Consider the following 72,089-nt stretch of genomic DNA (forward strand, 5'->3'; position numbering starts at 1 on the left):
ATAGTAGCAGTTTACCAGATAAGAAGTCAAGAAGATCAAAAAGTAGATTGTTGTAAGGGTGTATTACGTCCTGTGCTGGCCCCATTGTCCTATCCATTCTGGATTCAAATCAAATGTATTTATATAGCCCTTCGTACATCAGCTGATATCGCAAAGTGCTGTACAGAAACCCAGCCTAAAACCCCAAACAGCAAGCAATGCAGGTGTAGAAGCACGGTGGCTAGGAAAAACTCCCTAGAAAGGCCAAAACCTAGGAAGAAACCTAGAGAGGAACCAGGCTATGTGGGGTGGCCAGTCCTCTTCTGGCTGTGCCGGGTGGAGATTATAACAGAACATGGCCAAGATGTTCAAATGTTCATAAATGACCAGCATGGTCCAATAATAAGGCAGAACAGTTGAAACTGGAGCAGCAGCACAGCCAGGTGGACTGGGGACAGCAAGGAGTCATGTCAGGTAGTCCTGAGGCATGGTCCTAGGGCTCAGGTCCTCCGAGAGAGAAAGAAAGAGAGAATTAGAGAGAGCACACTTAAATTCACACAGGACACCGAATAGGACAGGAGAAGTACTCCAGATATAACAAACTGACTAACTAGCCCCCCAACACATAAACTACTGCAGCATAAATACTGGAGGCTGAGACAGGAGGGGTCAGGAGACACTGTGGCCCCATCCGAGGACACCCCCGGACAGGGCCAAACAGGAAGGATATAACCCCACCCACTTTGCCAAAGCACCGCCCCCACACCACTAGAGGGATATCTTCAACCACCAACTTACTATCCTGAGACAAGGCTGAGTATAGCCCACAAAGATCTGGGGGGGTGCCAACCCAGACAGGATGATCACATCAGTGACTCAACCCACTCAGGTGACGGTATGAGAGAGCCCCAGTAAACCAGTGACTCAGCCCCTGTAATAGGGTTAGAGGCAGAGAATCCCAGTGGTAAATTCTGAGTGGTAAAATCATAGCTGAAAAATGCCTCTGTATGTGTATACATTTTCCGCCAAGACAGAACTGCCAAAGGGGGTGGTTGCAATCTACTGCAGAGACAGGCCTGCAGAGTTCTGTCATGCTATCCAGGTCTGTGCCCAAACAGTTCGAGCTTCTACTTTTAAAAATCCACCTTTCCAGAAATAAGTCTCTCTGTTGCCGCTTGTTACAGCCCCGCTCAGCCCCCAGCTGCGCCCTGGACACCGTGTATGAATTAATTGCCCCCCCCATTTATCTTCAGAGTTTGTACTGTAAGGTGAACTAAACTGGGATATGCTTAATACCCCGGCCGTCCTACAATCTAAGCTAGATGCCCTCAATCTCACCCAAATTATCATGGAACCTACCAGGTACAACCCCAAACTCAGGCACCCTCATAGATATCATCCTGACCAACCTGTCCTCTAAATACACGTCGTAATGGGTCCGCCATCAAACGACCACTCCTCATCACAGTCAAACTCTCCCTAAAACACTTCAGCGAGCAGGCCTTTCTAATCGACCTGGCCCGGGTATCCTGGAAAGATGTTGACCTCATTCCGTCAGTAGAGGATGCCTGGTTATTCTTTTAAAAGTGCTTTCCTCACCATCTTACATATGCATGCCCCATTCAAAATATGTAGAACCAGGAACCAATATAACCCTTGGATCACTCCAGACCTGAGTGCCCTTGACCAACACAAAAACATACTGTGGCGTACTGCATTAGCATCGAATAGCCCCCGCGATATGCAACTTTTCAGGGAAGGTAAGAACCAATATACATAGGCAGTTAGGAAAGCTTTTTCAAACAGAACTTTGCATCCTGTAGCACAAACTCCAAAAAGTTCTGGGACACTGTAAAGTCCATGGAGAATAAGAGCACCTCCTACCCATTGCACTGAAATTAGGAAACACTGTCACCACCAATAAATCTACGATTATCGAGAATTTCAATAAGCATTTTGAATAAGCATTTTACTAGCCTGTTCAACCTCTCTTTCGTATCGTCTGAGATCCCCAAAGATTGGAAAGCTGCCGTGGTCATCCCCCTCTTCAAAGGGGGAGACACTCTAGACCCAAACTGTTAGACCTATATCTATCCTACCCTGCCTTTCTAAGGTCTTCGAAAGCCAAGTTAACAAACAGGTCACAGACCATTTCGAATCCGACCGTACTCTTTCCGCTATGCAATCTGGTTTCAAAGCTGGTCATGTGTGCACCTCAGCCACGCTCAAGGTCCAAAACCATATCATAATCGCCATCGACAAAAGACAATATTGTGCGGCCGTATCCATCGACCTGGCCAAGGCTTTCGACACTATCAATCACCACATTCTTATCGGCAGACTCAACAGCCTTGGTTTCTCAAATGACTCCCTCGCCTGGTTCAACAACTACTTCTCAGATAGAGTTCAGTGTGTCAAATGGGAGGGCCTGTTTTCCGGACCTCTTCCAGTCTCTATGGGTGTGCCACAGGGTTCAATTCTTGGGCCGACTCTTGTCTCTATACATCAAAGATGTTGCTCTTGCGGCTGGTGATTCTCTGATCAACCTCTACGCAGACGACACCAATTCTGTATACTTCTAGCCCTTCTTTGGACACTGTTTAACTAACCTCCAGACGAGCTTCAATGCCATACAACTCTCCTTCCGTGGCCTCCAACTGCTCTTAAATGCAAGTAAAACTAAATGCATGCTCTTCAACCGATCTCTGCCCGCATCTCCCCACCCGCCTAGCATCCCTACTCTGGACGGTTCTGACTTAGAATATGTGGACATCTACAAATACCTAGGTGTCTGGTTAGACTTTAAACTCTCCTTCCAGACTCATATTAAGCATCTCCAATACAAAATTAAATCTAGAATCTGCTCCCTATTTTGCAACAAAGCATCCTTCACTCATGCTGCCAAACATACCCTCGTAAAACTGACTATCCTACCGATCCTTGACTTTGGCGATGTCATTTACAAAATAGTCTCCAACACTCTGCTCAACAAATTGGATGCAGTCTATCACAGTGCCATCCGTTTCGTCACCAAAGCCCCATATACTACCCACCACTGCGACCTGTATGCTCTCATTGGCTAGCCCTCGCTTCATATTCGTCCCCAAACCCACTGGCTCCAGGTCTCTGCTAGGTAAAGTCTCTGCTAGGTAAATCCCCGCCTTATCTCAGCTCACAGGTCACCATAGCAGCACCCACCCATAGCAGGTATATTTCACTGGTCACCCCCAAAGCCAATTCCTCCTTTGGCCTCCCTTCCTTCCAGTTCTCTGCTGCCAATGACTGGAACGAATTGCAAAAATCACTGAAGCTGGAGACTCATATTTCTCTCACTATCTTTAAGCATCAGCTATCAGAGCAGCTTACAGATCATTGCACCTGTACGTAGCCCATCTGTAAATAGCCCATCCAACTACCTCATCCCCATATTGTTATTTATTTATTATTCTATTTTTTTGCTCCTTTGCACAACAGTATCTCTACTTGCACATTCGTCTTCTATGCATCTCACTCCAGTGTTTATTTGCGAAATTGTAATTATTTTGCCACTGCGGCCTATTTATAGCCTTACCTCCCTAATCTTACTTTATTTGCACACACTGTATATAGACTTTTGTATTTTGTTACTGACTGTACGTTTGTTAATTCCATGTGTATCTCTGTGTTGTTGTTTGTGTCACACTGCTTTGCTTTATCTTGGCCAGGTCGCAGTTGTAATAAATGAGAACTTGTTCTCAACTGGCTTACCTGGTTGAATTAAGGTCAAATTTAAAAAATGCTGTATGTGGAAATGTCTTACAGTGGTGCAAAAAAGTATTTAGTCAGCCACCAATCGTGCAAGTTCTCCCACTTAAAAAGATGAGAGAGGCCTGTAATTTTCATCATAGGTACACTTCAACTATGACAGACAAAATGAGGAAAAAAATCCAGAAAATCTCATTGTAGGATTTTTAATGAATTTATTTGCAAATTATGGTGGTAAATGAGTATTTTACTGTGTTATAACTACTGTAGCAATTTTTTCAGGAAATTGTATAGCTCTATGTACTCTCGGGAAACCACAGATGTTTTTTGACTCACTGAATAATGTTCACTCTATTAGTGATACAGAATCTAAACAGTGTGATAAACCCATCATAGTTGATGAGATTACCGAGTCTATCAAACATCCTAAAGAACAATAAATCCCCAGGTATTGATGGAATTACAGCATAATTGTACATGTTATTTTCTGAACAAGTAGCTCCCTTCCTACTTGGAAGTCTTTTGAGAGAGTATTAAAACAATGTTCTCCCTCCTTACAATGAGTCCGGGGTTAATAACATTGATACCTAAGCCTAAAAAAGAAGTGCTGCTCATCGATAACTGGCGTCCAATTTGTCTTCTTAATAATGATATTAGCCTTACTGCTTGCAAAAATAATTAAAGAAGTCCTGGATGCAATCATTGATGAAACACAGTCTGGCTTAATGAGGAACAGGCATATTTCTAACAATATCAGACTAGTATAAGACACACTTGACTACTCAGACCTAATAACCGAGGATAGCTTCATATCCTTTTTTTGTTTTTTTATAAAGAATTTGACACAGTGGAGCATCAGTTCCTCTTTGGGGCTTTTTTTCTGTAAGGCTATTAAGACTCTATACGAATGGTAACAACTCTATCAAACTGAAACATGGCACCTCACCTAGATTTGAGTTAAAGAGAGGAATTAGGCAAGGTTGTCTTATCTCACCTTATCAATTGTTTTTACTCGTCACCCAACTTCTTACAAATTCTTTAAATAATAGTCCTGTACAAGGCTGACAATACTACACTTTTTCTGAAAGACGCTAGTCAGATTCCCATATCGATCAATGTGATAGAATCCTTTTCCAAAGCATCTGGTCTATGCCTTAACATGAATAAATGTGAACTCATGGCTCTCAAAGATTATGTGGCACCCTCATATTATGGTATTCCAGTGAAAGAAGAATTTACATATTTAGGCATAACCCTTACTTACTAAGGATCAGAAGTCTAGAGGCTTACTAAATTTGAACCCTCTTAATGTAAAAAAAAACCTAGATGAAGCTAAATCAATGGCTACAGAGGGACTTATCTTTAAAAGGAAGAGTCCTAAAGGTATCGCTAGATTAACTTAGGTACCCTTTTCCCCCACCTGTTTTGTGGGAAGCTAACTTTGACTTTGTTCAGGGAACATAGCCCAAAGCTTCACGGTTTGGTTTTTGTTCTTTGTTGTGTCGGCATCATTTTTAATAAAAAGAAAATTTACGCTTACCATGCTGCACCTTGGTCCAGTCCTTAAGCCAGCCGTGACAGAACATGTCAAGACCTGACCCCCGGAACATACCTACAATTAAACTTGTTGACTCATCAATAGGAAAGATTTGTTTTTCTTTTAATCCATTCAACAACAATAGAGCGATACGAGCCTTGTTTCAACAGGATGTTGTATTTATACCTTTGTCATGCCTTATTGGAATTAGTGATGCACCGATATTACATTTTTGGCCGATATCCAATATTTTCCTTGACAATAAAACAATACCGATATAACAAAAATGGTGGACTTTTAAGCATTCTAGTACAGTTAAATAGTTACCACACACACATGGACGCAGCGGTCTATGGCACTGCATCTCAGTGCAAGAGGCGTAACAACAGTCCAGGCTGTATCACATCTGGCAGTGATTGGGAGCCCCATAGGGCAACGCACAATTGGCACAGCGTCGTCCGGGCCGTCATTGAAATAAGAATATATTCTTAACTGACTTGCCTAGTTAAATAAAGGTTACAAACTCACACACACCACACTAACCAAAAAGTTATTTTGTTGGCATTTACGTATGTCCCCATTACCTGTAAAACATCATCAAAACCTATTTCTTTCACTTACTTGCTGTGCTGTTTCATTGTTAATTTGTTCCGTCGTTTCATTCTCAACCAGGATATCTATGGAACACCGTTTGTGTCTTTGCGTGTCAAAAAAGATACACGCCAAATAACACTAGTTGACGTGTCAAATAAGCATGTTGACCAATCTTAATTGCCTACCATCTGTAAGATGTTAGTGTCTTAACGACTGTCCCACAAGTGCATGTTCATTAATTGTTCATGGTTCATTGAACAAGCATGGGAAACAGTGTTTAAACCGTTTACAATGAAGATCTGTGAAGTTATTTGGATTTTTACGAATTATCTTTGAAAGACAGGGTCCTGAAAAGGGGCAGTTTCTTTTTTTGCTGAGTTTACATGTCACCTTGCATCATAAAGACTTATTATTTTTAAATAACAGTCACAATTTACCAATTATACTTTGCGGTTCTGATCCTCTCGAACCTTTCTATTTATTTTGTATTTTATTAAACAGTAACATGCAAAACACAAGAAACAGAACAGCCAGAGAGACTCCACAAAGAAATTAGATTCATTTTTAAAAATAAAATACAAATCCACATTATATCAATTAAAATAGACTGTAGCGAATACATATTTTTTATATTTAGTTTTGTATACGTTTTAATGATTCAAAATAGTTTTTCAAATCAGATTTTTAAAAATGAAGGGGCTTTTTCTTCCAAAATTTTGATTTGTGTATGAAAAGAGATTTATGACCTACTCACGTTCAATTGTGGAATTAGTGTAGTAAAATATGTCAAACTTAGATATTTCAATGGTTGCATGTATTTTGTTGACAAGATATAGTTTTACATCAGCCCAGAACACTTAATTATGTAAACAATTACAGAATAAGTGTTCAATGGATTCACTTTCTAGTTCACAAAATCTGCATTCACTGGTAACATCATAAATATATTTGGAAATCAAGCTATTACACAGATATAATCTATGGATAATCTCAAAGGAGATCTCCTTTACTTTATTGATCACAACATAAATGTGTGTGGAGTGAGCCAAGCACATTGCCACTTTACATCAAACAATGAATCCCAACAAAATATCACAGAGGGAATAGACTTCCTGTAGAAACTATCCCTCAATAAACAATTGTTGAATATCTTGTCTAGTAAACCTATGCCATTCACCTGGATATCGCTGACAATAGGATATGTTCCAAAATATGCATTATTCTGAAGTAAAGATTTTATCCCACTAGGTATAGCTTTTATAACAGTCATATTCCTTGCATGAAACCTCAAAGTTGTATCTTTCCATAAATTCTCTTTGCGTAAATAGATTCCCACTAACACTAACTATTTGGCTGACAAGGACAATGTTTTCGAGAACCAGTTACAGTAAAATAACATCTCGTTTCTATGTAATATCGACCCATTGATCCATATAAAACATTTGAGGTGAAAAATTGTGTTTATACAGCAAAGTCCAGCACATTAAAGCCTGCTTGTGAAAAGCCGCCAATTTCACAGGAAGTTTACCAACAAGTTTACCCGCATGTACTTTTTTAAGTACCTTTTAACCCAGTTGACTTTTGATATCTGATTAAAGAGAGTGAAGTCTAAGACATTTAGACCGCAATCACAAATGCTGTTGGTGATACCATCTCTTTTCATCTTATGTGGCTTGTTTTTTTATACAAAGTTATACAAAGCCTATCTAAAGGTACAGCAAGTGGATTTGGGAATGTCAATAGAAGAAAAAAAAGAGCCCCTCAGCTTTGGATAAAAGCACACTTCCTTGAAGACCTAAATCCCACCCTAACCATGATGAGCATTTTTTTGGGACAGATTCAGTTACAGGATTCAAATTAAGATCATTCACAGCCTTAACATTTTTGGTGATCTTTACACCGAGGTAGGTTACAGTATCTTTTGCAGAGATGTTATAATCTGCTGGATTGACAGCTCCTTTCAGAACAAACATCTCACATTTGGAAAGACGTAATACCAAACCTGAGATTTTGGAGAACTGCTTCACAATATCCAATGCTAATCTAACTTGTGACACATTTGTCAAAGAAAGTGAGGTGTCATCTGCCATGTGGGATATTTTGCTCTCTCTGGCCTGGAATGAATGTAATGCCTTCAAATTGACTTTGATAAACTAATGAGCATAAGATTTGAGATACTAACAAAAATACAGAAGTTGAGATTGGACAACCTTGTCGTATTCCTTTGTAAATGTTAAACCTTGAGGGTGTTCCATGACAGAGTTTGATACAGCTATTGTCACCATTATACAGAGTTCTAATAACAACACAAATGACCAAACTTAGAATGCTTAAGACAAAAATAAATTGTGACATAAGATATCAAATGCTTTCTGAAAATCCAAAAATAAGATAACAGGTAAGTCATCCAATAGATCACAATACTCAACCAAGTCTAACACCAGTCTCAGATTATTAGATATATGGCGCCCTTTCATAAACTCTGATTATCATTCATCAATCAGATCATTCAAGCATGACTTTAACCTTTTTGCAAAGATTGAGGCTATAATTTTGTAGTCCTTATTTAGGAGTGTGATTGGATGCCAATTATCAATATTTAAGAGATCCTTGTGTGATTTATGCATAAGAGTAATAACCCCTTGCTTCAGAGAGGCAGGTAGTTCTCCCTTTATAGCCTCATTAAAGGTTTCAAGTAACAATTCTGCAATTTCTTCAGAGAAGGTTTTGTAAAATTCAGAGGTTAATCCATCACAACCTGGAGATGTTATTTTTTCATTGAACAACCCCATATCGGATGTCCATAATGGATCAATCTTGACAAGACCGATTGAATTCTTCACTAACTGAGTTAACATTCTCTATAGAATCAAGGAGATCCTTAGTCACTCAAACTGTTATCTAAGGAGTAAACATTCTCATAAAACTTAGTGGTAAAGTCTGATAACAACTCTCTATCCTCAGTGGTCACCCCATTAATCTTACATTTCCAAAGTGTGTTGAGTTCCCCTCTCCTATTTTCCAAATAAAAAAAAAAGTATCTACTGTTCTTTTCACCTTTTTCAAGACATTGTTTTCTGGATCTTATGAAGGTTCCTCTAGCCTTTTCCTCATAAAATGTATCTAGTTGATTCTGTAAAATCATTCAATTTAGCTTTCTCATTAAGATCAAGATGCTCAATCTCTGTGATATCTAGGGTTGGAAAAAGGGTTGAATATTTTCTGGAAATTTTCCTTGGGAAGTTAATAAGCCCGGAAATGTTGCTTAAATTTATCAAAAAAATTAGCTGATAACAGTTAACCTTTTTTTGGGATACACAAGGCAATTCTCGGTCTTGTGGCATATTTTGGTTAAACTATCCGAAATTCAATGGAATTGCAACCCTCTGCATGCAGAGTGCATTCTTCTATCACATGTGCAGTGCACTCTTCCATCACATGTACAGCTGATTCTCAAGATCCTGCACACTAATGAGATGCTATTGAGCCCACACTACTACACTGTCTGAGCCAAGGACTACATGCTTTCTGGTAAGATTTGATTACACTACTGGGTGGGGTGAATATTTTTTATAATTACATGATTTTTTGTTAACTAGTAAATAGTAGCCTACAGCAAAGTGTGTTTAAATCATGTCTAACTTGTTAGCAATTTCTGCTAGTTAGTTTTTGCTACCATGTGGGTTTTAGCTTGCTTGAGCCTGCTAACTGAGGAGTGTTAATTCAGCTGTTACCATACATGTTTAATTTTAAAACATTTATTTTACAAAGGAGTTGTTTAATCTAACTGCTTAACTATTTATCTGTACATGGAATTGTATTTATTTATTTTTTTACTCATTTTTATTCTAATTTTTCCCGGAAAATGCCACGGGCACTATCTGATGTGTGAAGACATTTCACTGCAGCTAATGTAGAAGGAAAAGCTGTGTACATTTGCAAATACTGTTCCAAGTCATATGTGAAGAATCAGACACCTCATCGATAGCAACAGCTCATGGTCCTCCTGGAATCAGACGTTTTTTTTCACTCAATGGAGGAACATAGTCAGATAAATGCTGATGAATGTCTTGCTCGAGCTGTGTATGCAACTGGTTCACCTCTGATGCTCACAGGCAGTGTGTATTGGAAGAGATTTCTGAATGTTCTTCGCCCAGCATACACCCCTCCAACCAGATATGCTTTATCTACTAATTTACTGGATGCAGAGTTCAAGTGAAGGTCAAGCAAATCACAGAGAAAGCAGACTGTATTGCAATAATCTCTGATGGGTGGTCGTATGTTCGTGGCCAAGGAATAATTAACTACATCATCTCCACCCCGCAACCAGTATTCTACAAGAGCACAGACACAAGGGACAACAGACACACCGGCCTCTACATTGCAGATGAGCTGAAGGCAGTCATCAATGACCTTGGACCACAGAAGGTATTTGCACTGGTGACAGACAATGCGGCAAACATGAAGACTGCTTGGTCTAAAGTGGAGGAGTCCTACCCTCACATCACACCCATTGGCTGTGCTGCTCATGCATTTAATCTGCTCCTCAAGGATATCATGGCACTGAAAATAATGGATACACTCTACAAGAGAGCCAATGAAATGATTAGGTATGTAAAGGGTCATCAAGTTATAGCAGCAATCTACCTCACCAAGCAAAGTGAGAAGAGCACCACATTGAAGCTGCCCAGCAACACCCGTTGGGGTGGTGTTGTCATCATGTTTGACAGTCTCCTGGAGGGGAAATAGTCTCTTCTAGAAATGGCCATATCACAGTCTGCCGACATGGACAGCCCCATCAAGAGGATCCTCCTGGATGATGTATTTTGGGAGAGTGGCAAGCAGCCTGAAACTCCTGAAACCTATAGCAGTAGCCATTGCACGGATTGAGGGAGACAATGCCATCCTGTCTGATGTTCAGACTCTGCTTGCAGTTGTAAGAGAAGAAATCCGCACTGGCCTGCCTACTTCACTGTTTCACCAAGCAGAGGAAACTGCAGTTCTGAAATACATCAAAAAGCGTGAAGACTTCTGCCTGAAGCTCATACACGCCGCAGCGTACATGTTGGACCCCAAGTATACTGGCAAGAGCATCCTGTCCGGTACAGAGATCAACAAGGCCTATGGTGTCATCACTACTGTGTCTCCCCACCTTGGCCTGGATGAGGGCAACATTCTTGGCAGTCTGGCAAATTACACTTCCAAGCAAGGGCTTTGGGATGGAGATGCAATATGGCGGTCGTGCCAAGATATCTCATCAGCCACCTGGTGGAGGAGGCTCTTTCCCTTGTTGCCTCCATCATCCTCCAAATCCCACCAACATCAGCCACCTCAGAGCGCAACTGGTCCTTGTTTGGGAACACACATACCAAAGCACACAACAGGCTGACCAATACAAAGGTTCGAAAAATTGGTGGCCATCCGGACAAATTTGAGGCTTTTTGAGCCTGACAACGAGCCATCCTCAACAAGGTTGGAAAGTGACAGTGAAGAGGCCTCAGAGTCTGATGTTCAAGAGGTGGACATTGAGGAGGTCCAGGGAGAAGACATGGAAGCCTGAGAGGAAGACAACCAAAGTTTAAGTTTCTAGACTATCATTTTGTTGAAATGTATGTTGAAAACATTTTTGGGAGATGCGATGGATCATTGGGGATCATTCAATATTCCCTTTCTTTTGTTGTTGAGTGAAATCATCCCGTCTGAAGTCAACTCATTTAATAAAAATTCAATTCGTAACTAGATAGTTTTTTAAAATGTATATTGGAAGGATTTAATCATTTGCAATTATGTCTACTTGATAAGGTAAAAGGTTTATGTTTGTCTCCATAGGATATGGTTCATATATCCAATGCAAAACCCATCTACATTTAAATGGTATTTATATTAATTTGCATATATTTCTGTTAATTCCCATATATTCCCATTAATTCCCATATATTCCTTGTTGATTCCCACCTCTGAATATTCCCAAAATGTGCATCCCTAGTGATATTCGCAATTGTCTAATAGAGTTCAGCTACCTCACATCTCCTTTCTTAAAGCAAGCCGTTTTCCATAAGTAATACAGGCTGAGCGGATTTTACATTTCAGCAGGTCCCAATATTTCCCATGTTCTGCATTAGATGTAGCTAAATTCCAGTAAACAGAAATTATATTCTTAATCACATTTTTTAAATCATCATGCAATAACAATGAGTTATTTAATTTCCAATATCCACCAGAGTATTTCTTATCATCATTACTGCACATTCTTAGTCAGCCATATGACTTTATGATCCGTCAGGACTGCAGGCAGTTTTTTACATCTACAGTGTTGGGCTCAAGACTAAAGGTTATCACCCACAAGTAAATTCTCTATTACTCCATGTGTATTGTTTCTCTCCAGGTTTTTAACTCTCCATATGTCAATTAAGTCCAGGCTTTGGCAGAAATTCACCAATTTGTTAACATCAATGTTAGGTTCATGGGTCAATCTATCACTCTCTTTATAATAAACTATATTAGATCCACCAGGATCTGCATTGCAGTCCTTGCAAAAACAATCAAAAAAATTGCTTCTCTCTTCAACAGGTTTCGTATCCCCCTGGCATAAACTTCAAGTCCATATATACAGAATAGAAAGAAACATCGTATGCAAACTCAACTCCACCCTCTCTATAAAAAGTTGCTTCATATATGTATTAACAATGTCTTAACTTGTAAACCAAATCACCACAATTCAAAACTAGAAGGCTCAGTTTGCTGTGGGGAAGGGGCTACCTTGTAAACCTACCAGCGGCACAAATCACCCCGGTAGTATTTATTTTCCCTTTTCCTTGATTTCGTGGCTCTTTGACGAGAGGCCACAACTTTGTCTTTGCTGCTTTTTTTGTTTGGTTGATTTTACCCCTTTTTCTCCCCAATTTCGTGGTATCCAATTGTTTAGTGGCTACTATCTTGTCTCGTCGCTACAACTCCCGTACGGGCTCGGGAGAGACGAAGGTTGAAAGTCATGCGTCCTCTGATACACAACCCAACCAAGCCACACTGCTTCTTAACACAGCACGCATCCAACCCGGAAGCCAGCCGCACCAATGTGTCGGAGGAAACACCGTGCACCTGGCAACCTTGGTTAGTGCGCACTGCGCCCGGCCCGCCACAAGGAATCGCTGGTGCGCGATGAGACAAGGATATCCCTACCGGCCAAGCCCTCCCTAACCCGGACGACGCTAGGCCAATTGTGCGTCGCCCCACGGACTTCCCGGTCGTGGCGGGTTACGACAGCATGGGCGCGAACCCAGAGTCTCTGGTGGCACAGCTGGCGCTGCAGTACAGCGCCCTTAACCACTGCGCCACCCCGGAGGCCGTCTTTGCTGCTTTTTGTTTATTTTTCTTTATTTAACCAGGTTGGCTAATTGAGATCATTTACAACTGCGACCTGGCCAAGATAAAGCATAGCAGTGTGAACAGACAACAATACAGAGTTACACATGGAGTAAACAATAAACAAGTCAATAGCACAGTAGAAAGAAAAATAGAAAAAAAGGAGTCTATATACATTGTGTGCAAAAGGCATGAGGAGGTAGGCGAATAATTACAATTTAGCAGATTAACACTGCAGTGATAAATGATCAGATGGTCATGTGCAGGTAGAGATACTGGTGTGCAAAAGAGCAGAAAAGTAAATAAATAAAAACAGTATGGGGATGAGGTAGGTAAATTGGGTGGGCTATTTACCAATGGACTATGTACAACTGCAGCAATCGGTTAGCTGCTCAGATAGCAGATGTTTAAAGTTGGTGAGGGAGATAAAAGTCTCCAACTTCAACGATTTTTGCAATTCGTTCCAGTCACAGGCAGCAGAGAACTGGAAGGAAAGGCGGCCAAATGAGGTGTTGGCTTTAGGGATGATCAGTGAGTTACACCTGGTGGAGCACGTGCTACGGGTGGGTGTTGCCATCGTGACCAGTGAACTGAGATAAGGAGGAGCTTTACCTAGCATGGACTTATAGATGACCTGGAACCAGTGGGTCTGGCGATGAATATGTAGCGATGGCCAGCCGACTGGAGCATACAGGTCGCAGTGGTGGGTGGTATAAGGTGCTTTAGTAACAAAACGGATGGCACTGTGATAAACTGCATCCAGTTTGCTGAGTAGAGTATTGGAAGCTATTAAGTAGATGACATCGCCAAAGTCGAGGATCGGTAGGATAGTCAGTTTTACTAGGGTAAGTTTGGAGGCGTGAGTGAAGGATGCTTTGTTATGAAATAGAAAGCCGACTCTAGATTTGATTTTAGATTGGAGATGTTTGATATGAGTCTGGAAGGAGAGTTTACAGTCTAGCCAGACACCTAGGTACTTATAGATGTCCACATATTCTAGGTCGGAACCATCCAGGGTGATGATGCTAGTCGGGCGTGCGGGTGCAGGCAGTGAACGGTTGAAAAGCATGCATTTGGTTTTACTAGCATTTAAGAGCAGTTGGAGGCCACGGAAGGAGTGTTGTATGGCATTGAAGCTCGTTTGGAGGTTAGATAGCACAGTGTCCAAGGAAGGGCCAGAAGTATACAGAATGGTGTCGTCTGCGTAGAGGTGGATCAGGGAATCGCCCGCAGCAAGAGCAAAATCATTGATATATACAGAGAAAAGAGTCGGCCTTAGAATCGAACCCTATGGCACCCCCATAGAGACTGCCAGAGGACCGGACAACATGCCCTCCGATTTGACATGCTGAACTCTGTCTGCAAAATAGTTGGTGAACCAGGCAAGGCAGTCATTAGAAAAACCGAGGCTACTGAGTCTGCCGATAAGAATATGATGATTGACAGAGTCGAAAGCCTTGGCCAGGTCGATGAAGACGACTGCATAGTACTGTCTTTTATCGATGGCGGTTATGATATCGTTTAGTACCTTGAGCGTGGCTGAGGTGCACCTGTGACCGGCTCGGAAACCAGATTGCACAGCGGAGAAGGTAGGGTGGGATTCGAGATGGTCAGTCATCTGTTTGTTGACTTGGCTTTCGAAGACCTTAGATAGGCAGGGCAGGATGGATATAGGTCTGAAACAGTTTGGGTCCAGGGTGTCTCCCCCTATGAAGAGGGGGATGACTGCGGAAGCTTTCCAATCCTTGGGGATCTCAAAACGAGGTTGAACATGCTGGTAATAGGGGTTGCGACAATGGCGGCGGATAGTTTCAGAAATAGAGCGTCCAGATTGTCAAGCCCAGCTAATTTGTACGGGTCCAGGTTTTGCAGCTCTTTCAGAACATCTGCTATCTGGATTTGGGTAAAGGAGAAGCTGGGGAGACTTGGGCGAGTAGCTGCGGGGGGGGGGGGGGGGCTGTTGGCCGAGGTTGGAGTAGCCAGGAGGAAGGCATGGCCAGCCGTTGAGAAATGCTTGTTGAAGTTTTCGATTATCATGGATTTATCGGTGGTGACCGTGTTACCTAGCCTCAGTGCAGTGGGCAGCTAGGAGGAGGTGCTCTTGTTCTCCATGGACTTCAGTGTCCCAGAACTTTTTGGAGTTAGAGCTAAAGGATGCAAATTTCTGCTTGAAAAAGCTGGCCTTTACTTTCCTGACTGACTGCGTGTATTGGTTCCTGACTTCCCTGAACAGTTCCATATCGCGAGGTCTATTCGATGCTATTGCAGTCCGCCACAGGATGTTTTTGTGCTGGTCGAGGGCAGTCAGGTCTGGAGTAAACCAAGGGCTATATCTGTTCTTAGTTCTGCATTTTTTGAACGGAGCATGCTTATCTAAGATGGTGAGGAAGTTACTTTTAAAGAATGACCAGGCATCCTCAACTGACGGGATGAGGTCAATATCCTCCCAGGATACCCGGGCCAGGTCGATTAGAAAGGCCTGCTCGCAGAAGTGTTTTAGGGAGCGTTTGACAGTGATTAGGCGTGGTCGTTTGACTGCGGACCCGTAGCGGATACAAGCAATGAGGCAGTGATCACTGAGATCCTGATTGAAGACAGCAGAGGTGTATTTGGAGGGCCAGTTGGTCAGGATAACGTCTATGAGGGTGCCCTTGTTTACAGATTTAGGGTTGTACCTGGTGGGTTCCTTGATGATTTGTGTGAGATTGAGGGCATCTAGCTTAGATTGTAGGACTGCCGGGGTGTTAAGCATATCCCAGTTTAGGTCACCTAACAGAACAAACTCTGAAGCTAGATGGGGGGCGATCAATTCACAAATGGTGTCCAGGGCACAGCTGGAAGCTGAGGGGGGTCGGTAGCAGGCGGCAACAGTGAGAGACTTATTTCTGGAGAGATTTTTTTTTTTAATTAGATGTTCGAACTGTTTGGGTATGGACCTGGAAAGTATGACATTACTTTGCAGGCTATCTCTGCAGTAGACTACAACTCCTCCCCCTTTGGCAGTTCTATCTTGACGGAAAATGTTATAGTTGGGTATGTAAATCTCAGAATTGTTGGTGGCCTTCCTAAGCCAGGATTCAGACACGGCAAGGACATCAGGGTTGGCAGAGTGTGCTAAAGCAGTGAGTAAAATAAACTTCGAGAGGAGGCTTCTGATGTTGACATGCATGAAACCAAGGCTTTTTTGATCACAGAAGTCAACAAATGAGGGTGACTAGCATGGACTTGTAGATGACCTGTGCCTGGGGACACGCAGGGCCTGGGTTTACCTCCACATCACCCGCGGAACAGAGGAGGAGTAGAATGAGGGTGCGGCTAAAGGCTATCAAAACTGGTCACCTAGCGCGATGGGGACTAAGAATAAAAGGAGCAGATTTCTGGGTGTGGTAGAGTATATTCAGGGCATAATGCACAGACGGGTATGGTGGGGTGCGGGTACAGATCAAATCAAATTTATTTTATAGCCCTTCATACATCAGCTGATATCGCAAAGTGCTGTACAGAAACCCAGCCTAAAACCCCAAACAGCAAGCAATGCAGGTGTAGAAGCACAGTGGCTAGGAAAAACTCTAGAAAGGCCAAAACGTAGGAAGAAACCTAGAGAGGAACCAGGCTATGTGGGGTGGACAGTCCTCTTCTGGCTGTGCCGGGTGGAGATTATAACAGAACATGGCCAAGATGTTCAAATGTTCTTAAATGACCAGCATGGTCAAATAATAATAAGGCAGAACAGTTGAAACTGGAGCAGCAGCACGGCCAGGTGGACTGGGGACAGCAAGGAGTCATCATGCCCGGTAGTCCTGAGGCATGGTCCTAGGGCTCAGGTCCTCCGAGAGAGAGAAAGAAAGAGAGAATTAGAGAGAGCATACTTAAATTCACACAGGACACCGGATAGGACAGGAGAAGTACTCCAGATATAACAAACTGACCCTAGCCCCCCGACACATAAACTACTGCAACATAAATACTGGAGGCTGAGACAGGAGGGGTCAGGAGACACTGTGGCCCCATCCGAGGACACCCCCAGACAGGGCCAAACAGGAAGGATATAACCCCACCCACTTTGCCAAAGCATAGCCCCCACACCACTAGAGGGATATCTTCAACCACCAACTTTGAGAGGCCGAGTATAGCCCACAAAGATCTCCACCACGGCACAACCCAAGTGGGGGCGCCAACCCAGACAGGAAGATCACATCAGTGACTCAACCCTCTCAAGTGACGCACCCCTCCTAGGGACGGTATGATAGAGCACTAGTAAGCCAGTGACTCAGCCCCTGTAATAGGGTTAGAGGCAGAGAATCCCAGTGGAAAGAGGGGAACCGGCCAGGCAGAGACAGCAAGGGTGGTTCGTTGCTCCAGAGCCTTTCCGTTCACCTTCACACTCCTGGGCCAGACGACACTCAACCATATGACCAACTGAAGAGTTGAGTCTTCAGTAAAGACTTAAAGGTTGAGACCGAGTTTGCGTCTCTCACATGGGTAGGCAGGCCATTCCATAAAAATTGAGCTCTATAGGAGAAGGCATGGATGAATTTTTCTGCATAATTTTTGGACAGAAAGTTTCTGATTTTTGCAATGTTACGTAGATGGAAAAAAGCTGTCCGTAAAACAGTCTTGATATGTTCTTCAAAAGAGAGATCAGGATCCAGAGTAACGCCGAGGTCCTTCACAGTTTTATTTGAGACGACTGTACAACCATTAAGATTAATTGTCAGATTCAACAGAAGATCTCTTTGTTTCTTGGGACCTAGAACAAGCATCTCTGTTTTGTCCGAGTTTAAAAGTAGAACGTTTGCAGCCATCCACTTCCTTATGTCTGAAACACATGCTTCTAGCGAGGGCAATTTTGGGGCTTCACCATGTTTCATTGAAATTTACAGCTGTGTGTCATCCGCATAGCAGTGAAAGTTAACATTATGTTTTCGAATGACATCCCCAAGAGGTAAAATATATAGTGAAAACAATAGTGGTCCTAAAACGGAACCTTGAGGAACACCGAAATTTACAGTTGATTTGTCAGAGGACAAATCATTCACAGAGACAAACTGATATATTTTCGACAGATAAGATCTAAACCAGGCCAGAACTTGTCCGTGTAGACCAATTTGGGTTTCCAATCTCTCCAAAAGAATGTGGTGATCGATGGTCCTGACAGAGTTGTGCAGACTCAGGACAACTGAGCTTTGAAGGAATACGCAGATTTAAAGAGGAGGCCGTAATTAGCTTTCTAATAATCATCCTCTCTTGGGGAATGCTGCTTTTTAGTTAGCTTTGCGACAGTATCAAAAAGGAATTTCGGATTGTTCTTATTTTCCTCAATTAAGTTGGAAAAATAGGATGATCGAGCAGCAGTAAGGGCTCTTCGATACCGCACGGTACTGTCTTTCCAAGCTAGTCGGAAGACTTCCATTTTGGTGTGGCGCCATTTCCCTTCCAATTTTCTGGAAGATTGCTTCAGAGCTCGGGCATTTTCTGTATACCATGGAGCTAATTTCTTATGAGAAATGTTTTTAGTTTTTCGGGGTTCAACTGCATCTAAGGTATTGCGCAAGGTTCAATTGAGTTCCTCAGGTGGTTAACTGATTTTTGTCCTCTGGCGCCCTTGGGTAGACAGAGGGAGTCTGGAAGGACATCAAGGAATCTTTGTGTTGTCTGTGAATTTATAGCACGACTTTTGATGTTCCTTGGTTGGGGTCTGAGCAGATTATTTGTTGCAATTGCAAACGTAATAAAATGGTGGTCCGATAGTCCAGGATTATGAGGAAAAACATTAATAAGATCCACAACATTTATTCCATGGGACAAAACTAGGTCCAGAGTATGACTGTGACAGTGAGTAGGTCCAGAGACATGTTTGACAAAACCCACTAAGTCGATGATGGCTCCGAAAGCCTTTTGGAGTGGGTCTGTGGACTTTTCCATGTGAATATTAAAGTCACCAAAAATGTTAATATTATCTGCTATGACTACCGATAGGAATTCAGGGAACTCAGTGAGGAATGCTGTATATGGCCCAGGAAGCCTGTAAACAGTAGCTATAAAAAGTGATTGAGTAGGCTGCATAGATTTCATGACTAGAAGCTCAAAAGATGAAAACGTCTTTCTTTTTTTTGTAAATTGAAATTTGCTATCGTAAATGTTAGCAACACCTCCGCCTTTGCGGGATGCATGGGGGATATGGTCACTAATGTAGCCAGGAGGTGAGGCCTCATTTAACACAGTAAATTCATCAGGCTTAAGCCCTGTTTCAGTCAGGCCAATCACATCAAGATTATGATCAGTGATTAGTTCATTGACTATAATTGCCTTTGAAGTAAGGGATCTAACATTAAGTAGCCCTATTTTGAGATGTGAGGTATCATGATCTCTTTCAATAATGACAGGAACGGAGGAGGTCTTTATCCTAGGGAGATTGCTAAGGCGAACACCGCCATGTTTAGTTTTGCCCAACCTAAGTCGAGGCACAGACACTGTCTCAGCGGAGGTAAGCCCAGGCACTGGGTGATGATAAGAGAGGTTGTATCTCTGGACATGCTGGTTGTAATGGGTGAGGTCACCGCATGTGTGGGAGGTGGGACAAAGGAGGTATCAGAGGTATGAAGAGTGGAACTAGGGGCTCCATTGTAAACTAAAACAATGCTAACTAACCTGAACAACAGTATACAAGGCATATTGACATTTGAGAGAGACATACAGCGAGGCATAAAGCGATCGCAGGTGTTGATTGGGAGAGCTAGCTAAAACAACAACAGCTAATCAGCTAACACAACAACAGCAGGTAAAATGGCGATGAGTAGGCAGAGAGGGTCGGATTAACTACACACAGAGTCTGAGTTCGCGGCTGTGGCCGACAGATAAAAAATAAATAAACAGAATGGAGTACCGTGATTAATGGACAGTCCAGCAGGCATCAGCTATGTAGCCAAGTGATCATAGTGTCCAGGGGGCAGCAGTAGATAGAACAGGGAAGCCGCCATTACGCTAGCGACATGGCGTTTAAAGTTAGTAGCAAGGGGCTAGTAGGAGCGTCTGCTCCGACGGAGGCCGGTTGAAGGCACAGCGGATGGAGTATTCGTCGGCAGACTAGTCGTGGTGGTGCGGTGGGGCGCCGTGTCGACAGAGAATCCAAGCCAGATGGCAAAAGAGGTATTGTAGAATTTAGTTTGCTAGCCGGGAGATGCACCTGGCTCACAGCTAACTGGTGCTAGCTTCGTGGCAGTGGCGTCAGCCACTATAGCCAATCGGTAGCAGCGGTGATCCGGTGCCAAGGTCCAGAGTTTACAGCAAGGATCCGGTGGAGTATTCGGCTCTAGCCGTGTATGAGTGGTGTTTGGGTGAACAGCTGAGTAGGCCGAGAGGTGGGTCTCAGGGATAGCTTCGGTACTGGGTGCCACAGTGAGTGCAAGCTAGCTGTGAGGTAGCTAGCTAGCTAGCTGCAAGCTAGCTGTGACGATCAGAAGTAGTGGTCCAGGGATTACGGCAGGAATCCGGCGTTGTTGTGGAGACAGTCCGATACTGGTAGACTAGCGAGTATTATCCAGGCTAAAAACAGGGCCTGTATCTGTGCAGAAGGTAAAAGCCGCTAGCAGTGGCTAACAATGACTAATAGCTTGTAGCTAATTAGCTGGTTAGCTTCTGGAGGTTCTTGAATGTATCACATTGGGTTAGGCAGGTTACCGGAAGGTATAATCAAATTAAAAATCGAAAAGAGATTGAAAATAAATTGAAATATATATACAAAAAAATACGAAAAATACAAAAGTACACGAGAGAACAAACAAACACGTCTTCACTGCTACGCCATCTTGGATAACCTGCAGTCAGGTCCTCACCGAATCTAAATTCTCTATCTTTCAGAAAGGCGCTTCCTTTGCTTTCTTCCAAACTGCATCTCTCACTGTGCGAAAAGCAAACTGGATGATGATCGAGCGGCTGCCGATGGCATCTTGCTTCATCCCAATACGATGAGCAACATCCACAGCCATGTCCATATATCCATCGGGGAAGTCCTGTGCCACCTACTATGCGCTTCACATCCTCACCGTGGTCCTCGGGGACACCGTAAAGCCCTAGCCCCCACCTTCTCCGGTATCTCTCTGCTTCAGATAAGCACTCTTGCATGTTGGATGGTCTTCTCCTGTGCAGTGCATTTATCAGAAGAAGCAGTGTTTGCAAGTTTAAGCTCTTAGATACTATTTTATGCATGATTCAGAGAGGTCTAGAGGTGAACGATTTTTCGTGTATAATTTTCTCCAGACCATTGGCTCTTTCATTTATCTTTGCAGAGGCAGCATTGATTGTTGACCTTGAGAATGAAAAAAAAAAATATATATATATATATATATATATTAAACAATGTTGACCTGAAGTTCGCGCAAAGACAATTATTTGTGTCTTTTTGGGTGTGGGACTATTGACTGGATTTTCTGAATCAACCGAATGTCCAGATTCCTCAATTTCTTCACATGAGGAATCAGGTGGAGGTTTTTCTCCGGTGTATGAGCTAGCAACTGCTAGCTGATCAAATTAGCGGTCTACTGAGCGTTGTTCTCTATTGTGTTTACTATAAACCAAGTTGTTACATTTAAGTAAGTTTTTAGATTTTTTATATCGATTTGACAGCCTGCCCATTAATTTGACAGCCTGCCTTTGATTTGACAGCCTGCCCATGCGCAGTTCGGAGCTAGACTACCATTTTTTTGTTGCTAGACTACCTTTAGACCTGATTATGTGTTCCTACACATGAGCGTAGCCAACGTCGCTGCGATATGACATCGCCGACAAGTGTGATCGGTCCTTCAATGGAGAAGCAGTTTCAGCCGCTCTTCATATTGTACTGTGAAAGTGTCTATCTTTGTATCAAAGGGAATTTACAACTAACCCAAGATAGACCAACTCCTGTCGTTTCAAATGGGAACAAATGAGCCATAGTGGGCAGAACATGCAAGGAAGGGTGTTAGAGCCAAGCATGAGTTAGCGAGATCCTATTGGAGCGTTCAAGCAGATATTTGCATATTTCCGTTAGGGAGCGCCTACCCTAAAGTACGTGTGTAATAAATCAATCCCCCCTTGCACTCCTTTAAAACAAAACATTTTTGTTTTCCTTTGGCAAAGGATAACATCTACAAAACTTAGTCCACTCTATTCGAAACAGAGTGTAGTTTTGGGAACGGATAACTGTTTTGAGACCAAAAGTTTAATTGGTGAAAAAAATGGCATAGTAATGTCGGACAAAATCCATCTCTTCTCACTGCCATCCAATGGACTTCCTCTCATCACCATATTTGGTAGTGAGTGGAAGCGGAAAACCGGATGCTTCACACTTATACATCCGGTGAAATATCTGTCTCATTATTCTAGCTGTGGTACTGCCTTTAATGGCAACTGTCCCGTACACCGTCAGTGGAGTCAAACGATTGCATCCGGTCTTTAGGAGGAATGGAAAGAGAGCATGTGATGTTACTTTTGGACGTTATTAACATCCATTTAACAAGGGCAAACTCCATCTTAACTCCTCCTCCACGTGTATTCGATTGGTTGAACAGTGCAAAAGAGAACCTCCCCGATAGTTATTTTCTCTCGTCAGGATCAGAAAGTAATAAACACCGCTCAGGCGTTTCTTGTAAGAATGCTGAATTATTCTCCTTATGTTGTGTTGTACGACAGTAGATACGGCTGAACCTCAGACTGGTGACAAGACAACACCATAGTTAAACTCGTTTTAAATTACACAATTTATCTTGTTTGAGCGGCTTGTGTTGAAGTTAACAGTTTCCTCTATTTTGCAGTTACACAATTACAACGGACCTTTCTTTTTCAGAGACTGATTCTCGGCAGTTAAGGTGAGTGATATTCACATTCGATTCCGTGAAGTTTTGTGTATACAAAACTACTACCAATTGCGCTTCCTGGGTATTCACAACTCACTGGCGGTAGCAATACTGTCGATTAACCAAGGGTGTATTAATTAGGCCGATTCTGTTGCAAAACGTTTCTTAAAGGGAAGCAAACTGAACGAAACGGGGAGGGTCCTACCTGAATTTGCCCCTCGTGTTAGTTGCAAAATTGTCTCCCATTTTAATTTACAAAAAGGAATGCAACTGTTTGAACTAATGATTACACCCCTGTTTGCCGGAGGTGCTGTTTTTTATTTTTTCAGTGTGGACCGCTGGCCTAGTTAGTTTACATAACCCTAGCTGATTTTTGGAAATTAGCTTGTCAATTAAAAAAAAAATACAATTTAGATTTACTCTGTCGATTGAATGTAGGCTTGGAATGTATCATATAATGGAAAGTATATTTAAACAATTTCCCAACGTTGGTTTGTTGTAGTTCCTCAGGAAGGTCAGTTAAGTTTCTCTTAGCCTGAAGACCCACCATTGAATTGCAAATAATTATATTTCGGGCAGAAATTTGCTTTCAGATCAGGGAAGATTCCTCTTATGACCTCTAGAAACCAGAATGTTGAATAAAATGATGCTTCACTGGTTGTCCATGTGATTGGTCCTTTGAGGCAGGAATGTGAGACAAATCCCCATCAGACATTCAGTATGCTAACGTTAGTTTGTGTAAATATATTGTTTGTGTTTACAGTTTTTCATTTCAATACTAATGCAATTCACACGTGACAAACACTTGCACAATATGGCAGTGCCTAACAGACCAGCAAACCCCTTCCAGCCGAGGGCTTTGGTGGACTAAATTCGACTATTAGTTACATATTGTGCATCACAAGCAATGCCTCAACAGATTGAAAATACAAGGGACAGAACCTACCAGCACCACAAAGTAGGGTAAACGCCTTCCTGTGGATACCCTTTCTCTACCTCCTACCGCCAAAAGGACCAACAAAATATACAACCAGTACATGGGGCAGCAGGTAGCCTAGCGGTTAAGAGCGTTGGGCCAGTAATCAAAAGGTCTCTGGTTTGAATCGCCGAGCCGGCAAATGGAAAAATCTGCCGTTCTGCCCTTGAGAAAGTCAGTTAACCCCCAACAACAATCTCTCTGATTCAGAGGGGTTGGGTTAAATATGGAAGACAAATTTCAGTTGCATGCATTCAAATAAAAAGTTATTGGTCACATGTGCAGAATACAACTGGTGTAGACTTGACAGTGAAATGCTTACTTAGTTGTGCAACTGACTAGGTATCCCAATTCCTTAAAGTAAATGTAATTGTAGTCAATATTCTGCCTTGTAGAGACTTGCATCTTTTTTAGTGACTTCTTTCAGACTGATATTCATGGTGTAACCATTGTAACAGTCTGATGTTTAGGCAAAGTTCCTCTCTGCTTACCTCGTGTCAAAATAAATGTTCCCCACAAGTTCTTGCTTTTTGTGCATGTCAAAAATGTTTAGAAAAACATAAGCGGAGGGAAGTGGGTCTACAACAGACCCAGATTTGCTAAGTCTGTTTACATTCTATTCATTTTTTTTTCTCACCCCCCCCGAATAAGGACCAACCCTACGGACAATCGTCAGAGTAAGTTGAAATTGCGTTTTGGCGGACTATTGCGTTTTTTTGCAAGTTAATTCCTATCAACGCTAGTGTGTAAATACGTGTGTTTCTAAAAGCAGCTAACTTCACCCTACCCCTTGTCATGACCAGATGTTCACTGGTGATTCTGCCTGATCTGTTCTGCAATTTACAGTGACAAGAAAAAGTATGTGAACCCTTTGGAAATACCTGGATTTCTGCATGAATTGATCATTAAATGTTATCTGATCTTCATCTAGGTCACAACAATGGACACAGTCTGCTTAAACTAATAACACACAAACAATTATACGTTTTCATGTCTTTATTGAACATACTGTGTAAACTTTCACAGTGCATGGTGGAGAAAGTATGTGAACCCTTGGCTTTAATAACGGGTTGACCCGCCTTTGACAGCAATAACCTCAACCAAACGTTTTCTGTAGTTGTGGATCAGACCTGCACAATGGTCAGGAGGAATTTTGGACCATTCCTCTTTACAAAACTGTTTCAGTTCAGCAATATTCTTGGGATGTCTGGTGTGAACTGCTGTCTTGATGTCATGCTACAGCATCTCAATCAGGTTGAGGTCAGGACTCTGACTGGGCCACTCCAGATGGCTTATTTTCTTCTGTTGAAGCCATTCTGTTGCTGATTTACTTCTGTGGTTTGGGTGGTTGTCCTGTTGCATCGCCCAACTTCTGTTGAGCTTCAATTGGCGGACAGAGCCTAACATTCTCCTGCAAAATGTCTTGATAAACTTGGGAATTAATATTTCTGTCGACGATAGCAAGCTGTCCTTGCCCTGAGGCAGCAAAGCAGTCCCAAACCATTATGCTCCCTCCACCATACTTTACAGTTGGGATGAGGTTTTGATGTTGGTGAGCTGTGCCCTTTTTTTCTCCACAGTGTTGTGTTCCTTCCAAACAACTCAACTGTAGTTTCATCTGTCCACAGACTATTTTGCTAGCGCTGTGGAACATCCAGGTGCACTTTTATAAAACTTCAGACCGCAGTGGCTTCTTCTGTGGTGTTCTCACATGGACACCATTATTTTTTGTGTGTTGTGTACTCGTCAACGGAGATGTTAGCATGTTCCAGAGATTTCTGTAAGTCTTCACCTGACACTCTATGATTCTTCTTAATCTCATTGAGCATTCTGCGCTGTCCTCTTGCAGTCATCTTTGCAGGACAGCCATTCCTAGGGAGAGTAGCAACAGTGCTGAACTTTCTCCATTTATAGACAATTTGTCTTACTGTTGACTAATGAACATCAAGGCTTTTAGAGATACGTTTGTAACACTTTCTAGCAAGTCAACAATTCTTAATCTTAGGTCTTCTGAGATCTCTTTTGTTTCGAGGCATGGTTCACATCAGGATATGCTTCTTGTGAATAGTAAACTCAAATTTTGTGAGTTTTTTTTTTTATAAGGCAAGGCAGCTATAACCAACATCTCCAATCTCGTCTCATTGATTGGACTCCAACTGGCTTTTGGAGAAGTCATTAGCCTAGGGGTTCACATACTTTTTCCAACCTACACTGTGAATGTTTAAATGATGTGTTCAATATAGACCAGAAATACAATTTGTGTGTTATTAGTTTAATCACACTGTTGGTCTATTGTTGTGACCTATATGAAGATCAGATCAAATTTGATGACCAATTTATGCAGAAATCCAGGTAATTCCAAAGGGTTCACCTATTTTTTTCTTTCTTGCCACTCTAACATCCTGGAGCTCAGTGTCGGATAGCAGAGAATCGTGGAATAATCCTACACGCACACACACATTCTAAGCTATCACAGAACTGTCAATCTCTTTCTCTCTCTCCCCTAAACACTGTCACACACACTCACTGCAATCTGCACAGCAACAGACCTGGCAATCTCTAACACACATTTAGGGCAGTTCTGGACTGTTTTTTTGACAGTCTGCATTCTCACATAGCCTTGCTAATCCCATCCCTATGGTCACATTGTTTGAAGTCCTGCATTCAAGTAGGCCTTTTCTATATTTTTGGTTGAGGGCTAGATCTGTACAACCAATCTATCCATAGAACTCCAGCAGAGATTAACGTTGACTTGACTGTTTAATTGTAATCCAACAATGGAAATGGTGGATTCAATCCGGTGCCCTTGTTGGCTTTAAGACACGGTTACAACGCACACTATAGAACAAAATAAATGGCAACTGTCGCCTTATTGCGCACCTGATGCTGGCTATTTCATTGGAAATTAAAGGGGAAGCGCAACGACTAGACTGAATGAGACTGTTTTGAATTCATTTGTGACCGTCACACTACTCATGCTGAAATAACAGCCTAAATAATAATGATTATTAATTACCCATTTCTGTCCAGTGTTCACATTCAACATCCTCATCTGTCAGAACTTTAACAAGAACTTTAGCAAGTATCCAGAAAGTAGGTGTTACCTTCCTGGTTCAACCAGATGCCCAGTTTCCTCCACATCCACTCTGAACAGACCGGAGAAGAGAGACAATGAGACTGTTCTGTAGCCTACTCTTCATTCTGGGACAGAGTCAATAACTGAGTCCCTAATGGCACCCGGTTTCCTATATAGTCTACATTAGACCAGAGTGTCATTCCATTTGATTTCATTCACTTTCGACAACCCTGTTTGTAAGCTTTTAAATGATATCAAAATGGTGGGGAATGCAAAATGGGCCAACTTTGAGCACCTCTATCTCCTAAATGTTTTAGCATTGTTAGGTTTTAAATGAACCCGTTAACACTCACGGACGACTAGTAAAGCTTAAACCAAGTTTATTCACCTATTGGGTCATACAGCTGTATAAGACAAATACATGGTTCCACCAGTGGTAGTGTATACAGTTGAAGTCGGATGTTTACATACACCTTAGCCAAATGCATTTAAACTCAGTTTTTCACAATCCCTGACATTTAATCCTAGTAAACATTCCCTGTTTTAGGTCAGTAGAATCACCACTTTATTTTAAGAATGTGAAATGTCAGAATAATAGTAGAGTGATTTATTTCAGCTTTTTCTTTCATCACATTCCCAGTGGGTCAGAAGTTTACATACACTTAATTAGTATTTGGTAGCATTGCCTTTTAAATTGATTCACTTGGGTCAATGTTTTCAGGTAGCCTACCACATGCTTCCCACAATAAATTGGGTGAATTTTGGCCCATTCCTCCTGACACAGTTGGTGTAACTGAGTCAGGTTTGTAGGCCTCCTTGCTCGCACATGCTTTTTCAGTTCTGCCCACAAATTTTCTATAGGATTGAGGACCTTGACATTGTTGTCCTTAAGCCATTTCCACAACTTTGGAAGTATGCCTGTGGCCATTGTCCATTTATGCCCACTGAATTCATATTCGTTATATAAATAGGCCCTTTTAATTTTCTGGTTTGCCGTTCCAAATAAAATTTAATATTTTTTTGTTCATATCATTTAAAAAGCAGGTCACTAGGTGTAGGCAAAACCATAAGCAAATAGGTAAACTGTGATATAACTAAAGAGTTAATCAGGGTGATTTTTCCACAAATACAGGTATTTTCCTTTCCATGGTAGCAAGATCTTTTTGTTAACTTTCTATAAAAATGTATTGGAGTGAAATCATTTCTTTCCTTTGGGATTTGTATACTGAGTATGTCTACATCTCCGTCAGACCACCCAATTAGCAAACTACATGGTAATGTAAAATGTTATTATTATTTTTTAATTTTTTTAGTGATCCAATACGTAATATGGTACATTTATCATAATTTGGTTTTAATCCAGAGAGGATAGCAAAAGTATCTAGATCCTTTAAGAGGCCGTGGAGAGACTCCAATTGTGGTTTTAAAAGAACATGAATCATCAGCGTACAATGACACCTTAGATTTTAGGCCTAGATGGCATACTTCTTCATTGCACAAATGAATAACCTCAACCAAATTCCAAAGACTGGTGACATCCAGTGGAAGCGGTAGGAACTGAAAACGGCTTCCTAAGAAATATATCATTTGTCAATGAGAACTCTGTTCACAGACAGAGACCTAAAAATGTAAATAAATTCAGAACTGTTAGTCCTCTGGGTTTTGCCTGCTACATAAGTTCTGTTATACTCAGACATGATTCAAACAGTTTTAGAAACTTCAGAGTGTTTTCTATCCAATAATATGCATATCTTATATTCTTATATTCTTGGCATGAGCAGCAGGAAGTTGAAATTCGGCACGCTATTTATCCAAATGTGAAAATGCTGCCCCCTATACCTTAAGAAGTGAACTATTTCCATTGATCGTTAATTCTAGCCCTTTCGTCCTCTGCGTTGTGTATTTATCTTTGACATATTCTTACATATTAATTGTACAGTATCCAACAATCCATGTATTGATGCGATTTAACATTAAAATTCTCACGACATGGTTGTCTTAAGCTATCATCTAGTGTTCTCGACTAACCTCCCTCTGAGGACACTTAAATATAAGGTTACTTAAAGATAAGGTTTCTAGGGAGGAAAAACCCTCCCAAGGCCCAATAAATTTGAACAGTGCACCCACCCTTCACAGTTTGAAAGTAGCGCTCTTTCTCGCTTTGTCCGAATCATAATTAAAATATTTGATAAATTATCCAACCCAAATTTAGAATGACAGTTGTTAGCGCTTCACTTTGAGTCTACCACTTGAATTCAAGCTTCTCAACCTAGCACAAATAATGACGGTTAGAATGTACATTTAGAAACGGGAACTTTTTATTACTGGTAATAGCTCTTCTCTTTACAACCCCCATTTGTCCCGGTTTCCCTGTCGTGAGTGGCATGGTAATGAAAGATTGGTATCTCAATGCAGTCTTAGTCTAAATTACTATGAATTTCAGTGTGCATTCCTCCTCAATAAACCTCCTTAATAAACCTGACACCCCAACTAAACAATTATGGGCATGGTTGACCCCCCCTGGCACTTATCCTTCCAGCGTATCTTCATTGGTTCTTCTTCAGATAGCGTTATTTAATCTTCCCAACGGCACATATGTAACTCTTGCCTGTCACATTTGATGGCCCTTGATAATGTCCCGGTTTCAATATCCAAATAAAATGTTTTTTCCAAATACACGAGTCTCTCACCTGAGCTGCCATCACCCTTCTGTCTGGTCCATTTCTCCCACCAGTACACCAGGAGCATGGGAGAAGTTTGAATGAGATCTCTCTCCATGTGCAAGTCTCAGGACTCATGGTGCACTCCTGCCGCCCGTACCCAGGTTGATGGCTCGGACTCAGGTCATAGATAGGAGTGTTAAAAGTCACTGTCGTATTGACAGCCTTTGTCGCTCTTTCTTCAGCCGGTTAGGGAGGGTTTCGACCGATTTTAATCGGATTGACCGATTTCAAGTTTTCATAACAATCGGAAAGTCAGTTAAGAACACATTCTGATTTTCAATGAAGGCCTAGGAACGGTGGGTTAATTGCCTTGTTCAGAGGCAGAACGACAGATTTTTACCTTGTCAGCTCGGGGATTCAATCTTGCAACCTTACAGTTAACTAGTCCAATGCTCTAACCACCTGCCTTACATTGCACTCCACGAGGAGCCAGCCTGTTACGCGAATGCAGTAAGGAGCCAAGTTAAGTTGCTAGCTAGCTAGCATTAAACTTATCTTTATAAAAAGCAATTAATCATAATCACTAGTTAACTACACATGGTTGATTGATATTACTAGTTTATCTAGTGTGTCCTGCGTTGCATATACAGTGGGGCAAAAAAGTATTTAGTCAGCCACCAATTGTGCAAGTTCTCCCACTTAAAAAGATGAGAGGCCTGTAATTTATCATAGGTACACTTCAACTATGACAGACAAATGAGAGAAAAAAAATCCAGAAAATCACATTGTAGGATTTTTAATGAATTTATTTGCAAATTATGGTGGAAAATGAGTATTTGGTCACCTACAAACAAGCAAGATTTCTGGCTCTCACAGACCTGTAACTTCGTCTATAAGAGGCTCCTCTGTCCTCCACTCGTTACCTGTATTAATGGCACCTGTTTGAACTTGTTATCAGTATAAAAGACTCCTGTCCACAACCTCAAACAGTCACACTCCAAACTCCACTATGGCCAAGACCAAAGAGCTGTCAAAGGACACCAGAAACACAATTGTAGACCTGCACCAGGCTGGGAAGACTGAATCTGCAATAGGTAAGCAGCTTGGTTTTAAGAAATCAACTGTGGGAGCAATTATTAGGAAATGGAAGACATACAAGACCACTGATAATCTCCGTGTTTGGAGGACAAAGAATGCTGAGTTGCATCCAAAGAACACCATACCTACTGTGAAGCATGGGGGTGGAAACATCATGCTTTGGGGCTGTTTTTATGCAAAGGGACCAGGACGACTGATCCGTGTAAAGGAAAGAATGAATGGGGCCATGTATCGTGAGATTTTGAGTGAAAACCTCCTTCCATCAGCAAGGGCATTGAAGATGAAACGTGGCTGGGTCTTTCAGCATGACAATGATCCCAAACACACCGCCCGGGCAACGAAGGACGAACGTAAGAAGCATTTCAAGGTCCTGGAGTGGCTTAGCCATTCTCCAGATCTCAACCCCATAGAAAATCTTTGGAGGGAGTTGAAAGTCCGTGTTGCCCAGCAACAGCCCCAAAACATCACTGCTCTAGAGGAGATCTGCATGGAGGAATGGGCCAAAATACCAGCAACAGTGTGTGAAAACCTTGTGAAGACGTTTGACCTCTGTCATTGCCAACAAAGGGTGTATAACAAGTATTGAGAAACTTTTGTTATGGACCGAATACTTATGTTCCACCATAATTTGCAAATTCATTAAAAATCCTACAATGTGATTTTCTGGAGAGAGAGAAATCTAATTTTGTCTGTCATAGATGAAGTGTACCTATGATGATAAATTACAGGCCTCATCTTTTTAAGGTGGAGTACTTAACTAAATACTTTTTCCCCCACTGTATCGATGCGGTGCACATCAGTGAAAAAGGACTGTCGTTGCTCCAACGTGTACCTAACCATAAACATCAATGTCTTTCTTAAAATCAATACACAAGTATATATTTTTTAACCTGCATATTTGGTTAAGTATTTCCTTTTCACTTTTCTTTTTTGTCCTTCAAAAACCATTTAAAAACATTTCCATCATTCTGCATTCCAAATTTAAAAACATTGAATAGACCCCACACAATAAATCAAACACGGTGTTGACACCAATAACAAATATGATATAACTCACCAGTTAGGAATATGTGTGTAGTAAACCGTAGGTCAAAAACACATGCCCAATCCTTACTTATCTGGGTGCTCCATTTACGGCCTAAACCAGATACCTTTATACTTTATAACACTGCTGAATTTCACTAACTGCTCTCCCCAAGAACATAGCCTCTGGAAACATTCCCAAAGAGGAATAAAGAAACCCCCTATCCTGAAAAAGAAAGTGTAAATTTCGGTAGCATTCACTATGCTACATCTTAATCAGCTACCCAAAAGGTTTAATTACAAACCAAACATGATAATGGTATCCAATGTTCTCACCCCAATCGTTAAACATTTGTTTTAATCCACCCCATAGTTTATGCATCCTTTATTTAGCACGTACTACCCTTAGACACGGCAACCTATATCTTGCCACCGAGTCGTCTCTTTTCCCTGTGATTCTCCATAACCACAATGCCCTTCATGTCCATGTACAAAACATTTTTTCAAGTTAATTTGAGGTTTGGTAACCCCAATGCTGTCCCTTGACAGAATTGCTTCTTTAAACTCTAACAATTACTCACACTTAACTCCGCTATAATTCCTCGTGACTCCTCCTCCCCCCTTTCGTCCAATCTATAAATCTATTTCAGAATAAGATGTCTCACAAGATTTAAAAATAAAAAGTTTTCTGAGTTTGGACAGATTTTATTCATTTTTTTTAGAATCCATTCCCTTGATTTATTGATTATTCAACCCAAAATTAATTTTTCCTGTGGCAAATTCAGACAATTTCTCATCATAAGGAATCTGCAATATTGGATCCCTGGCATCTATTAACTTCTTGATGCACCCATCCCGTTAGCGGGATCTTTTTCGTCAACATCTGCTGAATTGCAGAGCGCCAAATTCAAATGAAATGACTAAAAATATTTAATTTTCATGGAATCACAAGTGCAATATAGCACAACACAGCTTAGCTTGTTGTTAATCCACCTGGCATGTCAGATTTCAAAAAAGACTTTCAGCGAAAGCATACCAAGCGTTTATGTAAGGACATGTCTCTCAGTAGACAAGACATTACAACACCTCGCAGCCAAGTAGATTGGTCACGGAAGTCAGAAAAGCAATCAAATAAATCGCTTACCTTTGATCTTCGGATGTTTGCACTCACGAGACTCCCAGTTACACTAAATGTTCCATAAAGATGATTTTTATATCCAAAATACCTCCATTTGGTTGGCGTGTTATGTTCATAAATCCACAGGCTCGAGTGGTCACGATATCGTAGACAAATTCCAAATAGTATCCGTAAAGTTCGTAGAAACATGTCAAACGTTTTTTATAATCAATCCTCAGGTTGTTTTTACAATATATAATCGATAATATTTCAACCGGGACTGTGTAGCTTCTTCAATAGGAGAGAAATGTCTGCTCCAAGCTGTTGCGCATGCAAAACGCTGCTGGCACCCAGCCATACAATGACAAGATGTGATCTTTCTCGCTCATTTTTCAAAATAAAATCCTGAAACTATGTCTAAAGACTTCACACCCTTTATATCCCTTTAAATGGAGCGAATGTAACAGAGAGCTTTCAGGAAAAACAATATCAGTTCTGTTATACTTACAGACTATATTTTGACAGTTTTAGAAACTTTAGAATTTTCTATCCTAATCTGACAATTATATGCATATTCTGGGCCTGAGAAATGGTGTGTGGGTACGTTTTCATCCAAACATCAAAATACTGCCCCCTACACCCCCCCCCCCTACAAAAAACTCACGTTTTTTAAACGTGGGCTCCTACATCTCCCTTCACGTAGAAACTGTAATCTCTATGAACCACTATCGATCGAACCGTGGCCATACACTGCAATGTACCATTTTCCTGTCCTGCTTTCAAGAGGATTTGTTGCTGCTCTTTTGAAAAAGATGCAAATGCTTGCATGGCCACATTTCGTCCAAATGTAGCAGGCTCCATTCTACACTCATTCTTCCAGTGACCAATGGTCCCATATCTAATCTCCCTACGCTTTTATGTTTCTCGCTACGTTGCTTGTCTTACCTTGGCCATTGAAACCACTGTTAGTGACTCACTGTGGACATATTAACCCTTCGCACGTCTGCAAAGTGAGGAGTTACACTGCCTTTCAAAAGTTTGGGATCACTTAGCAATGTCCTTGTTTTTGAAAGAAAAGCACTTTTTCCATTAAAATAACATCAAATTGATCAGAAATACAGTATAGACATTGTTAATAATGTTGTAAAATAATATTTGAGCTGGAAATTATTTTTTTATTTTTTTTGATGTATGTAATATCTTCATAGGTGTACTGCGGCCCATTATCAGCAACCATCACTCCTGTGTTCTAATGGCACGTTGTGTTAGCTAATCCAAGTTTATCATTTTAAAAGGCCAATTGATCATTCGACAACCCACAGCTGAAAACTGTTGTGCTGATTTAAAGAAGCAATAAAACTGGCCTTAGACAAGGTGAGTATCTGGAGCATCAGCATTTGTGGGTTCGATTTACAGGCTGAAAATGGCCAGAAACGAAACTTTCTTCTGAAACTCGTCAGTCTATTCTTGTTCTGAGAAATTAAGGTTATTCCATGCGAGAAATTGTCAAGAAACTGAAGCTCTCGTTACAACACCGTGTACTACTCCCTTCACAGAACAGAGCAAACTTGCTCTATCCAGAATAGAAAGAGGAGTGGGAGGCCCCGGTGCACAACTGAGCAAGAGTACACGTACATTAGTGTCTAGTTTGAGAAACGGATACCTCAAGTCCACAACTGGCAGCTTCATTAAATAGTGCACGCAAAACACTAGTCTCAACGTCAACAGTGAAGAGGCGACGCTGGCCTTCTAGGTAGAGTTCCTCTGTCCAGTGTCTGTGTTCTTTTGCCCATCTTAATCTTTTATTTTTATTGGCCAGTCTGAGATATGGCTTTTTCTTTGCAACACTGCCTAACAGGCCAGCATCCCGGAGTCGCCTCTTCACTGTTGATGTTGAGACTGGTGTTTTCCGACACATTGGTGCTTCTGGGTTAAGCGGGCGGGTAAAAAGAAGCGCGGCTAGGCAGCTTATGTTTTGGAGGACTCATGACTCGACCTTCGCCTCTCCCGAGCTCTTTGGGGAGTTGCAGCGATGAGAAAAGATTATACTCCCAAATTTCATGATTACAAAGGTGTAAAAAAAAAAAAACACTCTTGGAACCTAGTGTTAAATTCTAATAATATGGACACTAGAGAAGCTTAGAGAATTACACCAAGTTTAATTCTTCCCAAAGGGACGACACAGCTGTATTCAGACAAAGTTATGTTCCCATCATCACAAGTGTGTGTGTTATTTATTTATATACACACTCCACTAGACACCCCTTCTCTCCAATCTTTACATCTTATGGTTCAACAGGAATGTTGGATGTAAACCGTTATTACTCCCTTCATGGGATCTGACCTCAACCCCTCTTTTGCCTAATCCACAGATGTCGATCCGCTTCCCCTATAGCAATCCTGTGATCTCCTCCCGTCCACCCAACACATTCCAAAGCCATCTGTCTTTCTACGGAGACCCATTACCTCCTGACATAAACCCCGGTCTCTTTCACTCCTTATACACTATGCGTCTGATCTATCATGTCTACAATATCTTGATGTTCAAAGTTTACCCCGAATCCAACACTAGGAAGAAACCTGGGTAGGAACCATACTCTTGGGGGTCACCAGTCCTCTTCTGACTGTGCCGGGTGGAGATTATAAGAGTACTTCCAAGATTAGAATATGTAAATGTAATGTAATTATCAAACATTGATAGATAAGCAGCAGCCGGGTCAAATAATAATCAGGGGTTGTAAAAGGGTGCAACTGTTCAGCACCTCAGGAGTAAATTTCAGTTTGCATTTCGTAGCTGAGCATTCAGCGGTAGAGTGGGAGAGAGCATACTGAAGTTCACACAGAACACCAGATAAGACAGGAGAATTGCACCAGATAGGACAGCCTCCCGGCACATAGACTATTGCAGAATAGATACTGGAAGCTAAAACGGGGGTCGGGAACACCATGGCCCCGTCCGACGTTACACCCGGAGAGGGCCATCCAGGCAGGATATAACCACACCCACTTTGCCAAAGCACTGTCCCCACACCACTAGAGTGATATCAACAGAGAAGGATGGGAGAAACTCCCCAAATACAGGTGTCAAGCTTGTAAAGTCATATTCAACAAGAATCAGGGCTGTAACCGCTGCCAAAGGTACTTCAACAAAGTACTAAGTAAAGGGTCTGAGTACTTATGTAAATGTGATATTTGTATTTATTTTTTTATTAATTTGCCAAAATGTCAACCTGTTTTTTGCTTTGTCATTATGGGGTGTAGATTGATGAGGGGGGAAAAAACTATTGAATCCATTTTAGAACAAGGCTGTAACGGAAAGGGGTCTGAATACTTTCCAATGCACCGTAATTTAAGAACTGTGGAATTAATTATAGGTCATATTTCATAGAAATCTTAACACTGGACGGTTACTTTGAAGTACTTATCTAATACAGAGACCACCATGTACTGTACAAAGCATTTGTACCTAGGCTTTTCAGAAGGGAATGAACAAAAATATATAAATTAGGCTACACGTTCTTTGTGCAAATGATTTGGGTACATTTTTGTTTTGGGTGCAAACTCTGCATCATCACTGTAAACTCTTTTTGTAGCCTAAAACTAGCCAGCCGAGTAAATATGACTGTTGATTGTTGCAGAATGTGAGGATCGGCATTCGGCAGGCTTTTGATTTAGTTTAGTAGTGACTCATAGGATCTTAAACAAATTGCTTTGCATTGTAGTGTGTGGCTGAGCAAGCTGTCACTGTAGGAAAACATGGAACAGTAGCAGTTAGTGGCTTTACATGAGTGTGACAATGAGGGATAGAGGAAAGAAAGAAACTGAGTGGTGAGAAGAAAGGGAGAGCATAGAGTTGATGGCATTTACAAGAAGGCAGCATAACCGTGTAGTTAGTGGCTCTCCAAATGCAAGATGTGGAATATGAATGTTGCAGAAATCCAACCGGACACGCTCTTCTGTGTCTCTTGTGCAGCTAGTTCAGTCATTTGTTGGGGAGGTCAATGACAGGACACATGCAGGAAGCTACAATTGTTCTGAAATTGTTCCAAAATGTAATGCATAATAATTATGTAATAACATACAACACGCTATGTGGTCACCAGAAGAAATAATATCAATTGTAAGCAAAAATAAGCCGTGTGTGTGTGTGTGTGTGTGTGTGTGTGTGTGTGTGTGTTGCAGGTCCAGTATGGTGGATCAAGGATATGTACAGGGCTGGCACTCAGCTGGAAAGGACCCCTCTCAGAGCCACCTGGGGGGGTCCTAGACCGCCAGCGACGACGGGTCTCTACCTTCCTCACTACGTTATTTTCTACCCAAAGGCCTCAGTCACTCTCCCTTGCCCCTCTCTCAACCCTCTAGGTCTCAACCCACAGATTTTATACCAAATCATACCCCAAGCTCTTACTCTTAACTTCAGTCCACAGCCCATAAACCTCCAGTCTAACTGACCATGAGGGGACAGAAGGTGAGCATGTTATTGGGCTGTGCTCTCCTCTGTTCCGCCTCTCTCCTCTACCTGGGCCTGAGTGGCATCGACTGCCCTCCCCCTGACCACGCCCACCGCCATACCTGGGCAGATGCCCACCTGGGCTCCACCAATCAGAGCCAAGCATCTCCCATTTACTATGGCGAGGACACACCCCTCATTTTCATTGGTGGGTTCCCTCGGAGCGGCACCACACTGATGCGGGCCATGCTGGATGCCCACAATGCAGTGCGTTGCGGGGAGGAGACACGGGTGATCCCGCGTCTTCTTGCCATGCGTGCCACCTGGAGTCGCTCGGCCAGAGAGCGGGTCAGACTGGACGAGGCCGGGGTCACTGACCAGGTGTTGGACTCAGCAGTGCGGGCGTTCTTACTGGAGGTTAGCCATGGTGTTTGTCTCTCCTGTTTGTCTTCTCACTTTACATCAGGTAATCCTGAAACATAGGAAGGGTTGCCTAGGCTAGGATGCTGCAGTGTAATTAAATTGTAACTGCACCATTTTCTATAGCTTTGAGGCTGGATTCATTGCTTGATTTGATTTCTTCCACCAGGTAATAATAGGTCATGGGGAGCCAGCAGCCAGGCTCTGTAACAAGGATCCATTTGCTCTGAAGTCTCTGTCCTACCTGGCCCGTATTTTCCCCCAGGCCAAGTTTGTTCTCATGCTACGGGATGGAAGGGCTACCGTCCACTCCATGATCTCACGCAAGGTAGCAACTGCTGTGGGGTGGGGGAGGGGGTTCCCTCTGCATGCTGGGGTCTGATGAGCTTCCATTCTTCCTTGCTCTTCAGACACTTCACTCTTCTCTATATTCTCTCTTTAACACAGACTCCTTCTCCTTCCCTTCTCTCTTCTTGCAGGTGACCATCTCTGGTTTTGACCTGACTAGTTACAGGGACTGTCTAACTAAGTGGAGCCGTGCGGTGGAGGGCATGTACTCCCAGTGCCAGGGGGCGCACGAGGGCAGCTGTCTGCCTGTGCGCTACGAGCAGCTGGTACTGCACCCAGAGGTAGAGATGAGGAAGCTGCTGAGCTTCCTGGGGTTGCCATGGGACCCGGCCGTGCTACACCACGAAGACCTTATTGGCAAGGCCGGCGGAGTGTCTCTGTCCAAGTGAGCGAAAGAGAGCGAGTTTGTCTTTGTTTTTCCAGCTGTGCGGTGCAGTATAGACCTGGGTTAAAATACTATTTGACATTTCAAATACTTTCAGTGTCTGCTCATTTGCCTGGAGTGCCAAATGTACAGGGTTTTCTTTTCACCTTTTTGACTAGTCTGCTTAAACAATCCCAGATAAAGTATTTTAAATGAGTTCAAATAGCATTTGAAGCCAGGTCTGGAGCTGTATGTATGATGGTTTCATGGAAGGTTTAGATGAGAGACAATGTGAAGCCAGCTGTGGTAGTCAGTGAGCTGCTTTATATAATACTTCTGTCTTATGCCGCGATTAAATCTTGTCACAACCATATGCACCTCTCAAAGCTAGGACAAAAATAGATGCGTGTGCGCGCACACACATGCATTGGAATTAGTCTAGACCCTTGTAGGTTGGAGAGGTCAGGTGAATCAAGTCTTGCACAAACACACATACACTAATGTTATATCTGTCTGATCTCCCCTGTAGAGTGGAGCGGTCCACAGACCAGGTTGTGAACCCTGTAAACACAGACGCCCTGTCTAAGTGGGTGGGTCACATCCCCTCTGATGTGCTGCGTGAGATGGATGACATCGCCCCCATGCTCGCCCGCCTCGGTTACGACCCCCTGGCAAACCCCCCAGACTACGCCCGGCCAGACCCCATCATAGCCCCCAACAACTACACACTGGTGAGACCTGACTCACCATATCAGAATTTACATCCTTTCATATTTTTATTCTTATGGACAGTATCATTGTAAAGGATAAAGGGAGATGCAAACAGATGGAAAGTCTGATATCCTCATGATGCTGGAAATATAGAACCCCAATGCTCAGTGATCATACAGTGGGGCAAGAAAGTATTTAGTCAGCCACCAATTGTGCAAGTTCTCCCACTTAAAAAGATGAGGCCTGTAATTTTCATCATAGGTACACTTCTATGACAGACAAAATGAATTTTAAAAATCCACATTGTAGGATTTTTAATGAGTTTATTTGCAAATTATGGTGGAAAATAAGTATTTGGTCAATAACAAAAGTTTTTCTCAATACATTGTTACATACCCTTTGTTAGCAGAGGTGAAGACTTACAGAAAACGTTTGACAAGGTTTTCACACACTGTTGCTGTTATTTTGGCCCATTCCTCCATGCAGATCTCCTCTAGAGCAGTGATGTTTTGGGGCTGTTGCTGGGCAACACAGACTTTCAACTCCCTCCAAAGATTTTCTATGGGGTTGAGATCTGGAGACTGGCTAGGCCACTCCAGGACCTTGAAATGCTTCTTACGAAGCCACTCCTTCGTTGCCCGGGCGGTGTGTTTGGGATCATTGTCATGCTGAAAGACCCAGCCACGTTTCATCTTCAATGCCCTTGCTGATGGAAGGAGGTTTTCACTCAAAATCTCACGATACATGGCCCCATTCATTCTTTCCTTTACACGGATCAGTCGTCCTGGTCCCTTTGCAGAAAAACAGCCCCAAAGCATGATGTTTCCACCCCAATGCTTCACAGTAGGTATGGTGTTCTTTGGATGCAACTCAGCATTCTTTGTCCTCCAAACACGAAGAGTTGAGTTTTTACCAAAAAGTTATATTTTGGTTTCATCTGACCATATGACATTCTCCCAATCTTCTTCTGGATCATCCAAATGCTCTCTAGCAAACTTCAGACGGGCCTGGACATGTACTGGCTTAAGCAGGGGGACACGTCTGGCACTGCAGGATTTGAGTCCCTGGCGGCGTAGTGTGTTACTCATGATAGGCTTTGTTACTTTGGTCCCAGCTCTCTGCAGGTCATTCACTAGGTCCCCCTGTGTGGTTCTGGGATTTTTGCTCACTGTTCTTGTGATCATTTTGACCCCACGGGGTGAGATCTTGTGTGGAGCCCCAGATCACGGGAGACTATCAGTGGTCTTGTATGTCTTCCATTTCCTAATAATTGCTCCCACAGTTGATTTCTTCAAACCAAGCTGCTTACCTATTGCAGATTCAGTCTTCCCAGCCTGGTGCAGGTCTACAATTTTGTTTCTGGTGTCCTTTGACAGCTCTTTGGTCTTGGCCATAGTGGAGTTTGGAGTGTGACTGTTTGAGGTTGTGGACAGGTGTCTTTTATACTCATAACAAGTTCAAACAGGTGCCATTAATACAGGTAACGAGTGGAGGACAGAGGAGCCTCTTATAGACGAAGTTACAAGTCTGTGAGAGCCAGAAATCTTGCTTGTTTGTAGGTGACCAAATACTTATTTTCCACCATAATTTGCAAATAATTTAATAAAAAATCCTAATGTGATTTTCTGGATTTTCTTTCTCATTTTGTCTGTCATAGTTGAAGTGTACCTATGATGAAAATTACAGGCCTCATCTTTTTAAGTGGGAGAACCTGCACAATTGGTGGCTGACTAAATACTTTTTTGCCCCACTGTAAGTAATAAATATACTCCTGCACCACAGGAGACTGGTGAGGGAAGGACTGCTCATAATGGCTGGAATGGAGTAAGTGGAATGGTATCAAACACATGGAAACCATGTCTTTATGTTTGATACCAATCCATTAATTCCGTTCCAGCCGTTACGATGAGCCTGTCCTCCCCTATTAAGGAGCCACCTGTGTCATGCACATATTTTCATATCTGCATGTGCTCTTCCTTAAAGGCTGATGATGATTTTCTTCTCCTCAGCTTCAGAGAACAGAAACCCTACATCCCAGTTAGGTGGAGAAGGAGGTAAACACAAGGCACTTTGGACATTCTAGAACCCTCTCCAGTTCCACATTCCATGCTCCTTTCCCATTGGCTCTCGGCCCACCATCAACCCCACTAAAGAGGATTCTAAACTGCATCTGTGTTTTTGCATAGGCCACCATGACTGTTAGCCTATGTTGTGTTATTTGAGGGTAATGAGTGCATCAAATATGGATCAGTTTATTGCTCCACAATTCTGTGGGACAGTGGATGCCACTGTGTGGGAACTCCGGTGCCTCTTCCCTTGACTCATTCTCAGGAAAGTCCCCTGTCTGAAACTCTGCCTCCTCTCCCTCCACCTAGCCCTCCATGTACCAATAGTGCTGCAGTGTAATGTGAATTTGTACCACAATTGTTGAACCTGATACCATTTCTATATGTTTCTTAACTTTCTGTCACTCATCCAAAATCTGTGAACATGTTTTTGGAAAGATTTGTGAGAGTGTGTGTATATATATATATGTGTGTGTAAGTAGGCATACATTTATATTTTTCAAGATGTCATGTTTATTTTCTTAATAAATTATTTTGTTGGAGAATTCATTCAGTATTAGTTTGTAGCTTGTTTTGTCGAAATAAACAAGGCAAATCACTGTATAGCAAGTATGTCTAAGCATTTATTTCAGGTTTCTTTGCTAAGGACTTACAGTACCCACCAAAATAAGCCTATGGTTAATCTTTAAGGGTTTTATGGTGGTTATTTTTTTTCCCGTACTGCCGGTAAAAGCACTATGTTGTCAATGTGTATATAATGTTTTCTTTAAGAACCGTTAACTCAATGCAGGGCACTACAATTAATGTACGGAAGTAACACAACACAAAATCTAGCCAGGGAAAGCAAGCATAAAACAATTGCATTTACACAATTTAAAAATCTGTCAAATTCTCACCTACTCTACATAAACTCTTCTACTCATAATTGAGCCCAGTTTTTTTACTTATTCTTTCAAAAAAAATGGAAAGTTCAGTTTGGACTTCCTCAGTTTGGACCCCCTCTGTCAGAGGGGGACCTTTCCAGTGGAGCGTCAGGTTAGTATGATGGGGATTCCAGGGACTCACGAACAGGTGGCTGGGGCTCTACGTCCAGGGGAGAGAAGTCGTGAAAAGGCTCCTCTCAAGGCTTTCTAGGTCAAGGAAGCAGAGCAGGCTCTCCAGTTCTGTACCAGCTGGGTCAGGGTGTGTTGTGACTTGGTTGGGGAGTGTGACGGCTTGGCCTCGTTTCATTATGCCTGGGTTGGACTGTGTGGCAGAGGTCCTTTGTCCAGCTCTTCTGTGGACTCAGAAGGGGCCATTTCTTCATCAAAGGTCCCTGCAGGTCGTCAACTGTCGATTAGTGTCTGTTCTCGATCGCCTCAGCCTGGCCTTTGTCTGTCCACCACAGGAGGAACTCCCTAAGCTCAGCAATGTCCATCCCTGACTTAATAGTGGTCTGTATTTTCTTTCCCTTTTTCAGGAACTCTTCTATCTCGGTTAGTTTCTTCTCAAAGTCCATGCCCTTCTCCTGCATTGCTCACTCCTCTCTCAGTATCAGCTGCCCTCTAAACTCCTCAAACTGGGAACTGATCTTGGCTTTGTGTCAGATGTTTCTCTCCCGTGTGCTTGCCGTGATGCCTCGCTCGCTCTCCAGGGAGTTGGAATGATAACAGATCGGGGAAAACGCTAGGAGTGTCTATTGAAATGATGAGGGGGAAAAAAGTATACAATATAGCACTATAGGGTTTTGTATATGACCTTGATTGTGGTAGATTAGCGGCATTGCTGTAATCAATCACCAGTAGACACACTATACTGTTCAAGAAAGTTCATACATTATAATACACTGCTCACAAAAATAAAGGGAACACTAAAATAACACATCCTATATCTGAATGAATGAAATATTCTTATTAAATACTTTATTCTTTACATAGTTGAATGTGTTGACAACAAAATCACACATTATCAATGGAAAACAATTTATCAACCCATGGAGGTCTGGATTTGGAGTCACACTCAAAATTAAAGTGGGAAACCACACTACAGGCTGATCCAACTTTGATGTAATGTCCTTAAAACAAGTCAAAATGAGGCTCAGTAGTGTGTGTGGCCTCCACGTGCCGGGTATGACCTCCCTACAACGCCTGGGCATGCTCCTGATGAGGTGGTGGATCATCTCCCAGACCTGGACTAAAGCATCCGCCAACTCCTGGACAGTCTGTGGTGCAAAGTGGTGTTGGTGGATGGAGCGAGACATGATGTCCCAGATGTGCTCAATTGGATTCAGGTCTGTGGAACGGGCAGGCCAGTCCATAGCATCAATGCCTTCCTCTTGCAGGAACTGCTGACACACTCCAGCCACACGAGGTCTAGCATTGTCTTGCATTAGGAGGAACCCAGGGCCAACCGCACCAGCATATGGTCTCACAAGGGGTCTGAGAATCTCTCTCGGTACCTAATGGCAGTCAGGCTACCTCTGGCGAGCACATGGAGGGCTGTGCGGCCCTCCAAAGAAATGCCACCCCACACCATGACTGACCCACCACCAAACCGGTCATACTGGAGGATGTTGCAGGCAGCAGAACGTTCTCCACGGCGTCTCCAGACTCTGTCACGTCTGTCACATGTGCTCAGTGTGAACCTGCTTTCATCTGTGAAGAGCACAGGGCGCCAGTGCCGAATTTGCCAATCTTGGTGTTCTCTGGGGCTCTACGTCCAGGGGAGAGAAGTGCCAAACGTCCTGCACGGTGTTGGGCTGTAAGCACAACCCCCACCTGTGGATGTCGGGCCCTCATACCACCCTCATGGAGTCTGTTTCTGACTTTTTGAGCAGACTCATGCACATTTATGGCCTGCTGGAGGTCATTTTGCAGGGCTTTGGCAGTGCTCCTCCTGCTCCTCCTTGCACAAAGGCGGAGGTAGTGGTCCTGCTGCTGGGTTGTTGCCCTCCTACGGCCTCCTCCACGTCTCCTGGTGTACTGCCCTGTCTCCTGGTAGCGCCTCCATGCTCTGGACACTACGCTGACAGACACAGCAAACCTTCTTGCCACAGCTCGCATTGATGTGCCATCCTGGATGAGCTGCACTACCTGAGCCACTTGTGTGGGTTGTAGACTCCGTCTCATGCTACCACTAGAGTGAAAGCACCGCCAGCATTCAAAAGTGACCAAAACATCAGCCAGGAAGCATAGGAACTGAGAAGTGGTCTGTGGTCACCACCTGCAGAACCACTCCTTTATTGGGGGTGTCTTGCTAATTGCCTATAATTTCCACCTGTTGTCTATTCCATTTGCACAACAGCATGTGAAATTTATTGTCAATCAGTGTTGCTTCCTAAGTGGACAGTTTGATTTCACAGAAGTGTGATTGACTTGGAGTTACATTGTGTTGTTTTAAGTGTTCCCTTTATTTTTTTGAGCAGTCTATAACATTATGAAAAGAAGTCTTCGCACCTTTGAAGAAAATGCAGCCGTGCAACCTTAACAGACGGAAGTTTGTGGTGCATGGGCTAACCTTCCGGCCCAGAACAACCTTTATTCGTCAGAGCATACAGCCAAATAAAATGATATGCTGTGGTCTATTGTGTTTACCAGGATCCTCTGACTAAGGTAGTTTGATGTTCATCGAAAACTTGGTCGTTGTTGTTGACTTAGCATGTTGATAGAACATTTGATTTGCCTCTCAATTAGGAGTTCCAGAAATAGAGAGAGAGATATAATGTATTTATATCAAAGTATTTTATCAGTGCTGAACTCAATAGACTGTATGCATCATCAAGAGATAATGTTAGGGGAAAACCATTGACAGTGAACTCTGCTGTGGAGGTCACCTTCATTGTTGTAGGATAGTTGGGTCATTTCCTAGGCCCAAACCGAAGCGCTGACACCTTCATAGAATGAATGTTTGGCTAACTGTTGATATGTTGCACGGACTAAATGTGTATTTCTCTCTTCCTGTTTGCTGTTAATACCCCTCTATCCAGAAAGCAACATTCACAGCATGTTTCAAATGCAGTAACTACAGTATCTCTGGCACAGAGATCCTATTAAATTACTCGAGGGGATGGGTTCATAAACCTCATAATTAAAGAATGTGCTGATAATGGCAACGATTTTGGTAAAGGAGAAATCCAAACCATCTGATTGGAATTAATAGCATTAGGCATAGCTCTTGCTTTTACTTATTCAGGAAAATTAAAGGCATATGAGATATATATCAGAAATTGTATAATAGAAATATTGTCAACACAATATTGTAATATAAATGCAGCATGTACATGTTTTCTACCTATTTTCTGTATAAATACACTCAACAAAAAAATAAACGTCCTCTCACTGTCAACTGCGTGTATTTTCAGGAAACTTAACATGTGCAAATATTTGTATGAACATAAGATTAAACAACTGAGACATAAACTGAACAAGTTCCACAGACATGTGACTAACAAAAATGGAATAATGTGTCCCTGAACAAAGGGGGGGCCAAAATCAAAAGTAACAGTCCGTATCTGGTGTGGCCACCAGCTGTATTAAGTACTGCAGTGCATCTCCTCGTGGACTGCACCAGATTTGCAAGTTCTTGCTGTGAGATGTTACCCCACTCTTCCACCTAGGCACCAGCAAGTTCCCTGACATTTCTGGGGGGAATGGCCCTAGCCCTCACCCTCCGATCCAACAGGTCCCAGACGTGCTCAATGGGATTGAGATCCGGGCTCTTCGCTGGCCATGGAAGAACACTGAAATCACACACAGAATGAGCAGTATGGCTGTTGTCATTCTAATGCTGGAGGGTCATGTCAGGATGAGCCTGCAGGAAGGGTAGGACATGAGGGAGGAGGATGTCTTCCCTGTAACGCACAGCGTTGAGATTGCCTGAAATGACAACAAGCTCAGTCTGATGATGCTGTGACACACCGCCCCAGACCATGACGGACACTCCACCTCCAAATCAATCCCATTCCAGAGTACAGGCCTCGGGGTGTAACGCTCATTTCTTCGACGATAAATGCGAATCCGACCATCACCCCTGGTGAGACAAAACCGCGACTCGTCAGTGAACACTTTGCCAGTCCTGTCTGGTCCAGCGACGGTGGGTTTGTGCCCATATGCGTCATTTTTGCCAGTGAAGTCTGGTGAGGACCTGCCTTACAAAAGGCCTACAGGCCCCCAGTCCAGCCTCTCTCAGCCTATTGCGGACAGTCTGAGCACTGATGGAGGGATTGTGCGTTCCTGGTGTAACTCGGGCAGTTGTTGCCATCCTGTACCTGTCCCGCAGGTGTGATGTTCGGATGTACCGATCCTGATCGTCCTCGCAGTGGCAGTGGCAAACAACACCTACGTGTTGTTACACGTGGTCTGCCACTGCGAGGACGATCAGCTGTCCGTCCTGTCTCCTGTAGCACCGTCTTAGGCGTCTCACAGTACGGACATTGCAATTTATTGACCTGGCCACATCTGCAGTCCTCATGCCTCCTTGCAGCATGCCTAAGGCACATTCACGCAGATGAGCAGCGACCCTGGGCATCTTTCTTTTGGTATTTTTCAGAGTCAGTAGAAAGGCCTCTTTGGTGTCCTATGGGGTTAGTTTACGTTACATTGCTAACAGGACGAGAGCTAGGACGAGAGCTAGCATAGCTAACAAGTTAGCATGAGAACTCTTAAAACAACCAAAATACACTTCACATTATGACAAATTGTATGTCATTACATTGTACATTAGTTAATACATATTATGTGACAATTTGGATGTAATTATATCAAAGAAAGTCTTTATCTGGGAAAGGAGTGGAGAAGCATTTCCTACCTAACGTTACCAGTAATTCCATCAGCATAAAATAGTCTGAGGGAAAATGGTGCGCAAAAATAATACACCAGCTGGGGTGCAATATGATCAACAAACCACACGATGTCAGTCAAGTACCCTTGAAACCTGTCAATAGGAATAATTGAAACTAAGACCTATTCAAACATTAACTCAATAACATGAATTCAATGCTTATGAAACTAATTTTGGAGAGCTAAACAAATAAAACAGGATAGTTCTTACTCTTACAGACCATACGTGTCTCCGTGTTGTTGTTTTTGGAAAGGTGTGAGTGATACAATATCAGTACTTGTTGCATTTGCAACTCTTTCAGCCAGTATATGGCTGTGGATGCATAATGCATTGTTTGGAACATGGAATGTTGGCAGTAAAAAAAACAATAATATATTACATTTAAACTTTATTTAACTAGGCAAGTCAGTTAAGAACAAATTTGATACTGGGCCAAATTCGACACTGATGCCTCAAGCACAGATGCAGTGCCTTAGACCGATGTGCCACTCGAGAGCCCCATATATACAGTACCATTCAAAAGCTGCAAGAAATTTCCAAGAAACTGAAGATCTTGTGCAAAGCTGTGTACTCCTCCCTTCACAGAACAGCGCAAACTGGCCCTAACCAGAATAGAAAGAGGAGTGGGAGGCCCCAGTGCACAATTGAGCAAGAGGACAAGTATATTAGAGTGACTGTGCAAAGCTGCACTCGCTGACCTCTCCTTGCCACACTCAAATGTGAAGGTTGAACGGCTATTCAGCCAAATGAGTGTGGTCAAGTCAAAGTTAAGAAATAGAATGTCACTGCACACTCTCAACTCCATACTCCTGGTGCGGTATGGACTGAAGCTGGCTGGTTGATACCTTTTACCAGCACAAACTACCAAATGAAGTTCTGCATCAGTTTGGTACCACAGCAGCCACTCCATCCTCTTCTGCTGGTTCCATCTCCGTGACAATGCAGTTGGACAGTGAAGATGAAGAGGATTACCTTGCCAATCTATGATTCATCATATTTACAGTACGTATGCAAGGAGTGGACTTTCTGGAACTGGCGGAGACACACAGCTGATAGTGGCAGTGTGTACTGCAGTGTGTGCGAGAACAGTGGCAATATCTGGAGGAAACTATTGAGCAGCTAGCCAGCCAAGCAGCACAACAACCTGGAGAGAGATGCCTAGCGCACACATCATTATTTGAGTTAAGTTGCTTGTTCAATAAGATAGCATATATACCTTGTTATTATCTTGTACCTATAATTGTTGATCAGTTAGGTAGCATGTTAACTACCAATACACTGCTTAAAAATATAATTGTTAAGAATGTGTAGGTTTACTAGTTGAAAAGAAAATAAATTAAATGTAATTGTTCAATAATGTGTAATAGTTTAATAATTAAATGTGTTGTGTTTAAAAAAAAAAAAATATCTGATCATATAAAATGTGTTGTGTTTATATTACTTTTACATATAAAAATATATGATAATAAACAAACAAACCTAAACTAACAAAAACAAAAAACAAAAACAACTAGAGATGATTAGAAAGTTTAAAAAGCAAACAAAGTGCTTCTCTGCTGGCAAACTGGATCTACTGTAGAGGCAGCCTCTGCTCGGGACCACCGCCGTTTTCGATCACCCTCCTGAGGGCCAAGCGACTGTTTCACCTCAGACAGGAGACGAGGAGCGCGCAAGACTTCGCCTTGGAGTTCCGGACCTTGAATGCTGGTGCTGGATGGAATGACAGGTCCCTGATGGACCACTACCGATGCAGCCTCCGGGAGGACGTTCGCAGGGAGCTAGCTTGTCGGAACACCACACTCTCCCTCGACGGGCTTATAGACATGTCGATCCGACTGGACAACCTGCTAACTGCCCGCGGGCGTTCAGAGAGAGTCCTGTCAGTTCCACCTCCCAGCCCTCCCGCTCCAACTCTGATGGAGTTGGGAGGAGCTGCATCTAGGGGGACCGGGGGAGGAGGCTCCTCCTGGACCAACAGCGGCCGGAGAGGACACACTTCGGACCGGTGCTGGAGGAGTCCGTCTGGGAGTCGAGATGGCAGGCGGAACACTTCTCGGCCACCCCAGGTGAGTAGGCACCAAACTCACCCAGAGCTCCCTGTTGGTCACATGTTTTTTTTTTTTCCCCTGCGTTTTTTTCCCTCTCTCCAGCATAAGGCGCTAGTCGATTCAGGCGGAGCTGGGAGTTTTATGGATCGCGGACTCACCCTTAAGATGGGGATTCCGTTGGTGCAGATAGACCCACCCTTCCCCGTGCACTCCTTAGATAGCCGACCGTTAGGGTCAAGGTTGGTCAGGGAGGCCACGGTTCCGCTGGACATGGTAACGCAGGGGGATCATAGGGAGTGGATCACTTTCTACCTTATCGATTCACCTGCGTTTCCAATGGTGTTGGGGATACCCTGGCTGGCTATTATCTGGAGTTTTGGCCAAGTGGCGGCATCTATTACCTCACAGCTGAAGGGGGGGCCGGTGCGTTTACTGTGGTCGGCCGAGGCAGATGAACCAGTTGAAGGCGTTGTTTACTGACGCGCCCATGTTGGCGCATCCGGACCCATCGTTAGCGTTCATAGTGGAGGTGGATGCGTCCGAGGCTGGGGTCGGAGCCGTGCTGTCACAGCGTTCGGGAAACTCCGCCCCTGCACATTCTTTTCTAAGAAGCTGGGTCCGGCGGAACTATGATGTGGGGGACCGGGAGTCGCTAGCTATGGTAAAAGCCCTGAAGGTGTGGAGACACTGGCTTGAGGGGGCTAAGCACCCTTTCCTCATCTGGACTGACCACCGCAATCTGGAGTATATCCGGGCGGCGAGGAGACTGAATCCTTGTCAGGCTAGGTGGGCCATGTTCTTTACCCGATTTAGATTCACGATCTCTTATAGACCAGGTTCCCTCAACACTAAGGCCGACGGTCCATCGATCCTACTACCATTCTTCCAGCTTCTAGGCTGGTGGCTCCGGTGGTATGGGAGGTGGATGCGGACATCGAGCGGGCATTGCGGTTGGAACCTGCACCTTCACAGTGTCCTACCTGTCTCAGGTACGTGCCGCTTGGTGTCTGTGATCAATTGATTCGGTGGGCTCACACACTACCTTCTTCAGGTCAACCGGGGATTGCGAGGACAGGGCAGAGTCTTAGGGGAAAATACTGGTGGCCTACCTTAGCCAAGGACGTGAGGCTTTATGTCTCCTCCTGTTCGGTGTGCGCCCAGAGTAAGGCTCCTAGGCACCTGCCTAGAGGGAAGTTACAGCCCCTCCCGGTTCCACAACGGCCCTGGTCTCATCTGTCGTTGGACTTTCTTATGTCTTCCCCCGTCTCAGGGGAACACTACCATTCTGGTCATTGTGGATCGGTTCTCTAAGTCCTGCCGTCTCCTCCTCAGGCCTGGTCTCCCTACGGCCCTACAGACTGCGGAGGCTCTATTTACCCACGTCTTCCGGCACTATCGGGGTCCACAGTTCACGTCCCGTGTTTGGAGGGCGTTTATGGAACGTCTGGGGGTCTCGGTCAGCCTGACCTCTGGTTATCACCCGAGAGTAATGGGCAGGTGGAGAGAGTGAACCAGGAAGTGGGTAGGTTTCTGCGGTCGTATTGCCAGGACCGGCCAGGAGAATGGGCGAGGTACGTCCTATGGGCGGAGTTGGCCCAGAACTCACTCCGCCACTCCTCCACGAATATGTCGCCATTCCAATGCGTGCTGGGCTACCAGCCGGTCCTGGCTCCGTGGCATCAGAGTCAGACCGAAGCTCCTGCGGTGGAGGAGTGGGTACAGCGCTCTAGGGAGACTTGGCGGGCAGTCCAGGACGCTCTCAAGGAGGCCGGTGGACGGCAGAAGAAGAGCGCTGACCGCCACCTCAGTGAGGCCCCTGTGTTCGCACCAGGCGACAGGGTCTGGCTCTCGACCCGAAACCTGCCCCTCCGCATGCCCTGCCGGAAGCTGGGGCCGCTTTAAAGTCCTGAGGAGGATTAACAAGGTGTGTTATAGATTACAACTTCCCTTTTCTGTTTCATTTAGTTTTGTCTGATTAGTTGCACCTGTTTCTTGTTTAGGTTTTGGTTTTGAGCTATTTAAACCCGGTAGGCCCGCCAGCTTTTGTGCGGGCTTGTTTTCCATTATTTGATGTGTGTGATTTCTGTGGAAGTATTTTGTTCTCAAACCGTTTTCGTCCTGTTGTTTTGGACTGGGTCTTATTGCGCCCTTGTGTGTGGCGCTGACCGACACTGTTTTTTGGGAATAAATATTCCACATATCAACTACCTTGCTCTCTGCACCTGACTCCTCGACCCACTACTTCTAGAAGTACATGACACCCACTATGAATTTAAAATGTATTTTTTTCTTACGGCGAAGGGGGAACAAGACTTGAAAAGAGTTTTCAGAAGAGACCTCGGAGGGTTTCATACGTATACTCTTATGGTAGCTGTTGTTGTACCCCATTACTAAATCTTGAACTATATCGATATATCTATGCGTGTTGTGAGCTGTAAAATAGCGCCACATCCACTCCTTCAGAGTTCTGTTAAAGCGTTCAACAACTGAAGCTTTCAAATCCAAGCCTATAGCAAAATGTACTATATTGTGCTTCTTCATGAGTTTCTGAAAAGTATTATTTAAAAATGATTTTCCGCCATCAGTCTGCACTTTCTTGGGGGCTCCTCCATCCTTCAAGGGCCTGCATGTCACATAGATCCGCCTGAAATTGGGACAAGGGTTGAGTAGAAAAAACTCTATTTCTTGGAAATTGTTTTCTTACAGGTTTATGTAGAGTATGTGCATCCTGCTCTGATAACCAGTCATTCACTTTAGCACCGCTTAACCGGCTACTTGTTTCTTCAGCTATAGCTCTCTGTAAATGCTCCTTACCCCTATAAGACCCAGGGTTAGAGGGATTATAATAAATGTTTTTCAACATATGCTCAGCCATCCTTCTTGCCTCTCTGAGGTACAATAACGTTAATGAGCCACTTTCAAATAACAACAACATTTCATTTTCATTTTGAATTTTTATTTTAAGCATACATTTTGTATTACGTATACAGACAATTCAGAATTCGTTGCAGTATACATGTCCCCGTTTTCTCAACGATCACAGCATGCAACACCCTGTATATTTGGTTTAGATTAACAGGCTTGTGTACCTGAATTTTTAGAACACACTCGTCCGATATATAAGTATATATACAACAAATATGATACATATTACAATTAAATGGTGTTTCAAACAAATAAAGTAAAATCTTAGACAAAGTTGTTTCTAGTTCTTCAGAATCATCCACAAGACGGGATACCAATTGTGTCCATTGTAGACTCTCGCCCGCATGTCGTACATGATTCATGATTTGTTCCATTTTCAGCACATGCTCTACATTAGCCCAGGAATTGTGGGTTGTATAGAATGATACAATGTTCACTTTATTTTCAATAATTTGATGCATAACATTTGTAAGTTCTCTCAAAAGAAAAAAAGTATTTATTCTCTCTAACATCGTATACACATAGTTACATCTAAATAACAAATTGTCACTCGGTCTCTTGGGGTTTATTGAGCCAGAAAGTCATCACATCAGCCACCACAGCTTCCCTGTAATTGTTGTCGTCCACCAGTGTTGGATTTCTTTGAGTTTCTCGTGGATGTAGATTGCCTCCTTCAGTTCATGTAGGAAAGCCTTGGTTACCCTGTAAACTCTGGAAATAGACGGCACAAGACCCATAGACTCCCATATACTCCAGGGCTCTGACCAGGGATGGTATAAACCTGCAAGAACAAAGTCTTTTCACCAGCGCCTCAAAATGGTTGAAGATTTAGTATCTTGGGGGGTCGTATAGGCACGGATGCCTGCGCTGGCTGTGGTGATTGACCTCACAACCGATGCATTTTTCTCGTATATACTCTCCAATCACCACGTATATAAGCGTGGCTACAGAGGCCTTGATGGTGTCCACAAAAATAGTACTGACCACCCCATTAAACACATCCTCAGGTTGTGTATATGTAGGGGGTGTCGCGGGTCTTGCCAGGGGGGAGTCAGTACTAGGGGGGAGTAGAATGTTGGGCTGCGAGACATAGAGTCCTTAGGGTCTGGCCCCCATGACGTTTCGGAGTCCTGGTATGTGGTATGAATATCCATGGTATATGCGGAAATTAAGAACTGGAGGCTTTAAGGGCCATCCTTTTATTGTTGAACCAGTCCTTTGGGTATCAGGGCGTGGTTAACGCAGCCGCGTACTTAGTTTTCTTCGGGGGATGACCCTTCTGAGGATGTACCTTCTTGGTGCTCCTTTGAATCATAATCCTCAGGATTCGTATATATTATGCACTTCCTTACATGAACAATGCTCTGCCGCTGTTGGCTCTGTACAAAAAGAGCGTCCAACAACTCTAACATTTTCAATTCCATTAAATCCCAACTTTTAAAAGGAATAAGCAGGTGATAAGTCTCAGTTCGGGACACACAACCTTGCGAAAAACCGTCCAGTCTTCAAGCCCGTAGTCCACTCCTAAAGTCTGGTCGGTATATTCTTCTCCTTTGGCTACCGTATATAGGTTCACTCTACAGGCCAGGTACTTAAACTGATACCCCCATTGCTGTCCATTAGACATCAGCACTTGATCTTTCAGCGCAGTTGTGGGCGGTATTTGTGTTCTATACACACATAGAAACGTTTTTTTTTGGCGCATCGTATATTGTGGCTTTATACTTGGCCCTTTCTCTATGTTTCAGCCGCGGTCCTGCTTCCGTTGTTACAGTCATCACAGCTTTGCCACTGATCACAAAATCCATGTTTATTTTTAAAATCTTGTTTACTCTTCTGGGGCCGCATGTCTTGTTCTGGGCTTTATTTATAATGCGTCTGCCACACCCAATACCCCAGGACATTCCTGCTTCATAGACAACAGCCCTAAGGTCAATAAAACAGGGGGTGGGGGGGCCATACTCTTTGAAATGTTCAAACACCCCCCAGTTCAAAGAGGTCCCTAGACATCAATCATCATGACAACTTCAAAGGAATAGATACAATATATGCATAAATTAGCACACCCTCTAATACGTGAGAACAGGAACAGGATGCCCACATTTGGGCATAAGCACGTGATCAGTTCCTGTCTGAATGTCCTGACCGGATGCCCAAATATGGGCATGCACACATCATCCGGACATTGGGTCATATATCAAACGTTTGATGTGTGCCGTCTACTTTATTCTCTCTACTGTAGAACCCAGTTCCTACATTTTAATATATAAATGTTTTTTATCAAACAACACTACACTACATTTTATCTCTGGGACCCTAAGGATGACAAATCAGAGCAATATTACTGAATGTAAGTACATTATTTACCTTCAGAGGTGAATGTATCAAACCAGTTGCCGTACTAAAAGTGTTTTGTTGTTGTGCACTATCCTCTAAACAATAGCATGGTATTTTCTTGCTGTAATAGCTACTGTAAATAGGACACTGCAGTTAGATTAACAAGAATTTAAGCTTTCTGCCCATATAAGACGTCTATGTCCAGGAAAGTTGTCTGTTGTTTACAATGTCATTCTAGTCACATTATCGCATATTGAAGTTAGATTAACAAGAATTTAAGCTTTCTTAGGTCACAGTTTGACACTTTTTTAAATGTATTCATATAAATCCATTGATCTTGAGAATTGAGTGCATTATACCTGCCTGGGACCTGAGATCCTCAAAAGGTTCTACAGCTTCAACATCGAGAGCTGGTTGCATCACTGCCTTGTACGGCAATTGCTCGGCCTCTGACCGCAAGGCACTACAGAGGGTAGTGCGTACGGCCCAGTACATTACTGGGGCTAAGCTGCCTGCCATCCAGGACCTCTACACCAGGCGGTGTCAGAGGAAGGCCCTAAAAATTGTGAAAGACTGTTCTCTCTACTACCGCATGGCAAGCTGTACCGGAATGCCAAGTATAGGATAAAAAGGCTTCTCAACAGTTTTTACCCCCAAGCCATAATAATCCTGAACAGGTAATCACATGGCTACCCGGACTATTTGAATTGTGTGCCCACCCCCAACCCCCCTCTTTTTACGCTGCTGCTACTCTGTTTATCACTATAAGGTGATATACAACACCTGTTGTATTCGGCGCACGTGACAAATAAACTTTGATTTGATTTGATTAATCACTAATGCTAAAATCTAAAAAGAAACATCTAAATATAATCTAAAATCTATATGATCTTCTTTACACATTCCAAATGCACACAATAATTTGTTTCTCAGTGCCACAATTCAAACCAATACAGCTATTACTATAAAACTTTTGAAAATAATACACACTATTCATTCAAATCAATCACATCAATAGAAGTAATCAGATTACAAGAGCACAATCCGTTTGTAAAGAGGAAAGTCACTTTGAGACATGACTCAGTATCTAAAAACTGACATGAAATTTACTCTTGTCTTTTTTAGATTTACTCTTTTTAAAGACTAAATGGTTGGATTTGGGTTGAGAAATGCTTCTGGAAAGACTTTTCTTCAGACCCTCTGAGTCCAGGAAGCCAAGCAGGCTCTGCAACTCTGTCCCGGCTGGGCCACGTTGTATCATGACTGAGTTGGGGAGTGTGACGGATGGTTTGGGCTGTGTAGCAGATAGGCCCAGGATTGTCCAGGGTTTCTGTGGACTGGGAGGGGGGCATTTCCTCATCAAAGGTCCCTGCAGTTTTCCAACCTCTCTCACCAGCCTCGCCTCGGCCTCACCCTTTTCTGTCCACCACATGACGAACTCCCTGGGCTCAGCAATGTTCATCGCTGACTTTAAGATGGCCTGTCTCTCCCAGCCTTCTGCCAACACTTCCTCTATCTCGGTTAGTTTAGTCTCAAAGTCCATGTCCATATCCTCTATCTCCCTCATGGCCTGCTCCTCTCTCAGTCTCAGCTGCTCTCTGAGCTCCTCAAACTGGGAGCTTATCTCGGCTTTGAGTCTGACGTTTCTCTCCCGCGTGTTCGCCGTGATGCCTCGCTCGCTCTCCAGGAACCTGACCACCATGTTGATATCCTCTTGAAGGTAGATTAAGTCAGAGACTAGTTTCTCCATGACATCATCTTGTGCCTCTTTCACAGGTTTGAACTTGTGTCCTGCGTGGGCTCTCCCGTCTCTGCATACAACACAGATGAACCGTTTGTCTGTATCACAGAACAATTGCAAAATTTCATTGTGTTTAGAACACATGTCTTGTCCTGCTGTGGTTCTCTGTCTCCATTCACCATGATCGGAAGACTGTTCCACCCCTTCAGGTTTAGGTTTAAGTCTAGGTTTAGGTTTAGGCTTGTTGATTTCAAAGGTTGAGTCTCTGAATAGGCAAGATCCGCACAACGGACATTGCTGGAGGGTCTTCAGGCTTTGTTGGATGCAGCTCTTACAGAAGGTGTGCTGGCAGTTGAGAGACACAGGCTCAGTGAAAACCTCCGTGCAGATCGAACAACGGAGGTGGTCTGTGAGGGGAGAGGAGGCTGTGGCCATACTGGAATGACTGCAGACGTGTCAGAAGTGAGAGAAAAGGAAGGTGCCTACCTGAGCTTTCTGTAGATCCTCCTACAATGAGAAAGAAAGTGTAGGAGTGTCTTAGCCTGGGTACCAGTCTGTTCATGCCATCATGCCACTCATTGACACTACTCTTTGCATGACAAGGGCAAGGGAAAGGAAGAGGAAAGGGGGATACCTAGTCAGTTGTGCAACTGAATGCAATCAAGGATTTGGAATGAAGCACACACAGATCTGGGACCAGGCTAGGAGAAAGCATGAAGAAAAGTCGACTTTGCTCTCAAAATATCATACAGTAATTGTTATATAGCACTATGGGAATCATTATATGACCTGGGGTGTGGTACTTTAAAGGAATCATGCTGTAACTGCCAGAAAATGAATGTCGTAACATTATAAAAATACGTTTCACCACCCTTGAAGAGAATGCAAGAATGCACAGATCCTTAAAGGGATATACAGTGCCTTGCGAAAGTATTCGCCCCCCTTGAACTTTGCGACCTTTTGCCACATTTCAGGCTTCAAACATAAAGATATAAAACTGTATTTTTTTGTGAAGAATCAACAACAAGTGGGACACAATCATGAAGTGGAACGGCATTTATTGGATATTTCAAACTTTTTTAACAAATCAAAAACTGAAAAATTGGGCGTGCAAAATTATTCAGCCCCTTTACTTTCAGTGCAGCAAACTCTCTCCAGAAAGTTCAGTGAGGATCTCTGAATGATCCAATGTTGACCTAAATGACTAATGATGATAAATACAATCCACCTGTGTGTAATCAAGTCTCCGTATAATGCACCTGCACTGTGATAGTCTCAGAGGTCCGTTAAAAGCGCAGAGAACATCATGAAGAACAAGGAACACACCAGGCAGGTCCGAGATACTGTTGTGAAGAAGTTTAAAGCCGGATTTGGATACAAAACGATTTCCCAAGCTTTAAACATCCCAAGGAGCACTGTGCAAGCGATAATATTGAAATGGAAGGAGTATCAGACCACTGCAAATCTACCAAGACCTGGCCGTCCCTCTAAACTTTCAGCTCATACAAGGAGAAGACTGATCAGAGATGCAGCCAAGAGGCCCATGATCACTCTGGATGAACTGCAGAGATCTACAGCTGAGGTGGGAGACTCTGTCCATAGGACAACAATCAATATACAACAAAACAATATATTGCACAAATCTGGCCTTTATGGAAGAGTGGCAAGAAGAAAGCCATTTCTTAAAGATATCCATAAAAAGTGTTGTTTAAAGTTTGCCACAAGCCACCTGGGAGACACACCAAACATGTGGAAGAAGGTGCTCTGGTTAGATGAAACCAAAATTGAACTTTTTGGCAACAATGCAAAACGTTATGTTTGGCGTAAAAGCAACACAGCTCATCACCCTGAACACAACATCCCCACTGTCAAACATGGTGGTGGCAGCATCATGGTTTGGGCCTGATTTTCTTCAGCAGGGACAGGGAAGATGGTTAGAATTGATGGGAAGATGGATGGAGCCAAATACAGGACCATTCTGGAAGAAAACCTGATGGAGTCTGCAAAAGACCTGAGACTGGGACGGAGATTTGTCTTCCAACAAGACAATGATCCATAACATAAAGCAAAATCTACAACGGAATGGTTCAAAAATAAACATATCCAGGTGTTAGAATGGCCAAGTCAAAGTCCAGACCTGAATCCAATCGAGAATCTGTGGAAAGAACTGAAAACTGCTGTTCACAAATGCTCTCCATCCAACCTCACTGAGCTCGAGCTGTTTTGCAAGGAGGAATGGGAAAAATTTTCAGTCTCTCGATGTGCAAAACTGATAGAGACATACCCCAAGCGACTTACAGCTGTAATCGCAGCAAAAGGTGGCGCTACAAAGTATTAACTTAAGGGGGCTGAATAATTTTGCACGCCCAATTTTTCAGTTTTTGATTTGTTAAAAAAGTTTGAAATATCCAATAAATGTCGTTCCACTTCATGATTGTGTCCCACTTGTTGTTGATTCTTCACAAAAAAATACAGTTTTATATCTTTATGTTTGAAGCCTGAAATGTGGCAAAAGGTCGCAAAGTTCAAGGGGGCCGAATATTTTCGCAAGGCACTGTAATGTATCTATATCAATGTCTTTATCAGTGCTGAACTCAAAAGCGATATTGACTGTATGTGTCAGAAGAATGGAGAAATTGTGTGCGAATTTACAAATCATGAGGCAAATTGTTCTGAAAAAACAGCACTTTGCCGCTCTTTTTTTGGCATCTATATATTTTATTATACCAAATCAAAAGTGGTTGAAAAGGGCTGTGGCAAATGTCAGGCCAACTCTTATTTTATTTCAGTCAGTTACGTATATTGGTTCATCTTGTAGACAGTAAGTTACATTTATTCGCACTTCACAATAGTATCTTGTATGCTAACGTTAGCTTTTTGGTTCCTGCTGGATGCAACCCCAGTGAACATTGTGCCTTTTTAGCTAGCTGCTTGCCGTTATTAATTATGTAAAAAAGACAATCAACAATAACAATTGTGTATAAGCACATAGGAATACTTCTTAACAAATTATTGAGCTTTTTATTTCATGACTTAAAAGTGTCTGGCTGTGAGTGACTGACGGACTGTGAAACTCAATCTCCCATGATTCCGTAGTACTGGAACTGACCATTGTGTTCGTTCTTATTATACCTGTGGTTGTGTTAAATACTGCACCCAACTTAAAATGAGCAATTACTCTGCATATAATACATAACACATAACAGAATAAACTAGTTAGCCTTTTAATTAGATCTTTGATGGTGTAGCTAGTTTATTTATGGCCTGTGTGTCCCATATAAATATGATTCCATAGCTTGTCACGCCCTGACCGTAGATTGCTTTGTATGTTTCTATTTTTTGTTTGGTCAGGGTGTGATGTGGGTGGGCATCCTATGGTTGTATGTCTAGGTTTTGTATTTCTATGTTTTGGCCGGGTATGGTTCTCAATCAGGGACAGCTGTCTTCCGTTGTCTCTGATTGAGAACCATACTTAGGTAGCCTGTTTTCCCACTGTTAGTTGTGGGTGGTTATTTTCTGTTTAGTGTTTTCACCTTGCAGGACTGTTTTTGGTTATATAGTATAGTTATAATATAGTTAATAAATAATAATTTGAGCGTTGTTCTCACCTAAGATCTTAATGTATTAAAGCTGATAAAGAACAAAACTTTTTAGTGTTAACTGTGGAGCCATGCCTTTTGCTTTTGCACAATATAACACAGTTCCCACGATAATGAAAATCAACCATCCACAATGTCTACCAATTTACTTCTGTCATGAGTGAACCTTCTATATACAGTTCTGAACCTTCTATTTCTTGTTGAAAAACTATAGTTTCTACTTTGTGTATGACACAAGTAATTCTTCCAACAATTATTTACAGAAAGATTATTTCACTTATAATTAACTGTATCACAATTCCAGTGGGTCAGAAGTTTATGTACACTAAGTTTACTGTGCCTTTAAACAGCTTGGAAAATTCCATAAAATGATGTCATGGCTTTAGAAATTTCTGATAGGAGGTGTACCTGTGGATGTACAGTGGGGCAAAAAAGTATTTAGTCAGCCACCAATTGTGCAAGTTCTCCCACTTAAAATGATGAGAGAGGCCTGTAATTTTTATCATAGGTACACTTCAACTATGACAGACAAAATGGAGAGAAGAAAATCCAGAAAATCACATTGTAGGATTTTAAATGAATTTAAATGCAAATTATGGTGGAAAATAAGTATTTGGTCAATAACAAAAGTTTATCTCAATACTTTGTTATATACCCTTTGTTGGCAATGACAGAGGTCAAACGTTTTCTGTAAGTCTTCACAAGGTTTTCACACACTGTTGCTGGTATTTTGGCCCATTCCTCCATGCAGATCTCCTCTAGAGCAGTGATGTTTTGGGGCTGTTGCTGGGCAACACGGACTTTCAACTCCCTCCAAAGATTTTCTATGGGGTTGAGATCTGGAGAATGGCTAAGCCACTCCAGGACCTTGAAATGCTTCTTACGAAGCCATTCCTTCGTTGCCCGGACGGTGTGTTTGGGATCATTGTCATGCTGAAAGACCCAGCCACGTTTCATCTTCAATGCCCTTGCTGATGGAAGGAGGTTTTCACTCAAAATCTCACGATACATGGCCCCATTCATTCTTTCCTTTACACGGATCAGTCGTCCTGGTCCCTTTGCATAAAAACAGCCCCAAAGCATGATGTTTCCACCCCCATGCTTCACAGTAGGTATGGTGTTCTTTGGATGCAACTCAGCATTCTTTGTCCTTCAAACACGAAGAGTTGAGTTTTTACCAAAAAGTTATATTTTGGTTTCATCTGACCATATGACATTCTCCCAATCTTCTTCTGGATCATCCAAATGCTCTCTAGCAAACTTCAGACGGGCCTGGACATGTACTGTCTTAAGCAGGGGGACACGTCTGGCACTGCAGGATTTGAGTCCCTGGCGGCGTAGTGTGTTACTGATGGTAAGTTTTGTTACTTTGGTCCCAGCTCTCTGCAGGTCATTCACTACGTCCCCCCGTGTGGTTCTGGGATTTTTGCTCACCGTTCTTGTGATCATTTTGACCCCACGGGGTGAGATCTTGCGTGGAGCCCCAGATCGAGGCAGATTATCAGTGGTCTTGTATGTCTTCCATTTCCTAATAATTGCTCCCACAGTTGATTTCTTCAAACCAAGCTGCTTACCTATTGCAGATTCAGTCTTCCCAGCCTGGTGCAGGTCTACAATTTTGTTTCTGGTGTCCTTTGACAGCTCTTTGGTCTTGGCCATAGTGGAGTTTGGAGTGTGACTGTTTGAGGTTGTGGACAGGTGTCTGTTATACTGATAACAAATTCAAACAGATGCCATTAATACAGGTAACGAGTGGTTGACAGAGGAGCCTCTTAAAGAAGAAGTTACAGGTGTGTGAGAGCCAGAAATCTTGCTTTGTTTGTAGGTGACCAAATACTTATTTTCCACCATAATTTGCAAATAAATAAATTAAAAATCCTACAATGTGATTTTCTGGATTTTTTTTCTAATTTTGTCTGTCATAGTTGAAGTGTACCTATGATGAAAATTACAGGCCTCTCTCATATTTTTAAGTGGGAGAACTTGCACAATTGGTGGCTCACTAAATACTTTTTTGCCCCACTGTATGTGAGAATGCTGTTCATTCACTGCAGCTCAGCGTTCAACACTATTGTGCCCACGAAGCTCATCACTAAGCTAAGGACCCTGGGAGTAAACACCTCCCTCTGCAACTGGAACCTGGACTTCCTGACGGGCCGCCCAAGGTGGTAAGGGTAGGCAACAACACGTCTGCCATGCTAATCCTCAACACTGGGGCCCCTCAGAGGTGTGTATATAGTCCCCTCCTGTACTCCCTGTTCACCCACAACTACGTGGCCAAATACAACTCCAACATCATCATTATGTTTTTTTATGAAGGCCTAAAAAAATGTCAGATTCCAGTCACCCATGTCATAGACTGTTCTCTCTGCTACCACACGACAAGCGGAACCGGAGCGCCAAGTCTAGGACCAACAGATTCTACCCCCAAGCCATAAGACTTGCTGGACTATTTACATTGACACCCCCCCTCCATTTGCCTTGTACACTGCTGCTACTCGCTGTTTATTATCTATGCATAGTCACTTCACCCCTACCTACATGTACAAATTACCTCGAATAACTTGTACCCCTGCATATTAACTCAGTACCGGTATTCTCAGTATTGTTATTTTATTGTGTTACTTTTTATTATTTTTTATTTTAGTGTATTTGGTAAATATTTTCTTAACTCTTCTTGAACTGCACTGTTGGTTAGAGGCTTGTAAAGTAAGCATTTCACGGTAAGGTCTACACTACACATGTGACAAATATAGTTTGATTTGATTTGATTTCCATTCTATGTTTGATTTTAATAAATACTTTTGGATCAGAAGGAGTGAGCTGCAAAGCGACAGTCACCTGCTCCTGCCACTAGCCTTACTCCTGTCCAATGGTTAGAGAGGGACAGCAGAGGCAACATAATTCACTGAAGACCTGGACTAAAAAGGTCTAAAAAAAGGTCTAAGAAGGCCTACTAACATGGTGTTATGTACCTATTTTGTTTTGTGTGTTTGTTTACACATGTAAAGTGTAACCATGTTTTCTAAATAGATATCATATGCCAGTCCTGTCTGCCTCATGGGCTACAATACCTATTTTGCCAATTGTCCTGGACCCTTTTACTGCCTACACTGTTTTGGTTAGTGATTATTGTCTTATTTCACTGTAGAGCCTCCAGCCCTGCTCAATATGCCTTAGCAAGCCCTTTTGTTTCTGCTCCCACACATGTGGTGACCTCACCTGGTCTAAATGATGTCCCAAGAGACAAAACCTCTCTCATCGTCACTCAATGCTTTGGCGTATTCACATCCTACCATACCCTTGTCTGTACATTATGTCTTGAATCTACTGTTCCATGCCCAGAAAACTGCTCCTTTTACTCTCTTTTCCGAATGCACTAGAAGACCAGTTCTTATAGCCTTTAGCAGTACCCTTATCCGTCCTCTGTTCCTCTGGTGATGTAGAGGTTAATCCATGCCCTGCAGCGCCTAGCTCCACCCCCATTTCCCAGGTGCTCTCATTTGTTGACTTCTGTAATAGCAAAAGCCTTGGTTTCATGCATGTTAACATTAGAAGCCTCCTCACCAACTACTCCTCCCAGCTGCCCACTGCACTGAGGCTAGGAAACACTGTCACCACCGATAAATCCATAATAATTGAGAATTTCAATAAGCATTTTTCTACGGCTGGCTATGCTTTCCACCTGGCTACCCCTACCCTGGTCAACAGCCCTGCACCCCCCACAGCAACTTGCCCAAACCTCCCCCATTTCTCATTCACCCAAATCCAGATAGCTGATGTTCTAAAATAGCTGCAAAATCTGGACCACTACAAATCCCCTGGGCTAGACAATCTGGACCCTCTCTTTCTAAAATTATCCGCCACATCTGTTGCAACCCCTATTACTAGCCTGTTCAACCTCTCTTTCGTATTGTCTGGTATCACCAAAGATTGGAAAGCTGCCACAGTCACCCAAGGTCCTAAACTCAAGGTCCTAAATGATATCATAACCGCCATCGATAAAAGACAATACTGTGCAGCCGTATTCATCGACCTGGCCAAGGATTTTGACTCTGTCAATCACCACATTCTTATCGGCAGACTCAACAGCCTTGGTTTCTCAAATGATTGCCTCGCCTGGTTCACCAACTACTTCTCCAATAGAGTTCAGTATGTCAAATCGGAGGGCCTGTTGTCCGGACCTCTGCCAGTCTCTATGGGGGTGCACAGGGTTCAATTCCCGGGCCGACTCTCTTCTCTGTGTACATCAATGATGTCGCTCTTGCTGCTGGTGATTCTTTGATCCACCTCTACGCAGACCACACCATTCTGTATACCTCTGGCCCTTCTTTGGACACTGTGTTAACTAACTTCCAGATGTGCTTCAGTGCCATAAAACTATCCTCCTGCTCTTAAATGCAAGTTAAACTAAATGCATGCTCTTCAACTGATCGCTGCCCTCACCTGCCCCCCCCCCCCCGTCCAGCATCACTACTCTGGACAGTTCTGACTTAGAATATGTGGACAACTACAAATACCTAGGTGTCTGGTTAGACTGTAAACTCTCCTTCCAGACTCACATTAAACATGTCCAATCCAAAATTAGATCTAGAATCGGCTTCCTATTTTGCAACAAAGCATCCTTCACTCATGCTGCCAAACATACCCTTGTAAAACTGATCGTCCTACCGATCCTCGACTTCTGCGACGTAATTTTACAAAATATCCCCCAACACTCTACTCAGAAAATTGGATGCAGTCTATCACAGTGCCATCCGTTTTGTCACCAAAGCCCCATATACTACCCACCACTGCGATCTGTATGCTCTCATTGGCTGGCCCTCGCTTCATACTCTTCGCCAAACCCACTGGCTCCAGGTCATCTACAAGTCTCTGCTAGGTAAAGCCCTGCCTTATCTCAGCTCACTGGTCACCATAGCAGCACCCACCCGTAGCACGCGCTCCAGCAGATGTATCTCACTGGTCACCCCCAAAGCCAATTCTTCCTTTAGCCGCTTCTCCTTCCAGTTCTCTGCTGCCAATGATTGGAACGAACTGCAAAATCTCTGAAGCTGGAGACTCTTACCTCCCTCACTAGCTTTAAGCACCAGCTGTCAGAGCAGCTCACAGATCACTGCACCTGTAGATAGTTCATCTGTAAATAGCCCATCCAATCTACCTCATCCCCATACTGTATTTATTTATTTATCTTGCTCCTTTGCACCCCAGTATCTCTACTTGCACATTCATCTTCTGCACATCCTACCATTCCGGTGTTTAATTGCTAAATTGTAATTTCTTCGCGACCATGGCATATTTATTGCCTTACCCCTCTTATCCTACCTCATTTGCACATGCTGTATATAGATTTTTCTACTGTATTATTGATTGTATGTTTGTTTATTCCATGTGTAACTCTATGGTGTTGTATGTGTTGAACTGCTTTGCTTTATCTTGGCCAGGTTGCAGTTGCAAATCAGTACTTGTTCTTAACTAGCCTACCTGGTTAAATGCAGGTGAAATAAAATCATAAAAATAACAATTATTTTTATCTTCTGCACATCTATCACTCCAGCGATAAATTACTAAATTGTAATTACTTCGCCACTGTGGTCTATTTATTGCCTTACCTCCCTAATCTTATCTCATTTGCACACACTGTATATAGATTTTTTTCTATTGTGTTATTGACTGTACGTTTGTTTATTCCATGTGTGTTGTTGTTTGTGTCGCACTGCTTTGCTTTATCTTGGCCAGGTCGCAGTTGTAAATGAGAACTTGATCTCAACTGGCCTACTTGGTTAAATAAATGTGAAACAAAGAAAATAAAAACATTTAAATTGTATATTATTGTCATCAAAGGTCACAGAGGAAGACATGGACCTTACCGGAACAGGTCACCATATTGCAGCTAATGGCGGGGGTGAGCATCGCCCAAAATAGAGCTTGATCCTGGGGCATCTGACCCTAAAACACGATTTCTCCACCGCCCCCCCGAGAAGTTTCACATTTCTGTTTTAACCCTAAACTACCCCAAATAATTTCATTAGTCAAAAGCTTGATGATTAATTGACTAATTGAACCATTTGTGCACGTTAAGGGTTAAAACAAAAATGTGAAACTTCTGGAGGGGCCCGAGGAGAGGTTTAGTATAACCTGCCCTAAAGGAACTCCAAGGGAGATGCCAAGAGCGAGAACTCCCTTGGGGAGACTTATCAACAGACTTATCAAGGTTAGGATCGTTACACTACTCCCTCGGTTCAGAAAACACAACCTGTGCTTCTCTATCACAAATCCCTCACACCTTAACATGACAAGCTTTTGACCCTCATACACTATCCTACTTCTGCTCATCAGAGTAGCAAATGGTAGGAGGGAGTATTGACCTGAGGTAGGCTTGAATCCGGGTCACTTGACCCTAAGGAAATCAAATGGTAGAAGGGGGTATTGACCTGAGGTAGGCTTGAATCCAGGTCACCCTTAAAACCACATAGTTACCCACATGTCATTTAATGATATATATATCTAATATAACGATGTAAAATATATCATACTTTTATGACGTATGTCTGTCGTAGTGGATTCTCATGTCTTCACCCAAAAAACACAGTTATACTAATGCCTTTAAGTTGTGTTGATTAAGAAATATAACACAATTTGTATTTAATAGTTTCTAGTACCAGTACCCATCCTCCTGCAGTATCCATGCTCCTGCACCTATCCCCACAAGATACAGGTACAGTTTGCTACAATGTCAGACAAATGCCACGCCAACTTTAACCTTTTTTTATACAGCCAAGCAATTAATTTCATGGGTTCTGTCATGTTTAAAAAAACATTTAATCTTTATCTCCACAAGACTCCCACAAGATCTACAGGAGCTGATGGTGGACAGTATGCTCTCTGCTGAAGGCATTGTGTTGGGCCAGTGGCAGTATTGGTAATGGTGGACAGTATGCTCTCTGCTGAAGGTACTGTGTTGGGCTAGTGACAGTATTGGTAATGGTGGACAGCATGCTCTCTGCTGAAGGTACTGTGTTGGGCTAGTGACAGTATTGGTAATGGTGGACAGCATGCTTTCTGCTGAAGGTACTGTGTTGGGCTAGTGACAGTATTGGTAATGGTGGACAGCATGCTCTCTGCTGAAGGTACTGTGTTGAGCTAGTGACAGTATTGGTAATGATGGACAGCATGATCTCTGCTGAAGGTACTGTGTTGGGCTAGTGACAGTATTGGTAATGGTGGACAGTATGCTCTCTGCTGAAGGTACTGTGTTGGGCTAGTGACAGTATTGGTAATGGTGGACAGCATGCTCTCTGCTGAAGGAATTGTGTTGGGCCAGTGACAGTATTGGTAATGGTGGACAGCATGCTCTCTGCTGAAGGTACTGTGTTGGGCTAGTGACAGTATTGGTAATGGTGGACAGCATGATCTCTGCTGAAGGTACTGTGTTGGGCTAGTGACAGTATTGGTAATGGTGAACAGTATGCTCTCTGCTGAAGGTACTGTGTTGGGCTAGTGGCAGTATTGGTAATGGTGGACAGCATGCTCTCTGCTGAAGGTACTGTGTTGGGCTAGTGACAGTATTGGTAATGGTGGACAGCATGCTCTCTGCTGAAAGTACTGTGTTGGGCTAGTGACAGTATTGGTAATGGTGGACAGCATGCTCTCTGCTGAAGGCATTGTGTTGGGCCAATGACAGTATTGGTAATGGTGGACAGCATGCTCTCTGCTGAAGGTACTGTGTTGGGCTAGTGACAGTATTGGTAATGGTGGACAGCACGCTGTCTGCTGAAGGCATTGTGTTGGTCCAGTGGCAGTATTGCAACAGTGAGGATGCTGTTGTCCGGTGCAGAGTGCCTGCCCGGGCATCTTCTCTGTGCCGCATGTGACATAGCCACCCATAGCATCAAGGTTTGCACAACAGGAAGTCTCAATTTGAAGGGTTTTATCGCCCCTTGTCCCAACCACCGTAATTCATCAGGATGATGAGTGGTCTCTTACCTTCCAGGAGAAAGGTGTGTGTTTATTGTTTAGGTGTTTCAAATCAAATCTGATAGCACCTCCTGCAATACTTTTGAGTCATACTGCACAATTTTCAATGCATTAGTATTTACAATCCAGATATATAGAACAATTTATTTTGGATTTGTATTGTGTCACATTCTGGTTTCTAGTTTGTATTTTGCCCATGGCTGTGCCACAGCTGTATGGTTGTTTAAATAATGTAATTAATTACTTCCTAATAATTACTCCTGACTCAGGGTGCTTCAACCTGTCCCTTCCTGCTCTGAACTGATCCAGGTGTCTGAGACATTGGACAGTGGGGCTGGACAAAGTTTTAAAGAATGTCTACTGGGCAGCCACCGGGACTCGTCTGACCACCTTCACTGTGGACCTCTTCAAGTCCTTTGAAGACATGATGGTGTTGGCCCCAGGATGCTCCCGTCAAGCCTTTGTGGGAACGTTTGATGGAAGAAAACAGCACTTTGGCATGGTAAGTGTGTATATACTCAACAAACGATCATTTTAATACATTTGTGTTTAATATTTCCCCCTAATATAAAAATTTCCCCTTACTTATACCTCTGTATGTTTTGCATGTTATTAGAGTGGAAAGATATTTGGCGAAACATTCCAGAAGGCCTTCCTCGAATAGACAGGCGGTTTGAAATAGACAAGCTTTGTGGAAGCGATCTCCTCCATTGTCCTGCCTGCTCATAGGAGAAGCATGCTATCAGTGGGATACCGCTTCCGGGAGGCTTCAAGGTTTGTACTACCTTCTTATGTGTTGATGTTTTGTTCAGGGTATAATTATACCTTTAAATGTCCTGCTATGGTGCAATTTATTTGGTTTCCATTCGTCAATGTTTGAGTTTTTACCGGGGTGGGGTAGTTAGGCCCATGCTTAACCCCCAACATGGAGGATCATGGATTGCTTTGTCTGCCTCCTACCCTTCGACCGGCTTGGCTGCACCCCTCCAGCTTTGCGCTCAGGGTCATTGGAGAACGCAAGCCTCTCCATCGTGGCAAGTTGACAGTCCAGGAGAGGGGCAATTAGGTTTATCTTATTAACTACTAAGTGTGCTGGAGCTCAAATATAAGGACCACTTTATACTTACACATTATTAAGGGAATTATGTTGCAATCCTAAACCTTCTTCAGCCTTGGACATGTACTTTGTCGTGACAGCAGCTCTGGATATAAAGCTGGACTATAATGTAATGCCACAAGACACCGTCGAAGAAGCCTTTCTCAAAAGGCTTCTCACTAAATAGAGAGACAGACTGCAAGATGACATCACAAAATTATACATCAAACCAAACCACCAGGGTGGTGGCAAGTAGCCTAGAGGTTAGAGAGCTGGGTTCAAATCCCAGACATCTGACCGTGTTTCTCCAACCTCTCTGTGTCTGTGTGTGTCTCGGAGGGGTTTGGGTCATTCAAAAAGACAAACTACTATCCCACAATTTTTCTTAATGGAAAATGACCTAGTTAACAATGAATGTTCTTCTAAAAAGAAGACCAACTGCAATATAACATCACAAAAAATATGCTTCATAACAAAAAGATTAGCATGCACTTTTTTTCTTGGACCCATGTTACTGCTGAAGGGAGAAGCTGACAGTGAAGGACATTTACTTTTTGGCCTTAACTGATGATGCTATGATGATGCTATGATGATGTTATGTTATGCTATGTTAATGATTTTATTGTTTTTATATCTTCTACATGACTGTAATTGCAGTCTTTATGATGATTGGTTAGGCACACAGTAGTAATTTATTAGAATAGCTGACTGAAGATGTTTTTCCAACAGTACGGACAGACATTATCACACTCCTGACAATGGTCTGGAATTTTACCTGTATCTGCTTTCTCATTCTTGTTTCTCTATTTCTACAAGTCTGATCTTCTGTCTGCAATCCTGGCTCAGCTTTTTAGTATTTTATTAGTCATCTTGAAAAAGGAAAACATCAGGATGACTATATACATTAAAGTCAAATCTTTTAGATTTGATTCACTTGAAAAATTATAACCTTCACCTGTGTTATTCCTTAATTGAATGGAATTTTTTTCAGAATATCAAAAGACTGAAGGAGGAGACTAGTTTCCTTGAAGAAAAGCAGGCAGAGCTGGACATCAGCAACGCTGTGCTTCGTCAGTGGGTTGCTGAGGTGCAACAGTAGCCTGGAGGTATGTTAGGTTCTTAAGAATTAGAGCAAAAACTCAAACGGACAACCAGAAAAATCTCACATTTTATTCAACACAAGCATATATGTATACCTTCCGACTAGGCGGAGTCACCGCCTTGCATGCCTTAGATAAACACTCCTTCTGTGTTGTTAGGCAGAAACTCAGTCTGTTCCTCTAACTGGTATTGTCATGGCCCTGCCTAAATCTAGGACCCTCATGGGCGTGGAAGTGTGTGAATATGGGATAGGACTGTAGTCAGATGGTCTTCAGGGTGGACCCCCATGGCCCCCCTCCCAGCAGTGTCTTCTCTCTTTAACTGTTGACTTATCTTGAGTTGAGTTCCACATCCCTCATTGTCCTAGTTCCACAGCAGCTGGCCTGCCTTGTCAGGAACTGAAACCAGACTGCTACCCTTTGCCTCCTTCCTTAGAAATATGAATATTCAGCAATAACATGTTTGAACAGAATATGAACTTTCTGCACTTCCCCTTGTCTCACTCAGTAACTTTCCATACCCAAAGTTCCCATTCACCCTTAATTGACCCCTAACACATACATTACTTATACATATAAAATCATCAATATGTTCTAATATGATGACAGGAATAAGTATATTTCAAGCCAGAATCCAACAGGTAGAAAAGTAAATGTTTCTCTGTCTCTCAACTTCGTAATTGCATTGATGTCATTGGAGTCATGTTTGTATGTTTGACAGCCACACTTCAGGATAGTCAGACAGGGCATCTCCAGAAGAAGATTGAGGGGCTTTACCTCAGTGTGAAACAGAGGAAACACTACTTCTACTGTTGACAGGTAAGACCCAACAACAATATGACCTCAAACACATTATTATTCAAGCAGTAAAACTAATTTGTGAAAGAAAATGCATTAGTCATACACATCAGACCATGTTTATGATCAAATGTAGGCATGACCTATGCTATTAATTGATCTAATGTCAGACATTTCATTAAACTGAGAAGTTACATGACCATAAACAGCAGAGTACCTTGTGAGTCACAACTTTGCGTGCCTTGAATAATGTTATACATGCATGACAACAAATGCTTTAGAAATTAATTGATTGCTTTGTACTCTCTTTGTTTGTGCCTCTATAGTAGCTCTGTAACTTATAGTCATGCAATATATCTGAATCTTCAGTCCGTCTAATCATCCCTTTTATTCTGACGACAACAAGAGGTGGCATCAGATTCTGAGAAAAATTGTTGAGGACAAAGCAGCCTTGACAGCTGCCATTGTTCAACTTGACGAGCAGCAGGCAGAGTTTAGGCTCCCCACAGTGGATGAGCTGATCAATACTGACAACTTTGTGTTGCCATGGGAGAGACTTGCCACCAGTAAGTATATGATTGCAGTTGATATCTGTTCTGGTGCAGGAGATGAAGAGGCACTTGGGGAGCCTACAAAGACCAGCGGGAACTCTGGAGGCACTGTCCCAACACCTGCAAGTTCAGAGTAAGTTGAGGTTTATACTATCTTTGGACTGAACTTTTTTGTCTGGCTTTACAAATACCCTCCACACTATTTTGTGTAGTGGAATTGTAAATGATTCCCTGCTTTACGTGCAGTGGACTGGAGTTGTCAGAGGGAGGGAAGAATGGCCTTCTCTGCCACCTGAAGAGACGATTGAGTGAACTGACACAAGACCAAGTCAACACCAGGAATACCTACCACAATCTGATTCTGGGAGAAGGGGATATTTTTGATGACTCTGATGTAGATGAGAACTCAGATGAAAATAGAAGTCCTATTGCTGAGAGGTCAGATGACGACTCCTATGCTTTCTGAAATAATACACCACCCCTTCTTCTTTCGCTCTGTCTCGCTCTCTCCCACAGGAGAGGGAGAAGGCCGCCACCACCTCCCTCAGGAGCAGCCTGGTCCCCCCGACGTTGACCCCTGACCCCTCACCTTCTGAACCTATCCAGGGAAATGTACTGTTGCCCAACCCATATATTTTAGCAGTGCATTGTACCCTACACCATCATTTCAAATGGTAGGACATAGGGTCTCTTTCCATGTGTCCTATTGAAGCTTACTGGCTGATGAAGTACAATAACG

At 42.9% G+C, this 72,089-nt stretch overlaps 2 protein-coding genes across 6 annotated transcripts; one reads left to right on the top strand and one right to left on the bottom strand.

Annotated features, from left to right (window-relative positions):
• Nucleotides 1-22,650: 22,650 nt before the first annotated feature.
• On the top strand, nucleotides 22,651-41,964 carry tpst1l (tyrosylprotein sulfotransferase 1, like). 5 transcript variants are annotated; one of them, XM_029629910.2, is made up of 8 exons: nucleotides 22,651-22,841; nucleotides 23,008-23,061; nucleotides 24,677-24,702; nucleotides 37,185-37,869; nucleotides 38,042-38,200; nucleotides 38,352-38,605; nucleotides 39,114-39,315; nucleotides 41,305-41,964. In XM_029629910.2, the coding sequence occupies exons 4-8, from the start codon at nucleotides 37,456-37,458 to the stop codon at nucleotides 41,335-41,337; spliced, it is 1,062 nt and encodes a 353-aa protein (XP_029485770.1). In that variant the 5' UTR covers nucleotides 22,651-22,841; nucleotides 23,008-23,061; nucleotides 24,677-24,702; nucleotides 37,185-37,455; the 3' UTR covers nucleotides 41,338-41,964. The 5 variants fall into 5 exon arrangements, with proteins under 5 accessions (XP_029485770.1, XP_029485766.1, XP_029485771.1 ...); XM_029629906.2 differs by lacking the exon at nucleotides 24,677-24,702; XM_029629911.2 differs by lacking the exon at nucleotides 24,677-24,702 and having other exon boundaries at nucleotides 23,040-23,061.
• Nucleotides 41,965-54,778: 12,814 nt separating this feature from the next.
• On the bottom strand, nucleotides 54,779-56,724 carry LOC115106228 (nuclear factor 7, brain-like). The gene has a single exon (XM_029628789.2). It carries the CDS (start codon nucleotides 56,662-56,664, stop codon nucleotides 55,576-55,578), a length of 1,089 nt encoding a protein of 362 aa, XP_029484649.1. The 5' UTR covers nucleotides 56,665-56,724; the 3' UTR covers nucleotides 54,779-55,575.
• Between the last annotated feature and the right edge of the window lie 15,365 nt (nucleotides 56,725-72,089).

This window comes from Oncorhynchus nerka, linkage group LG23, assembly GCF_034236695.1.
Source record: "Oncorhynchus nerka isolate Pitt River linkage group LG23, Oner_Uvic_2.0, whole genome shotgun sequence".
Classification (NCBI taxonomy): domain Eukaryota; kingdom Metazoa; phylum Chordata; class Actinopteri; order Salmoniformes; family Salmonidae; genus Oncorhynchus; species Oncorhynchus nerka.

Excerpts from the sequence above, each read along its gene's own strand:
- LOC115106228 (XM_029628789.2), bottom strand. The coding sequence starts at position 56,664 with ATGGCCACAGCCTCCTCTCCCCTCACAGACCACCTCCGTTGTTCGATC.
- tpst1l (XM_029629910.2), top strand. The coding sequence starts at position 37,456 with ATGAGGGGACAGAAGGTGAGCATGTTATTGGGCTGTGCTCTCCTCTGT. Across the intron at positions 38,201-38,351 it reads ACTCCATGATCTCACGCAAG|GTGACCATCTCTGGTTTTGA; the intron begins GTAGCAACTGCT and ends CTCTTCTTGCAG. Across the intron at positions 38,606-39,113 it reads GGCGGAGTGTCTCTGTCCAA|AGTGGAGCGGTCCACAGACC; the intron begins GTGAGCGAAAGA and ends TCTCCCCTGTAG.